The sequence below is a fragment of the Marmota flaviventris genome, chromosome 5, assembly GCF_047511675.1.
Source record: "Marmota flaviventris isolate mMarFla1 chromosome 5, mMarFla1.hap1, whole genome shotgun sequence".
NCBI classification, from domain to species: Eukaryota; Metazoa; Chordata; class Mammalia; order Rodentia; family Sciuridae; genus Marmota; species Marmota flaviventris.
Genome location: NC_092502.1, coordinates 20,945,569 through 21,017,657, shown reverse-complemented (window position 1 = coordinate 21,017,657; position 72,089 = coordinate 20,945,569). Strand labels below are relative to the sequence as shown.

The 72,089-nt window shown below is 44.3% G+C and overlaps 1 protein-coding gene across 1 annotated transcript; it reads left to right on the top strand.

The window, feature by feature from the left end:
• Window positions 1-22,708: 22,708 nt before the first annotated feature.
• Adra1b (adrenoceptor alpha 1B) lies at window positions 22,709-70,961 on the top strand. Its single transcript, XM_027938731.2, has 2 exons — window positions 22,709-23,657; window positions 70,363-70,961. The coding sequence occupies exons 1-2, from the start codon at window positions 22,709-22,711 to the stop codon at window positions 70,959-70,961; spliced, it is 1,548 nt and encodes a 515-aa protein (XP_027794532.2).
• The last annotated feature ends 1,128 nt before the right edge of the window (window positions 70,962-72,089 follow it).

The following is a 72,089-nucleotide window of genomic DNA, read 5'->3' as shown; positions in this document are numbered from 1 at the left end:
CCTTCTGGACTCCGAGATTCATCTTCCTGGTTCCTCCTGTCCCACTAGCCCATGCCTCCATTTTGAGAACCAACCCTCCCCATGGGCATTAAACAGGTGGCCATTGAAGTGGAATGATTTTTTTTTAATTTTCTTCCCTCTTTCAATGTCCTTCCAAAGTTCCTGAAATCTTTGACTGCCTCTCTGCAAGGCCAAGAGTCAACTACTCCCCCCGCCCCCAACACACACACACACACACACACACACACACACACACACACACACACAACTGTCCAGTATGAGACATCTAAAGAGCCTAAGCTTGTCCTTGTTGGTAAACATTTGAGTCAAAATTTTGCTTCCAGACTCTCAGCACTTTCATCTATACAACAAAGAGTCTGAGTCACTGTGATCCTAAAAGTCCCTCCCGCTAGGACATTCACTGTCCTGATCTAAGGAGTCTGGCTGACTCTTCCTTGTCCACTTAGAAAAGACCAATGGCAGAGCAAGGAGGAGGGGTAGCCGCACCTGAACAGAAATGTTCCTGCCAGAGGCCATTATGCCAGAGAGCTCGGGGGCCAGCACAACTCTCAGGCTATTGACACAAAGCTAATAGTGTCCCCACCATACGCTGGCTCCTTCCCTCCTGCCTGCCTGGCCAGGGAGACTGACCACAGGGAGAGAAGCCCACGCCAGGCTAGTCTGTGGGGTCTCCCTGGCTCCACGGATGGTTCCACTTAGAGAAAAGGGTAGTACAGGTGGCTATTCTTCCAGATGTGTTTAGCTGCTCAGGAACCACTGGAGGACAGACGGCTACTCCTGATGCCGGCCAGTGCTGCCAGCCTACTGTCCCCTGGTTTCCTATGAACACAGAAGGCAGGAAAAGAGAGAGAGACTCACAAGATAGCCATCGACATATGAGCAGAAACAACTCTTCCTCCTGGATTTTAAAAACTACTGGATCATGGAGACTGATTCCCAGGAGGTGTGTGTGTGTGTGTGAACTCTGATAAATGTGATTTTCAACAACAGTAATGTATACCTCTGATATATGTGTGTAACCTGGAGATTGGATTGAGGATACAGAGATTAGGGGTTGTGAATGCATCAAACACATGTTTATGGATTCTAACTAGGGGATTTATAAATAGTTTACTTCTATTTTAAAATATAAATTATTGTCTATTGACCAGACACTGGTTGCTATCCAAGGTCTTTACTTGGATTATCTCATTCAATCCTTAAAACACCCTATGAAGTTACCTTGGCAGTACTGACAATGTCTTGTTTGGGGGTTTTATAGGTAATAAAATGCTTAGAATCCAGGGTGTAGACCTGGAAAGGACAATTCTGAGGACAGATTGGAGCTACTCACTTATAGCAGTAAAGCAAATAGATTTTAGCTCAAGTGCCAGCTACAATTAAAAATCAGTGGGAAACTAGAAAGCTGAATGAGAAAGATTCTCAGATTATGTCTGGCTCAGTGGGAAGAAGTGATATGATTGACAGGCAATGCCAGTCATGGGTATCAAAGAAGGAAAAGTCACTATATGTAACAAGCATTTACCATTCATGCTGAAGAACAAATCAATCTTCTGGATCCATCCAAATCCATTTTTCTGAGGGGGACACTTTGATATATCCATATAGACTTCAAAGGGTACCATTTATATGTATTTTTTGATGCAAATGGAGCTTCCTGAAATTATGCAGTCCTAACTTGCACAACCATACCTGGCTACCCTGCTCCTGTGATCCCACCTGGAAATGAAAACTGAGGCAGGAGATGATGAACTGAACAAGAGTGATGAGTCCTTAAAGGGTAGATGCATTCATACAAAGAGCTTCAAATGGAAACTGGAGAGCTCTTGTTCTTGATTCCACCTGCTTCTCCTGCATGAGCTGTTTAGACCATAGTGTATTTGAAATTTCTGCCAAAAATGTATGTGGTGTGCTTTGTTCCTGATTTTGCCACCCAACTTGTCCTCCCCTTGTGTGGCATGATATTCAGAGTAGTTCTGAGGAGATGCCCTCCTGCCCTTGGTCTTGAAGGTTTGCTGTCGTGGAGAGGCATGTCTGAGTTAAGCCAAGCAGTGCATCTCACCCACACTCTGTCCCTGGCCACAGGGCCTCAATCAGAGCTGGACCTGCAACCCAACCAGGCCCAAGGAGACTTGAGTCTAGGATTTCTTTTAAAGTCTAGAAGTGGGTTTCACTTTTCCCATTAGATATGTGTATAGAAGAATGGAGCTTCAAGAAGTTTTGGCAGTAATTTGGGGGACTATGAAGGGAACTCCTATTTGAAAGTTGTGTTCTTCCCAAAGAACACAATCCACAATAAGACCGCTATTTTCTGGACCACTACTTGAGCTCTGCATCAGGCTTCACCTGAAGCCAGACATTCTCCAGCCAAGGGCCAATGCATTCCTTTGACTTAAGCAGTTTGGGACATGGTTTCTGCTCAAATAATCCTAACTGAAAATTTATGAATTCCTGAGTCCAAAGAGTGAATTTCTACCTATGACCAAAACTGTTCTTGGTATCACTGAAAAGAGCCCAACAGAAATAGCAGGTCTGTAAGATGCTCAATATGCAAGACCCCAGATTCCACCTGCTTCTCCTGCACGTGTAACTACACACAATGAGGCTGGTGTTGACATGCCATCAGAATTTCCCTTCCAAATGTCAGCATGGTCGTCACCCAGGGAGGCAGGCTGTGAATTTATTTCTTTCCATCAGAATGGTTTCTGGTACTGTTTTTGAAGACCTTCAGATCCAGTTTGCAAACCCCCACCCCCACCTCATGAGCACATTCTAAGTCAGAATTACAACAAAACTTATTAAGTGTAAGGCATTACTACAAATGCTGGGGAATGAGCCAGATCAAAGAAAGTTCAGGACCTCAAAACATGTATAATTTAGAAGGAAAAAGAATAAGACAGGTGTCCAATCGATCCCTCATTCCACTCCTGCTGGGTTATAAAAATAATCTTCAAATGCTAAGTGGTTTTCTAGACAAACTTTCAGGCTTATCACTCCTTTAACCCACTTTGGATCCTCATGGGCCCCGAAGTGAATACCTATGAGGCCCCTCTTCATAAGGACTGGCCCTCCCATCATCTATAGTCACCATGGAAGCCATCCCAGAGGGATGTGACCACCTCACCTTGGCAAGGGTGCTTGTCCAGGGATAGTCGCCTACCCAAGACAAACCAATTATAGAACCCATTGCCCAGACACAGTTGATCAGTGTGTGTGTGAGCCCTTCCAGGTTTGAATTTACACAAACTTCCATGGGAGTTTGAGGAGAGGGCTGGTGAAAGGAAGCCGGGCTTTTATGACTCCCTGCATTCTAAAGCGCAAACACTGCAACTTTCTCTGCTCTTGTTTTTCAACATATAAGCCAGAGTAAGAGAGGGTTTCATCCTGTAGAATGAAAAGAAGACAGACACAGATGTGGTATGTGAGGAGTTTTCCAGAGAGCCTGGAGCCCCTGGTTCCAGTTGCTACTGAAGCCCAGATATATAACGGGTTTTGAACTGTCTGCTATACTCAGCTTACAATAAATTCCTATTTTAGCTTAAGCCCACTAAAGCTGTGTTCTATCATGTAGAACCAAGAATTCTGACACAAACCTATGGTCCTGAGAGGTCTTGTGCCTCTTGTTGGGAGTCGCCCAGGCTCCAAAGACTAACTTCCCCATCCCCCCAGAGAAGAGCCATCCAATGGTGAGCCCTGCTGGCTCACATGATCCTTACCCACCAATCAGACTAGCCCTGCTGACTCACTTGATCCTTACCCACCAATCAGACTAGCCCTGCTGGCTCACATGATCCTTACCCACCAATCAGACTAGCCCTGCTGACTCACTTGATCCTTACCCACCAATCAGACTAGCCCTGCTGGCTCACATGATCCTTACCCACCAATCAGACTAGCCCTGCTAACTCACATGATCCTTACCCACCAATCAGAAAGCACCCCATGCCAACTATCAAACCGTTCAACCATTAAACTTTCATAACTGTCAAACCACCCCCGTTCTATAAATATGCAGAGCTGGTCCTCAATAAATGGGCATTTTCTCCAAGGACGAGCCTTGTTCGTTCTTTCACCTCTGGTTCCAGTTTAAATCTACCCATACAGATTTAACTCTCTCCCTAATTCCTGCAGTCAGGACTTCATTGTTGGTTGTTAGCCTTGAGCTCTCTGCAACTTGATGCCTTCCATTTTCTCAGATCAGCCTTCCCCATCCTCATACTAGCCTGGAAAACTCCACCTTCGTATTCCTGTGAAGTGAATAGAATCAGATAAGAAACCATGACACTCTGCTGCAGACATGGAGCTGTGGTAGAACTGTGTCCACAGTGCATGGGAGTGTTGAGGAAGGAGCAACCAAATCATGCCAAAAGAACAGGAATTGGTCCATAAAGAACAGGAAGTGGTCCATAGGGACTTGACAAAACATTGAGAGCTGGGTAGGATTTTAATGGATGGAGAGGACTGGGATTATTAGGAAAGCAAATTGGAAGGAGCACGTCTAGCAGAAGGAACAAAAAATGGCAAAAATATTTTGGAAAAAATGGGTAAGCATACTTGAATGGACCTCTACAAAATTTAAAATGGCTTCCATCTTGTTCCTACATTATTTAATAGACTTGGATCCATTGATTTGCCCTTTCTTTTTTTTTTAACTTTTTAAAATTTATTTATTTTAATTAGGTATGACAGTAGAATGCATTTTGATTCATTGTACACAACTGCAACACAACTTTTTATTTCTCTGGTTGTACACGATGTAGTGTCACACCACATTTGCAGTCATCTGTGTATCTAGGGTAATGATGTCCATATCATTCCACCATCTTTCCTGCCCCCAGACCCCCTCCCCACTTCTCCCTCTCCTTTGCTCCATTAAAGCTCCTCTATTTTTACCCATGCCCCCCCCCATATGAATCAGCATCCACTTAAAAGAGAGAACATTTGGACTTTGGATTTTGGGGACTGGCTTACTTTTGCTTAACATGATATTCTCCAGCTCCATCCATTTACCTGCAAGTGCCATGATTTTTTTCTCTTTTAATGCTGAGTAATATATATACCACAGTTTCTTTACCCATTCATCTATTGAGGGGCATCTGGGTTGCTTCCACAGTTTAGCTATCGTGAATTGAGCTGTTATAAACATTGATGTGGCTGTGTTACTATAGTATGCTAATTTTAAGTCCTTTGGGTATAGACTGAGGTGTGGGATAGCTGGGTCAAATAGTGGTTCCATTCCAAGTTTTCTAAGGAATCTCCGTACTGCTTTCCAGATTGGTTGAACCAATTTGCAGTCCCCCCAGGAATGTATGTGAGCCATCCTTGTTGATTTGCCCTTTCAAAACAAATATTTTGGGGAGTGAGGGATAGTTAATTACCTACCTAGTGTTTTCAAAAGATCACATACCTAGAAAATATGAGAAAGTATAAATTGCCTATCACCCTTCCACCTGCTCAGACATGGTCTCAGCTAATAGTCACGCATCACTTAACAATAGGGATACATTGTGAGAAATGCAGTGGTAGACAATTGGGTTATTGTGTGAACATCATAGAGTGTGTTTATAAAGACTACTCTGGATGGTAAAGCCTACTACATAGCTGGTCTATGTGGTTTTGCCTATTTCTCCCAAGCTACAAACCTGCGCAGCATTTTTATATACTGAATTCTATGGGCAGTTGTAAAAAAATGGTAAGCATTTGTGATCCAAACATATCTAAACATACAAAAGATAGAGCAAAAGTACTAGGCAGTGTTTCAGCTCCATCATAATCTTTGAGACTACCATCTAATCTTCAGTCCATCATCGACTTAGCATTATGAGGCACACGACAGTATTTATGTATATATTCTTGCTACCTCTTTTTAAGTATTTACATATTATAAAAGTGTACTTAATTATTTATATGTTTTGGCATTCTGACTTCTTTTTCGCTTTACAATATGTTATGGACAGAATGTCATTAAATATGTGTTAACAGTATGATTTTACGTCTTTGGCATTTAAACGGCTGCATAGCATTCTCTGAATGGATGGACTAGACTGGATGTTTTAGCCAGTTCCTCATTGGTGGACATTCAGGCTGCTACCAATTTATGTGTGTGTGTGTGTGTGTGTGTGTGTGTTAGTGGGGTGGGGAGGGGTTGCACATTGACTTTTGTATTAAAACTGTAAAAAACAAATCTTGTACACTTGTTTACATGTTTTCTTAGCAATTTTGGTTCCATGGTCCCTATAAAAACTTCAGTTAAGCTACAAATATTAACCTGTTTCAGTGCACCTGTGTCATTAAAATATTCACAGAATTGAACACTTCAGACTTACAGGATTTTACGATAAATTCCAAGAAGGGGGATTGCTATGTAAAAGGGATGCATATTTTCAAGTCTTTTGATGCATTTTCTGAAAAACTCATTAGAAATGGGCTTATTTACCTCCTAAAAATACAACATGAGACAAACAATTTCCCCTCTTTTCAGTCTTAGTTTTATTACTTTCTCTGCATAACAGGTTAAAAACCAGATAGCTTTGTTGAGTAATTTGCATTTATTTTATTACTATCCTATTTTATGTGATAATGGAACATCTGTATACTTTAAGAATTATTAGTTATTTTTCACATTTTATTTGAATGTTACTCATCTTTCATATGTGATATGTATTTAAATTCTCAATACCTATAATATTGATTTTCTATTCATTGTTTATGTTGAAAATATATTTTTAATATAGCCTTTGTGTGTTGTTGTTTTTTCTTTATTTTTTTTTTTAGTTTTTAAAAATTGGTTCAGTTGTAGATGAACACCATGCCTTTATTTTATTTATTTTTATGTGGTGCTGAGGATCGAACCTAGTGGCTCATACACGCTAGGCTAGGCAAGCACTCTACCATTGAGCTACAATTGCAGCCCCAGCCTTTGTGTTTCAACTTGGTGATGTGGGGGGTTTGCAACATAAGTTTTACATTTTTATTTATATTCATACTCTTTTTAAATGATTTCTTGTGGTTAGTGCCATAGTTAAAAAGAATTTCTCCAAGCCTAAAAACCTAAAATTATCTTCCTATAAATTCCTACTTGAATGATTTTAATTTAAATTTTCAGTTAATCTGGAATTCTTATTTTGTGTAAGGTTGGAAGTCAAGCTCTAACTTCATCTTTTACAAATATTCAAAATCTATGCCATTTGTGAAGAATGGATATATCTACTTTATCAATATATTAATTATCATGCACAGCAGGTCCTATTTAGATGGTCTTTTCTGTTCCAACAGTTTGCCAACCTGACCCTCTGCCAAAAACTCTGTTTTACCTCCAGTAAATTAAGCATTTTAATCCAGCAGGGCAATTCCCTCTACCTAACCTTCTCTTTTCTAAATTTTATGACCAGTTTTAGCATTCATTCTTCCAGAAGTGCTTTAGAATAATTGTGTTAAGTTCCTTCCAAATCCTACTGGTATTTCCTATGGAATTGCATTAAACTAATAAATTGAATTGTAGGGCACTGACATTGGTACACTATTTCTAGGACCATATGTCTTTTCATTTATTCAAGTTCTCTTTTATGTATCTTAGTAAGGTTTTATCATTTTTTCATATAGGTCCTATATGTTTCTGGTTAAAATGATTTCTGGGTGCTACACATTTGGTTGCTATTATATTTTCTAGCAAGTTAACATTGGTAAATATCAAGCCACTGATACACACATACACACACACACACACACACGTACGCACAACTGAACCATTCTGTTGGAACAGGAGCCAGGGAACTGATGAGCCCAGACCATAATAGTTCCCAAACCAGAGAGAGAGGTCTATTCTCTCACCTTTTCCTCCTATCACACCCTCAATGACCAAACCCACCTGGAAGCTGATGACAGGAGACACTGGAGGGTTGGAGGTGACCCCCAGGCATACAGAGCAGCACAGGGAGTCCATAGACCAACTCATGATCTCTTCATTAGAACTAAAAATTGCCTCTAAAATTACATCTGCTCTCAAAGAATGAGTTTGACTTGACCATGATAGTCACAGAACGTGCCCTGGTTTGAGAACAGTATCAAAAAGAGGAGGAAAAAGTAATTTTGATTCAATTACTTTTTAAGTAAATTGAAATAAGCTCAACAACTCCTATAACGGGCACACTGAAGAAGGAAACCTGCCTACGGGTGAATTGGTACTATTTTTCAGTATGCACATTAACATAGAATTATTCACTAGGTACAATGTGTGTTACTCCAACAAACTCCCGAGAAATGGAAACCAAAGAGAGTTCAGTCTCTGGAACAGTCCTGCAAAACCTATTTCCCTTCTTTCTGCTTTAGAGCAACTGGTCACCTTCCTCAAAGGACAAAGTGGGAGTGATAAGTGGAAGATCTTCTCAGAAGATGTGTCCCCACTGATTTATCCAACACTGGCCACATAAGCCAAATAGAATCTCAGTAGGATCAAAACTTTAAAAAAAAAAAAAAAAAAACCCTCTTCCTGAATACCAGCTCAAACTGATGGCACCTGTTGTAGGATTTCAACCAGACACATCACCTTGAGAAAAATCCCAAATACCTTCCTACAATCGTCTTGAGGATTTCTTGTTCATCTGATTTTTTTTCTCAGCCCTTGAAGTAAATGCTAAAAGAATATTTGTGGTGACAAATAACTCAACTTTAAAATGGGCTAAATAGTAAACCTAGCTCCAGAGAAGATACACAGTTAGCCAACAAGCATATCAAAAGATGCTGGATATCACCAATCATCAGAGAAATGCAAATCAAAACCATAAGATAGCACCTCATACCTGTTAGGGTGGTCACTATTTTTTTAAAAAGGCAGAAAATAGCAAGTGTTGGTGAGAATGTGGAGAAACTGGGGCACCTGTGGACTGTTGGTAGGATGGGCAAGTGGTACTGCTATTATGAAAAACACTGTGTGGCTTCTTCAAAAAAATTTTTTTTAATGAGCTACTATATGATCCAGCAATCCCTCTCTGGGTACATGTCCAGAAGAATTCAAAACAGGATCTCAAAGACATTCGTTGCAGCACTGCTCACAGCAGCCAAGCTGTAGAAGCAACCTGACTGTCTATTGATGGATGAATGAATAAAGAAAACTCCACAGGTACATTCGATAGCGTATTATTCATCTTTTAAAAATAAGGGAATCCTGTCACATGATACAACATGGATGAACCCTGAGGACATTATGATAAATAAAATAAGTCAATCGCAAGAAAAGACCAACACCGCCCTTGTCAGCTTTGCGTCACTGTGACCCTAACACCTGACAAGAACAACTCAGAGGAGGGAAAGTTTATTTGGGGTTCACAGGACCCAAGGTGAGGCAGCACGTCATGGGGGAAGGGCCCAGTGGAGGACAGCTGCTCAGCCCATGGTGGAGTTAGGAAGCAGAGAGGGGAAGGGGGAGGGGTGCAGAGAAGATGCACCCTCCCAGGGCACACCCCCAGTGACCCACCTCCTCTAGACATGCCCCACCCGCCCACAGTCACCACTCAGCCAGTCTGTTCAAACCAGGATGAGCTGATTAAGTTAAGCCCTCACAATCCAAGTAGTTATCAATACTTTAACATGCACCCTAAAAAGAGTTAAAGGGGTAAATTTACGTGTTTTTTAACACAACTTGTTTTTTAAAATAAAGGAATGCTTGAAGTGAGTTCAAATTGAATCCATTCAAGCAAACCAGACAGGTTAACTCCTGAGGCCTCCCACACTTCAAGGTCCCCTTGGGTGACATTTCCCAGTTGCCATATCCTATACACCTCCTCACTTAGTCAAGAGCACCGTGGATGTTTCTCTTGGGTTTGGGTCCCCCACACAATCTAACACGGTGCCTGTTAACAAAGCCATTTCTCAGTCAATGTTCCTGAAATAAATAACAGAGCTGATGGAAAAGAACCTCAGTTTCCCCATTTGCAAAAGAGGAGTCGTGAGCACCTGCTGTTTTAACAGCCTGTGTTTTGGAGCAGCGTCTCCTGGTCCCTTTGCTGGTGGGAGGTGAGAATGTGGGGGATTTCCTTCCTCCCATGCCGCCAGCCTGAGTCATCCAGGAGCCAGACACCATCGCTCTCGGACACAACATGTCAGGTAGCTGCTGGGAGCAGCGGGCCTATAAATCTGTGCCACATCCCCCGCGGTTACCTAGGGAACACTGGGGCACAGCGAGGAAGGGGGGCTCTGCAGACAGAGAGGGCTCTGGCCAGTGTCCCAGCCCTCTCCCATGACAGCCTGGCAGGAGGGTCCCCCTCTCTAGTATGGAGCCAGTGTCCTGTCTCCTGCAAGGGGCAAAGGAGGCCCCCAGCCAAGAGGATCTGAAAAGCTCCAAGGTCCCCAGACCAAATGTTCAAAGAGGCAAAGCATGGCACCAGGACTCAGGATCTGGTTCTGCGTTTCAGAATTTAATCATTACACAGGCAATCGTGAGCAGATTCCCCTTCCTTCCACTCTCCGTGGGTGTGAAGATAAAATGAAACGTACATTAAACTGCTTGGCATAAGTCCTGACAGACAACAAGTGGCTAATAGATATAGCTGTAGGTTCGATTCTTATTTGTGTTATTAGTAGCAGTGATAGTAGTAGACATGTTATCACCCTCACCGTAATGCTCCAAAGGGCATCCCATATTATAGGTGAGGAAACTGGACTCAGAGAAGTAACTGACTTGCTCAAAGTCCTTCAACTAAGAATTGGGTCCTCTGTAGTGTTCATCGAGCTACTTTAAAGGAAGATTATTCTGGTAACCCCCAGGGGAGTGTGTGGGAAGAATAACCCATATCTCCAGGCTCCTTCAGCTTCCTGTGCCCAGATGGGCTCCCCTCACTATGGTCACATGACCTATGGTCTACTCCCAAACCTCGCTTCCCACTTTACATCCCCTCATCCTCAAATCCTACATCAGAGGGGTCCCTAGGCACTCATTGGCTCTGATTGGGTCATGCCCAACGCTGGAGCTGGAGGGGAAGATCAACCTGGGCCTCAGAGGCAGGGGACTCTGGGGACAGCAGCACTTACAAAGATTCTAAACAGAGGCACAAACAAAATATACTGATGCATGTGTGCATGCATGTGTGTGTGTGTGTGTGTGTGTGCGCGCATGCGTGCGCACGCGCGCGCGCGTGTAAAATCTAGAAAACATTGGGCCAAAATGTTAACAGCACTGGTCTCTTTGGGTAGAGGAATGAAGAATTATTTCTCTTTTGTTTCCATAATTTTGCTAGGCATGTAATTCACCTTAATAATCTCCTTAAAGCTACTTTCATTTGTTCTTAAATAATAAAAATAATATATAGTTATTTTACGTCCATTTAGTTTCAAGACTATCAGGCTGGGCATCAATCTGGCTCTGAGTGGCCAAGTTCCTCTTCTGGCCTCAGTTTCCCTGCCTGTGAAACAAAGGAAGGGCCACGTGATCTCTACAGTCCCTTCCAGCTGTGATTCTGAACGACTCTTCCCTATCTACACGGAGCGAGTAAAAATGTGTGCATGCGCAGGATCCTAGGAGAACTGCTTGATCTCAAAGAAAATAATTGTTTCTAAGTAGAAATCAATCCTGAACATAAATGGGTACATTTGCCAAGTCGAAAAAGTTTCATTGCAAGTCAAATGTGCTTCCCAGAACCTCAAAGAGAGATTTCTCCTCAGTGGAGAACAACTAACCCACTCCAGCCCAGAAAAACATCTATCTCTTTCTCAGTGGGAGAAGAATTAGCATTATTGGACTTATGTTCAGGCCCAATTCAGGATGCGTTAAACACCAGTCTCATCTAAATTCATAGCACTGCCACCATCATTGTTTGTCCAGTAACAAAATACTAAATCTCCAAAAGTGCTATTTAACTGGCACTCCATTAATGAATATGAATCCGTGACTCACCTCTCCATAAAACCCTCAAGGGGGAGAAATGATCTTATTCATTCTCATATGCCCCTCAAACCATAACGTGGTCTCAATAAATATCTGCCACTCCTTGGGACCCTTCTCCTACCATCAGTGCGGCTTGGGTTCCATAAAATCTGAGTATGACCAGCTCATTGGATCACACATCTTTAATTAAGAAAAAATGATCTGGGTCCTATTAAAAGGGGAAGAAGAAGAGCCAACTGATGAGGTTGTTCTCCATCACTGGCAAGAATCCAGCCTACAAGGGATTCCTACCACTCACGGGGCTTTTGGGAAATGGCATGTTGGGTTGGTAGACTTTGACAGGGAACAGAAGGTTGGTAAGGTCACAATTTTTAGGAGTTGCTGGAGGCAACATGAAAGTGTTGGAATCTTGGAAAGGGGTTAAGGTTGAAAAGAAAGGAAAGTTGCAGAGAAGAGAATGGATTTGCAACGTAAAATTCCACTACAGAAATAGAAAGAGAATAGAGGTGAACACACACACACACACACACACACACACACAGCCAGCCTCCTCCTACACAGTTCAAACTCAGGAGGCCCTGGTTTCAGGGATGGGATGAACAGCCGGAATGGCAAAGGCTGGGCCAGAAACAAGAACAATAACTAAAAAAACATCTACAAAGAGAGAGCCATAGAAAAACAAAAGTTTCACACATTTTGCTTTATTTTGAGTTTCAGGGAAGGCTGAGATCAACTTACTCTTTAATTCATTCATTCACTCACTCTCTCACGTAGTCAATATTTGTTCAGCCCTGACTGCCCGTCTGACACTGTCACTAGGCCCTTGGACAAGCATTAAAAAAAAAAAAGGCCACCCCTCATCCCATGACATCTGTAGTCTAGGGAGAAAGAAAGATTGTAATCACAGCATCACGGGAGGGGCGTGTAGCCACAAACCAAGGTACATGCCATTATGATGGAGAGGGATGTGGTCATGTGAGAGCAGAGAACAAAGGAGCCTTCCCCGCACCTGAGGAAGTGTGATGAATGGGCAGGCCCCGGGGCCAGAGGTAAGCAGCAGAAAGCGGAGACCAAAGCCATCTTTCATGGGCTCATTGGAGGCAAGACTGGTAGCACCGGCAATCAGAAACGTGGCTTCAAGACCCAGATCCTACAGGAATCCTCACTAGGGAAACGTTCGGTCAAGTCATTTGTGCTTTCTGGGCCTCCATTCGAACATCAATAAGATGGAGATGTTGGACCAAAATGATTTTTCTCAGAATGTGTCCCTGTTCCTCTTCTGCCGTAGAATCTCTTGGGTTACTTCTACAAAATGTAAATTCTTGGACCCCACATCAGAATTGCAGAATGAGGATATCCGGGTCCAGGGATCTGCATTTTAAAGCCCACTCTAGGTGGCCTTTATACCGGGGGAAGTTTGAGCACCACGAGCTACACAGGAAAGCCTTGACCTGCTCACAGGCTGTATGTTTCTCCCTTTCTAAATCCCTAGGCTCTGTCTGGATGGAGCAGCATCAAGAAGAGAAGTGATCAGCCCCCAGATTGAACAAAAGGAACAGTCTCGAGTTTTCAGGTGACATCAAAGAACCAAGCTTTCAGAGCTGGAGATCATCCCTCTGTTTTAGGGTAAGTTCTCCCGCAAGCTCCCCAGACTGAATTTTGGATTTTTTTTTTTGTTTCATGTTTTCTTTTCCACTCAACCACTGGAATTTAATTTTAAATACATAGGGACTGGCACTGGTTTCTTGCTTTTTTTATCCCCTCCTCTTTGTCCCTTTCTCAGGGACCTGGTCTTCTCTGCCATATCTGGGAACAACAGAGGTTCACACAAGCCTCCCCTTCCTCCCCTGCCCTTCTAGGATATGAGTGGTCTGCTTCTGATGGGAAGTCTATGGTGTGTGGGCCTCTTTGGTCTGGTGCCCAGGGAAAATTTCCATGGACCCTAATTGTACCAGTGATCAGGAATTATAGTCCAAGGGCCTGCGATCCTGCCCACGGACTGGAACTGTGCTTCTCTTTCCTTCTGCATAGCAAGCTCACTGGGCCAACTGCCCAAGATCACCAACACACACACACTGACTTCGCCTCCAACCTAGGAGTCCTCTCTGTGTATAAACTATTTCCAGAAAACGCTGGGCTCTCCGAATATGGCAATTTCCTAAGTTGCATCTCAAAGGCCAGACATATGATTTCTTCCTGCCTGATAGGACTCTTGCGTTAAAATGAGATAATGCGTGTAAAGCACATGACATGTGCCTAAGTCACAGTAAGTGCTCAGTAAATACTGGCTGTTATTTTATCATCGTTTTTCCAGCCACAATTGTTCAGGGCAATTTGTGTCAGGAAAAGGAATGTATCAGTTACATCTCTTGGCAAGTCCAAGGTTGGAAGGATAGTTGAGAGATCAACTAGGAAAATCAGTTCCTACATATTCCAGATCCTGGGAAATCTGTTGTGTATCTTTTAGATTATACAAAAATATCAACAATAACTAACATTTGTTGAGCGCTCTACTTTCCAGGCACAGTTCCATTTAATCCTCTCAACAACTTGATGTGGTATGTGCTATTAAAATCCCCATTTTACAGATAAACAGACGGAAGCTTAAATAAAGAAGTACCTAGCTCAAGGTCAAAGTCAAGAAGTGGCAGGAGCTAAAATTTGATCCATCCAGATGAAACTAGTCTGGTGTTTAACGAGCTACTTCAGTAGAGCTAATTGGCATCTCTCATGCTGTCATCAGAGTCTATATTTGCTGACTCTCTCTGAGGTAAACGACAGCTGGTTACCATCATGGGAGCAGTAACCTTTGTAATCCTTAAAGACAAGACTCTGGTCAAGCCTCCCATCCTCTTCTTGGAAGAAGTGTGTCAGGAGCCTGATATAAGCTCAGTTGAGGTTCCCAAGGAGGGATTAAGAAGAGAGATTTTTTTTTTAATAGACACACAATATTTGTATGTATATATTTATGGAGTAAGTGTGATAACTTGATGCATATATAAAATGCATAATGATCAAATCAGGATAATTAGCATTTCCATTTTTTAAAACATTTATCATTTCTATGTGTTGAAAAGCTTCAGTCATCTAGTCATTTTGAAATTTTTCATAAATTATCATAGATGCCATTTACCCTGCTGTGCTGTTCTATAGCGATTCTTCCAATTCTTCCTAACTATTTGGCACCTGTTGTCAAACAGTCCTGATCTTCCCTCCCAGCTACCCTTTTAGTCCCTAGCGACCCACTATGCTAACTCTCTTATTCCTTGAGACCTACTTTTTTAGCCTCTAAAAATCAATGGGGAAAAAAAAATCAATGGGATCTTGTGGTATTCACCATTCTGCACCTGGCTCTTTTCACTTTCCTCCAGTTCCATCCGTCTTTCCCCCAAATGATAGGATTTCATTTTTTTAATGGCTGAAAATATTACATCGTGTGCATATGACACATTTCTTTATAGGGTAAGAGACTTAATCCTCAAATCTGACCTCAGAGAAGGGCCCGTATTTTCATTGTGCACTAGCACAGCCCCAAACATTTCTGCCTCTCCAAATCTATGTTCCCCTGTCTGCTGAGTCTTGCCCAGAAGTTTCTATAGATTTTTGTTTGCTTGATTTTTGTTTAACAGAAAAGTCAGCCTGCAGCAAAATTTAAGGTATCACAAAGGTGAAAAGAATCAGCTTTCTAGTCACATCACCTCTGCTCTTGTCCCATGTCTGCATAACCTTGAGCAAGTGATTGACTCTCCTATTCTCAGTTTCCTCATCTATAAAGAGGAGGCAAGGGTATCTACCACGAGGATGGTGGAGGATTAACTGAGATGATACATGTGGCTCATTTTGACAAAATGCCGGTGCATAAGTGCACTCAGAAAGCCATGGTTAATTCAAACGTGGTCCAGGGAGACAGGCAAGAGTTCTATCTAAGGGCATAGCACCTAAGGGGCAGGGGAGATATCTGGGGGCCCTCCCAGGAACTTGCACTTCACATCATGTAGCTAACTGCTGTTATACCAGATTGCTCCTGTCTAGGAGTTTCCACAAAATCTTCCCTAGAGCAGAAAAATCAAGATACCTCCTCTTTCTCCCTCTTTCTCCCCTCGTCTTCTCAGGACTCCCAAGGCAACCTTCCAAATCTTTTGATTTGGTGTCCAGTAAATAATTGCTGGCATTTCCTGTCCAACATTCCTCAGTGCACCATTGAGACGGGCAAAGGGAACTGCCTCTTTCTCACCCTTCTCTCCTGGCCATCCCCTGGTGCCCAAAGTGAGGCCGCCCAGCACTCCCCAAACATGCCCATGCTCTTCCCAGGCTCCCACACTGGCCCTTCTGCCAGAGAAAAGAGATGAGAAGGCAGAAAACACCCCGTGACATCACTCCCCTGCCTTGCTCCCCTGGGGCCTGGTCTGTTCCCTCCCAAGCTGGGCTCTAACACTTTATCCAAATACAGTTTTCAGATGCCCCCAAGGAAAAGATTCCCACCGCTTCCTTCAGACCTTTTTGAACTTGGTGGCCACCGCAAGTGAAAATTTCCCAAAGGGGATGCATGGTGTGGTTCTGAGAGCACACAAAGAGGAAGAAGAGGAAGGATGGAGACATTCGAGACCAGTGTCATGTAGTTATTTCTTTCCTTCTTTAACCCACATCCCTGTTCAATGTCAGACTCGATTCTCTATGCATCCTCGGTTGCACATTTCCATTCTTCACCTTAAACTGCAAACTCCCGGAGGACAAGGGAGGCCAGCATCCATTCAGTTTATTCAGTTCAAGTCCTGCTCCGTGATAAATGGTAAAACACTGGATTAGTTCTGTTGCCCCAAAGTGAAAGAGGTTACACCAAGATAGAGTTAGCAGGAGAGAGAAAAATAAGAAGTAACAGGCTAGAGATTAATTGATCAAGGGGCCCTGCCAACAACTTGCACTGAGGTCGCCCTGATAAGCAATTCAGAAAAAAAGTGACAGATAAAGCCACAAAAATACATAGCCTTCAACAGATTGTCAGAAAGCTCTAGGACCCAAAATGTTTAAGAACCACTGGTTCTGCTGGAGGGATGTCAGTTAACGACTACTCAACCCTGCCATTACTGCATGAAAGCAGTCACAGACAATATGCGAATAAATGGACATGGCTGTGTGCCAATAAAACTTTATTTACAAAAACACATGCAAGGCTGGGTTAGATCCAGCCTGTAGTTTGCAGACCCTGGACTAGATGGTGTCTAAAGCTTTTTGGTTCTGACCTTTCAGAAGTTCATGATCCTGACTGGTGGCATTGGAGACCAGTGGGGCAGGGCATTGAAAAGCCAGCTGTAGGGAGCCTGTTGTTATAACCTTTGGTGATTTCAGCACATGTGGCTAGAGAGTCAATCCTGGCAGTGCTCCTTGGCAGAGTAGCAGGAGAGAGTGGACTTGTTCTCCAGTTCCAGAGACAGGCCTTTCAGACTCCACGCTCAGCACCCTATGGGCTCATACCCCAGCCTCCAGTGCAGGGCTCCTGGGCTCTCCCTGACTAAGGGATGTACGTTAAGTCCCTGCATGACTTGGCAATTAATCTTCACCAGTCTGCTACAAATAGCTGCTACTGAGCTCTCTCTACTTTACAGGGAAAGCTGTGTGGCCGGAAGTGCTGGGTTAGGGGAATCCACGCTCACCAAAGAGTGACAAGTTGTAATTACCACAGACAAAAGCAGTTCTGCCCAGAGGGAGCTGAAATTCCTCACTCTTGGGAGCCTCTGACTGGCCGCCCTTGGAGGTAGTAGAAATGCTTCTGCTGCAGTCAGTGTCCCCTGACCAGAAGAAAGGACACTTCTCATCTGTCTTATCTGGGAGCACAGGGGAACAAAAATTATGCTTTGAGTCCCCACAGAGCCCAGTATGCTTCATGGACCAATGCCTCATACCTCTAATTCTTTTTGCTTTTTCAGTCTCATTTACTAAGTTCTTTGCACACTAACTGTGCTATTAGCCCTGGGACTTCACGCAAGTCATTTAACCACTCTGAACCTCAGTTTCCTCATCTATAAAATGTCCATAAAAACAGCATTTTCCTGGAAATATTATTAGAATTAAATGAGCCAATAGGCACAAGACACTTTGGACCAATGCCTAGCACCCACTGTGTGTCCAGTAACTCCTGACTTAAAGAATGACTGTTGCTCTGCACTAGGTAGTTTATACACAGGTAGGGACTATGATGATCTTCATCTCCCATGTAAAGAAACTGGGTGCCCAAAATAGTTACATGACTTGCCTAAGAGCACACAGATAATGAATTAGTGGAACTGGGACATAAACCCAGGTCTGTGGGATGCCAGAGTTTTGGCTCTTCACTTTACTCTTCTACCCAAGGTCACATTAGCAACTATTAAGGATGGAAGTAAGATTAGAATCCAAGTCAGTTCTCAACTCCTTGGCAGACCAAATCCTGCGTGGGAGGCAGGGAAGGCTGGCCCAAGGAGCACCTCTGCAGAACCTTCTCTCTGGGATGGTTCTGCCTCTCCTCCCTGACCTCTGCCTCACTCATGACCCCGATCACATTCTGTTTCCTGCTGTAATTTCCTTCAGGCTAACGTGAAGCCTTCTGCTGCATTTTTTTTTTTTTTTAATCTCAGTCTGGTGCAAAGAGAAGGATACAAGCTTTGGAGCCAGACAATGATGCTTTGCATACCAATGTTGCTTACTCACTGAATGGCCTTGGCCATGTCACAGAACCTCCCTGAACCTCAGTTTCCTCATTTGTAAAATGAGGATAATTCCCTGCCCACAGTTCTAGTACAGCACTTGACACATAGTAGGTACTCTCTGAAAGGTGAAGTACTGTTAGTATCATTCCTCACCTTGCCCCGGGGCTAGGTTTTCATTCGCTTAGTCAATTTACCTCTGTTGGAGCCACGACACCCAGCGTGGTAACTTGCAGAAGAGATGCTCCTGTAAATCTCTAGTGGAATTGAAAACTAGGGAGAGGATCGTACAAAACCGCATGATCACAGGTGAGAGATCTCCTCTCCTAGAGGCCCTAAACAGATCCCTGAATCTGCCAGCCTCAGTTTCCCCACCAGTCAAGTTCTGTGACAGCTTCTCCCAGAGGGCTCACAGAAATGGAAGTTTGCAACTTCAGAGATTTCTAATGTAATAAGATGGATAATGAAAAGATTCTTCTTTCCCAAGCCTCGAGTGAGTCAGAGCTCTGTGCTTGGCTTTGCCCCAGGGAGTACCGAGAAAATGAAATATCGTCTGTATCCTCATGACACCTAAACAAACGGTCAGTTGCATGGGTCAAAAAATCAGCCAGAAGGGTTAAGTGAGGGGAAGGGAAGAAAGCAAGAAAATGACCATCCGCAAAGGCTGCTTGGTGGGGTCCTGCTAGTGGCCACTATTAAAGCTAATACCTGTTTGCTTTCTGGCGGGATGTTTGTTTTGCCTTTGCAAAAGATGCTGGTCAATGACAACATGTCTGAAACCCGCAAGGATCCTGCATTTCTGTATCTGCCTCAATAGTCTCTTCCACATCCTGACACCTGAAGCAGGACACAAGTTCTCACCAAGCAACAAATTATCCTCTTTCATAATAAAGATAAACCAAGTCTGAATCTCAGATTTGCCCTTTTTCTTTTTTGTTCTCCTGGCCTTTTGCCACCATAAAAAAAAAAAAAAATGTCTGCTAGGCTGAGTTCTCACATTGCAGCTGGTAACTGTGATTATGTAGACACGGCCTCTGTAAATTCAATGGTGTGTTGCTGGCTGCTCAATAGCTGGTGAAATTAATGCCCAGGGAAGTGGGAAATGGGCCACCACAATCAAAATGTGGACTTGGAACTTGCTCTTCTTTCTGTCCCACCCTTCCTCACCCTGCATCCCTCTGCCTCTGTGCTAATCACCAGCTTTGTGCCAGTTCACTGGCATTCTCTCCCTCCCCTGACTTTCTCTTGGGAGTAAAACACTTCAAGAGAAGCTCCATCATCCCAGACTTGAAAATCCATGGGGATGGTGGGAGTGAGTGGCTGGCACACACCCCCACCCCACTGTGGAAGATGCATGGGAGAAAGGACAGCAGGGATGCCTTCCAGGTCCATTTTATCCAGCATAGAAAGCTAACAACCTGGAGCTAGGGCATTTCAAAAGATCACCTGCACCAGACCCTCTCTCCAGACAAATTAGCACATGTGCCTCAAGACCAAGGACCACCTCACCTTCCCATTAAGATCCTTGGCAGAGACATGCCCGAGCTGTACCAGTCTCACACCCCACTGTGTGAGTTACAAGAGGCTGTCCTGGGTGGCTTGCTTCTGCAGCAGGGGAAGGAACTGGGGAAACATAATTTCATAATCAGCTCTGCCCCGACCAGCCCCCGAAGCTGGTCAGTTTCCTCTGCCCCCTGTACCACTTCCACAATGGGAAGATGGACAAAGTCTCTGAGAATTCCTACAGGTTTCCATTACTATACACGTGTGAATCTCTCATTGTAAAATCTTCAGGTACAAGTTAGGCCAATTTAATTGAAATGGGAAAAAAAATCTGTTTTTAGAGCTATCTCTAGCACAGGTTTTTGTTTTTTTTAACCTCAGGGAAAATCTTTGAAATTGGGTATTTTGTGCATTTATGGAAGCTATATTTTAGTAGGAGAAGATAAACCCTTAGATAGATGCATAATGACCACCTGCACTCCTCTCTGGAAAATAAAAATAAAAAGAGATTAAGAATCCACCTTTAAATTGAAGAGCTTAGATGTAAATTACACCGAGAGACTATGGCTTTCCCCTTAATATCAAGCTACAGGGCTTCTCAAAGGCGGGAGAAGTTGACTGTGGACTGAAGTAAAAGGAGATGTTGGGCTTGACTTTTTAATCTCTAGCTGCCACTGCCCATTGCTCTGCTACATGTCACTAGCCATGTGAACTTAGGAATTTGCTAACTCTCTATAAATCACCATTTTCTCATCTGTCCATGGAAAACAGTGTGCCCCTCTCAAAGAATTGTTGTGAAGAGAAAAAAAAATTGAATATTGGCTATCAATAAGAGTTCAACAAATGCAATTCCATGCAATACAGTAGCTCAGACCCCAAAATGTACCACTTACAAGACGGCTCCATCTACCATAATCCCTCTATCCCCTACATTTCCTCTAAGGGGCAAGGTGACTAAGCACTCAACTTTGGAGCAGATCCCACAACTGGGTTTCATTCCTGGCTCCTCTCCTTGATGGCTGGATGGGCGTGGACAAAGAATTCAGCTTCTCCATAACTTGGTGTCCCATCCTCAAGATATAAAAAAGGAGGAGAATAATTCTTCCCTCATAGGGCTGTGGGGAAAAAAAATGTAAAGAGAAATTAACATGCTGTCCAGAACATAAGTGTTAGTTAATTGTTAACTAGCACAGAACTCTTCCTGGGCTTTTCTCAGCTTGCACTTTCTCTCCTAAGTACCATTCACCCACCTCTGGAAATATGTCCCTGCAGCTGCAGGTCCAACATAGATATAAGGCAGAAAGGAAAGAAAACCTGTCCCCAGATGTTGGGCTGTCTCTTCCCCTTCACCAGCTAGATAAAAAACTAGTTTCTTTCCTCCTTCCTGCCTCAAGAATCACTTGGGTGACATCCCCAGCACCCATTTAAAAATTTAAAATCTGCGCCCCTCCCGCCCCCCCCCCACACACACACACTGAATTTCCCTCTCCTTGCTCTATTTTCTCCCTAACATGTCATTAGATGATAAACCACATAATTTGCTTATTTATTATCCCTAACGCGTCATCAAGTGATATATCACTGGCATGGAAGCTCCTGGAGGGCAGGAGTCTGTGTGTGCCTGTTCAGTTGCCACACCCTCGGAGCCTAGAAGTGAGCCGGGCGACAGTGGGTGCTTGGTAAAGCTCACTGGGTGAGTAAGTGCGGGAGCGAATGAACGAATGAATGAAGAGAAGCCTCCAGGCTTTATTGACACCAAAGAGGTTGCCACGGGGAGATCAAGGGTGGGGTCTGGTCTCGGATCTGATTCAAGACCCCACCGCCTGCCTCACCCTGGATTCTTCCTCCTTTAGGGACCGGACCGGTGGCACCTCCAGTTAAATCAGGGTCTGACTCCAGGAGCCCCCAGTTAGAAGTAAGCACCCCACCCCACCCCACTTTGGGAACCCAAGAGTGAATAGAAGGGAAAATAATCCCCGCGGGCCCCCTGGGGATGGCGGGGTGGGGAATCCCACGCCCAGGTCCCGGCTCTCCGCCCCCGCCCCTGCCAGGGCTGGCCCGCCCGGGAGCGGCGGGGGCGCGGCCGGCCGCCAGGCTGACCCGGGTGGCGGCGTCGGGGCTGCGGGCGCCTTGGCTGGACCCGCATTGCCCCCTAGTGCCGCGCGGAGTCAGGACGCCGGGCTCCCCCGCCTGATGTCACCGCCGTGCAGTCAGCCCAGAGGCGGCTCATTGAAAGCAGACCCTCCTCGGCTCTCGCTGGGCGGAGGAGGCGCCGCGCACCGCAGACCCGCCGCGGGCCGGGCACAGCCGGGCGCCGCGCCTGCCGCCCCCTCCGCCGCCGCTCCCCGCCAGCCCGGCCCGGCGCGCCTGACGTGGACCATTAAACTTGGAGCTGCCGCCTCGTCCCCTCTCTTCTCCTCCTCCCTCTGACAGGCTAGCGAGCAGCTCGGTGCAGGCAGGAGACGCGCTGCCGGGCTGGACTGCCCGGGGGACATGCCTTCTCGCCAGGAGGACGCCTCTGGGAAGACCACCGCCGGGGAAGCAAAGTTTCAGGGCAGCTGAGGAGCCTTAGCCGCAGCCCTTCCGAGCCCAATCACCTCCCTGGCTATGGAGGGCGGACTCTAAAATGAATCCCGATCTGGACACCGGCCACAACACATCAGCACCTGCCCGCTGGGGAGAGTTGAAAAATGCCAACTTCAGTGGCCCCAACCAGACCTCGAGCAACTCCACACTGCCCCAGCTGGACATCACCAGGGCCATCTCTGTGGGCCTGGTGCTGGGCGCCTTCATCCTCTTTGCCATCGTGGGCAACATCCTAGTCATCTTGTCTGTGGCCTGCAACCGGCACCTGCGGACGCCCACCAACTACTTCATCGTCAACCTGGCCATTGCCGACCTGCTGTTGAGCTTCACTGTCCTGCCCTTCTCGGCTACCTTGGAGGTGCTCGGCTACTGGGTGCTGGGGCGCATCTTCTGTGACATCTGGGCGGCCGTGGACGTCCTGTGCTGCACGGCCTCCATTCTCAGTCTGTGCGCCATCTCCATCGATCGCTACATTGGGGTACGCTACTCTCTACAGTACCCCACTCTGGTCACCCGGAGGAAGGCCATCTTGGCGCTCCTCAGTGTCTGGGTGTTGTCCACGGTCATCTCCATTGGGCCTCTTCTTGGCTGGAAGGAGCCGGCGCCCAACGACGACAAGGAATGCGGGGTCACCGAAGAACCCTTCTATGCCCTCTTCTCCTCCCTGGGCTCCTTCTACATCCCTCTGGCGGTCATCCTGGTCATGTACTGCCGAGTCTACATCGTGGCCAAAAGGACCACCAAGAACCTGGAGGCGGGAGTCATGAAGGAGATGTCCAACTCCAAGGAGCTGACCCTGAGGATCCACTCCAAGAACTTTCACGAGGATACCCTCAGCAGTACCAAGGCCAAGGGCCACAACCCCAGGAGTTCCATAGCTGTCAAACTTTTTAAGTTCTCCAGGGAAAAGAAAGCAGCCAAGACCTTGGGCATTGTGGTCGGCATGTTCATCTTGTGTTGGCTTCCCTTCTTCATCGCTCTCCCTCTTGGTAAGTTGGGGACTGGCAGAGGGGAACTGACCATTTTGAGCTCGAGGGTTTCCTGAGGAGCTAACTCTAAAGTTTTTATGTGGCTTTTGTTTTTTATGCAATCTCTGTGTATTTGGAGATTGGATAATGTTGTTTGTTCTGCAAAGGCTTTGCAGATTGGGGAGCTGGCTACAAACCAACTCAGGTGTCAGTGGCACACGCTAAGGTACTAGGCACTTGAAATAGAACCTCAGGAGGAAAATCTGGGATAAGGAATGACTCACTCAACAGCCTCGGTTTAATAATTAAAAAGGACATTGGCTTGAGCATCACACCAGCGTTATTTCGGTAGTAATGATGTGCTGGCTTAGGCGGCGTCACTAATGCAGCATACCAAATAGTTTGTAGTTACTGCAGACGCGTCGTTTGGGAAGCAGGGAGGCAGCTCACACACAGAAAGGCAGTGTTCATTCAGCATTTCCAGGGCTCTTGCAGAGACCACGTTTCTCCAGAGCGTTGCAGAGGCTGCAGTCTCCCCCTCCTCCCTCACTGCTGTCTTTCATCTCAATGCGCTGCCTTCATTATCAGTTAGTAGGAACATTTTACAGCCACACAGCCCCAGAGGGCCTTTAAGTTATCTGAAGCTTGAGGTTTAAAAGAGAAAATGACTAGAGGGTCACATGTTCTCGGTTTTCATTTCACCCCAAAATGTTCCCAACTCTGGTGATTTACGGAATGCCCAGAATTAAATTATAATAGACCCTCCCCTTCAACTGCAAGATCCCAAGTCCTGGAAAGATAGAATGCAGTGTGTCCTTCCCCTTTGACAACAATGTGTCCATCTTATTTTATATTGTGGTCCTACTAACTGAATTGTTCAAAAGGCTACCTGATTTCTTCTAAGGTCTGGCTGGGGGTAAACCTAGAGAAGGATATTGTGACCTGTGGTTCCCATGGCCTGGGAAAACCTTGTCCCCTTTCTGGGGCACTGATCTGCTTTGATTTTTTCTATCCCTGGGGAGCAGCAACTAAATGAAAGGAGGTGATCATGGCACATGACTTGTCAGGATATTGGGAGAGGTGTCAGTGCCACATGCCATAGACCACGTACACCTGCAATCCCACCCAGTCTCAGAAATGAATATAACCAAACCCCTCAAGCAACCAAAATTGTGAAGTCACGCTCCTTTAGAGAAAAAGGTGAATGGAAAGAAAGCACACTGATATCAAGAGTTTTCATTGTTAAAAAAAAGAAAGAAAGAAAAAAGCCATTTAAGCTACTCTCCATATTATCTTTCCTTAAGGCAGGCTTGCAGGCTAATGCCTTTGAGAAATATTTTCAATGACGAGGGTTAAGTGGAAAGGGCTTGAAGTTCTATGCCAGGAATGGTCATATCCCACTGCAAGCAAGCTTGCTTCTCTTTCCCATAGTCTCAGGGTCCTTTTGCAGGTGGATGACAGTTCACACTGCCTGGGGCCATGGCAAAGATCATGGTTGTATAGAGTTTATTTGGTCTTTTATTAGTCACATGACCTCAGGCAAAGGATCACTCCTGTATGAGCCTCAGCTTCTTCATCTATGAAATGGGGCTACTTAGTATTTACTCCATGGAGTTTGCACTAATGCATGGAAAAGACAGTCCAAAATGTAGCACATCACAGACACTCAGTGAAAGTTAGCTATTGGTACTACAAACCAAACCCAATCGTTCCCTCGGGTATAATAATGTATCTCCTCCTTTACTCACTTGTGTTACTAACTCACAATTGTTACTAATGGCTCAGAAGAGAACTGGGTCTTTCTCTTTCCTTCCTTCTGTCCTTGCCTACCAGCCTACAGAGGCTGTGACCTCTGTGATGCTCAAGAAGGAAAAGGCTTTCATGGGTTGCAGAGATGATCAGAGTTGCAGGCTTTGGCAGGGAAAATGGCTACAAGCAGACAAGAGGCTTACAGCACGTTGAAATGGAAAGAACCCTGCTCTGCTCTGCTCTGCTCTGCTCTGGTGGTCAATATCAGCAGAGTTCTCATTTGAACTTTGCCATCCATTAGCTCTGTGGTCCTAGACTTGTTGCTCTACCTCTCTGGGCTCCAGATCTCGTGTCTGGAGAACATCCTATGGAGATCAAGGGAAGTTAAATTTTAATAAATACCAGAATCACCTGTGAAACTTGATATTCATGTGGCCACCTGTGCCCAAGTCACAGAGAGTCTAACTCAATAAAGCAGATGGATCCCTGGAATCTGCATGTTTCATCAGTACCCAGGGGATTCTGGAGAGGTGCTCCATAGAGCAGGCTTTGAGAATTACTGATCAGAGGATCTGTCACTGTCCTTCAGAATCAATATCTTAGATGCCAAGATTAGATCTTCCCCAGCAAAACAGTGGTGTGGGAAGATGTGGCTCCTCTCTGGGTCCTGTGCTTAAGCAAATCCACTGTTCTCATTCCCATTATCCTGCGATCCTTTCTGCCCCTGCCTTTCATCTCAGGTTCTTGGTTTCCATGCATAAGAAGTGAGGGCTTCTTGCCCTCCTTGACGCTCTCTGAGCTTGCTTCTCCTCTCCTAGAAAGGGAAACTTTCTGATTATTCATGCCATGATCTCCTTGGGACCTTCTGAGACATGGTACTTGAGCTGACCCCATCTCCATCCTTCTTCTTTGGAAATCAGTCAGGTGAGGTGAGGAACATGGTCACCTGGCCTTGGGTTTGGGATGGACTCCAAGAGGTTCTCGACGTCTCCAACAAGGAAGGTGCATAATTAATGTTTTCTTAATAATTTAGGGAGAACATCCCCCCTAAAAAAATGGAGAGGTAGTTTTCCTACTTCATGTCAGTTAAAACAACACCCAAATAAAAGTAACATGAGGTAGAACAAATAGGTCCTTTGGAATCTGAAGAAAGTTCCAAATGCTAAATTTTCCATGAAGGACTTTTCACTCACAGGGGTGAAAGCAGATCCAGGGGTGACCGTGCTGGGCAAACAGAGCAGTGCAGGTAGGAGTGACCTCCTGTTGGTGCTAGACTTTCAGGTGCCTGGTTGGCATGAGATTTCCATAGTTGTGTTTGTCTTCTCCATGGGAGAGAAGGGTTGGGATTCCTTCTGGGAAGGAGGTAAAATAACCAGGCCCCCTACAGGATTCTACTCGGGGTGCCCCATTTGTTTTCCTTCTTCCCTTCTTTTTATTTTGGGGAGCAGGGTTGGGCTGCCCACAGAGCAGGGCGTCTTGTCTCTGTGCCCTTCCCACCCATGACACTCTCCTCACCTCCTCCCTACCCTTTCCCTGTGGCCTCAGACCAGTTGGACCAGGGACCAGTGCTCACTCACTCAGGATCAGGGATGGACTACACCAAACAAGGCCTCTTTATATCGCCCCTGGAATCAAGCCAGGGAGGGGCAGGAAATAATTGCAATAGAATATAGCAGTATTTCTACTCCATCCACTATGAGGAAGACATCCAGTGGCACTGCAGTGCAGACCAACTTCCCCCGCCTGGGGCAGGCCTGCTCAGGGTCCCCAGAAGTGGCCAGGCTATTGAGGGATACGCTTTGCAGTGTGGGGGGTGCAGGAAGGGGGGAAGCAGGAAGTGCTGGGCAGCCAACTAGTGGCCAGGCTTAGTGAGTTGTTTAGAAAACACTGGAGCCTTGCCTCGCTCCAGATCTTTCTTCCGCCTTTTAAAATGCTGAATGAAAGGCATCAGGAAACCATTCTTGAACTAACTGCTTTCCCCTCCAAATAAATGAAGGTCAATTTCAAAGAAACAGTTGTGCTCACTACCGCACTGGAACCAAAGAGGATCCCTTCTCTCCATGGATCTGACTCTCTGGCCCTCTCATTCAAATGGGGGCTGAAGGATGTCCAGCCCCCACAAGCACAAGGCAGAAGGAGGGTCTCCGAGATGACTCATGACTTGGGACAGATGCACCCCCACAAATACGTTATTCCTCAGCCCTGAGATTCCCAAGCACAGGGGTTAGGGTTGCCCAAAGGAAAGCATTTGATTGGAGTGTGTGGTAATGGAGGAGTTTTTACACACAGGAATCCTTCAAATACATTTGACTATTTATTTATTCCTAAGGAAGGATTTCCTAAAGATCTACTGCATGCTAGACTCTGGGTCATAAAACCAAAGGCCAACCTGGGCCCCGTGTGCATGATCAATCTGTGATTATTGAGCACTTACTTCATGACAGACATCCTGCTGGTTTAATAATTAAACTTTGCCCTATTAATCCTCCCAGAGCTACCTGACTGGAGAGAGTAACTGCTCCCCATGTACAGATGGACACACTGAAGCTCCATGAGGTTAGATCCTTGCCCAAGGTCACCAGACAAGTAAGCGATAAGGCCAAGAGTTGAGTTCTGGTCTGTCAGAACAGGCCGTACCTGTTTCTCTGCACCGAGGAGATGTCTGGCCTTTTCTGCTTTCTGGTAGCAACCTGCTGTCACATCACATGTTCTCCAGGAAGCCCAGAGCCACCTGTCAAGAGCGGGGTTATGATGCTTCTGTTGCAAAAACCCTGCCCACTCCTGAGAAAACACCAACCCATGAAGTGTCATGGCAGTCCATCCATGTTCAAGTGCAGAGCTAGATTTTCTCCATGCTCCCTGCATTGTTTCTTGCTAAGGGTCTCTTAGGACTGGGCACTTGGTCAGTCACCCAACAAAAGGGGAAAAGCTGGAGGGACCTTACCCATCTAGGGATGTGAGTCCAGATCTTAAATCATGTGTTCATTCAGTTGCTGAATATATATGGATTTATTGAGTGGCTACTGTGTCCAGGCATTTTACTGGAGAAACCTCGGTAACATATTAGTTCTGTTCCATAGAATTTAGTTCTAGTAGGGAACCAGGAACAACCCACAAATGAATATGAATGCAAATTGTGATAAGTGATTTGAAGGGAAGAGATGCTATTGGAAAGACATAACGGGATGGGCTGGGGATGTGGCTCAAGCGGTAGCGCGCTCGCCTGGCATACGTGCGGCCCAGGTTCGATCCTCAGCACCACATACAAACAAGGATGTTGTGTCTGCCAAAAACTAAAAAAAAAATAAATATTGGGGCTGGAGTTGTGGCTCAGTAGTAGAGCACTTGCCTGGCACGTGTGAGGCCCTGGGTTTGATCCTCAGCACCGCATATAAATAAATAAATAAAATAAAAGATTTTAAGAAATGGCATTATTAGCTCAGTGGTAGATCACTTGCCTTGCATATGTGAGATACTGGGTTCGAATCTCAGCACCACATAAAAATAAATAAATAAAGATATTGTCCCCATCTACAACTAAAAAAAAAAAAAGAAAGACATAACGGGGATCTGTCTAACACGGGGTTCTTGGGGGATCGAGAGTTAGGCAGAAGGAACCCCAAATAGTTTGGAGGAGCTAATTCAGTGAAGGGGGCAGGTAGGAAAATAATCCATGCAAAAGGAAGATCACACCTAAAAGACTAGAGGTAGGAGATGGTGGGGAACTAACAGGGTCTGGAGGATAAAAGGGAGGTGGGTACAAATCAAGGCTGCAGGCACAGGTAGAGGCCAGACCATGCAGGGACTTTCAAGCCACATTAAGGATTTGAGATTTTTATCTTAAGTGCATTGGCCACTATGGGGTGATCTGAAGCAGACAAAAGATCCTCTCTGAATAGTGTCTTTGAAAGATGACTCAGGCAACCATGTGGAGAGCAGATGACAGACTAGACACGCGGAGGCCCAGCAAGTCCAGGGAGAGGTGATGGTGACTTAGACCAGGCTGGTGACGGTGGAGGTGGTAAGAAGCAGATGGATTCAAGGATTTGGGGGTGGATTGGGGATGGCCTAGGAAGGTTAGTGAGTGAAAGAAATGTGTCCAGAATCACTCTGAGGTTTGGGGATGGAGCTGCCTAGGTACTGTGTGTTGAGATGGGGGATGCAGGGCAGAGGGTGAGCAAGTAGAGCCAGAGGATTCCTCACAGGCTCTTCCTCAGACCATTATTCAGGGCTCAGAAGATACCATGCTGGGATTAATCACCAGATACCCATGAGTCAAACCGACAGAATGTCAAACCCAAAGTCAGGGGCCTCAACCCTCACTATTCCTGAGAGACATCTGGCAGGGGGATTGATTTTTAAAACATAGCTTCTTGGACCCCAACATAAACCTACTGTACCACATTCTCTTGTTGTAGGGTCAAGAATCTCAGGTTTTAGGAGTTTGTTTTATTTATTGATTGATGGCAGTACTGAGGATTGAGCCTAGGGGTGCTCTACCACTGAGCTACACCCCCAGCACTTTTGATCTCATTTTGAGACAGAGTCTCACTAAGTTGCCGGGACTGGCCTTGAACTCCAAACTGGCCTTTCGATCCTCCTTCCTTAGCCTCCTGAGTAGCTGGGACAAGCAAGAATCTCAATTTTTAACAAGTTTCCTCAGTGAATTCTTATGTAGCCAGCATGACAGACCTCCCTGTACCTAGGAATCTTCCCCTTCTCTACCCATCCCCCGCCTTCTTTTTTTTAATTTTCCTGCAAATTTCCTAAGTCTTAGAATCACAGGAGACACCACAGTGACTAGATAATAAATATCTGTGAGGAAAAGAAGGGAGGGACAAAGGAGTCATCCTCCTCCCAGCCATGAGATTCAATGGGCTGGGACAGAGGGGGCAGGTGACATGTGACAATTATGCCTATCAGGTTCCACAGGATGGGAGCCAGTTGTGGAGGTACCCAGGCCTGCGGGGGCAAACTGGCCACAGAGGTGCCCGCAGATGCATGTGTAGCTGCCCTGCATCAGAGATGGGCCTATTAAGATCTGTAATGCAGGGCACGGCTTTACCTGAATACATGTATGGCTCATAAAAATAACTGATGGCCGCCGGCCTGCACTGGGAAATTGCTTTCTCCCATACCTGGAGGACGCTTCTGCAGTCCTCCTGCTCTCTGACCACGTCTGATCATAATAATACTGAGAACTACCATTTATTAGGTCTCGCCAGGGGCCAGCCGACCAGTGCTGCTCCCTGCTGGGGTGTTGCCTAGGCGGCCTGTCCCTTACTCCTCTCCACAGGCTTGTCAGTGGGTGCTGTTATTGTCCCCATTTTACAGGTGGGGAAATGGAAGCTCGGGGAGATTGAGTAATTGGCCTCGGGCCCCCAGCTCATCAATGGCAAGACCTGGGTTCAAATTCAGACAGCCCGATGGGCTTGTCACTGGAGGATGCCGAGGGGTGGGGCTCTGAGCCCCAGTTTGAGGAGGTGCAAGAAGGAACTGGGGAAATCAGAGTCTGTTCTGAGAAGGGCAAAAGGGAAAGGCAGACAGCTGCCAATCATTCAGCAACCAAGGGGCAGCAGATCCTGGAGAACACAGCAGAAAAAAAGTAAGAGACGTCAAAATTGCTCTTATTGCTGATTACTTTAGAAGAGTTTTTTCAGCTTCATAACTTATTATTGGTAAAGTCACACGTGTTTTTTTTTAAGATTTTTATCAAATTTGGTAAACCACATAAACTTTAGAAGACTTTTTCATAGTTTCCAGCCACATACATTTCAGACTGCATTCATCTCCACCTCCACCCACCTATCTTTGGTACCAGAACCCCAAGACACTCTCCTATCACAGATCAGCCTCTAGTCCTTCTGCTGGATGTCATGAGGCCGGGCAAGAGGGCACCATGGACCAGAGTATTTCTGGACACCATTCTTCCACTTTGCAGTAACCGAGGCTGATGATGACCTAGCTACATGTGACGGCAGACCACATGCAAAAATCCAACAGAGCCCAGATGAAGTGTACCTTAACTCCTAGCTATTTCCCCTAAATGCTCACAGCCCTTTGAGGCTTGCCACCACCCAATGAGGTTAGCAATGGTGATGGCAGCAGCAGAGGGACGCTCATGTGAGCAGCCTGTGGTCTTCACTGATCATCGTTCATTGACCCTTACTTTGAAACTTCTGTAATGTCCTTGGGCCTCCCGAGCCTTGGAGGGCCCATGAAGAGGGAGGCTGAGTGGACATTCTTCATCTGCACCCAAACACTGCAGGATGCTCGCTCTAGCGACCTCAAGACCTACTTACCTTTCTCCTCTGCAAGCTGCAAACGTCTTGAAAGCAGTGATCAATCTTTCATCTCTGCCTGACCCGGGTGCTCACACAGCTGAATGGATAGATGGATGAATGAGCAGCATGGCTAGTTCAGCAGAAGAATTAGGGTGGGGTCTAGTAGAATTATTTGCCATTTTCCAAATACCCTTTTTACCTTTTCCTTCCCCTGTGCCTTTGTTCAGATCGTTCCCTCCCCATCGCCACCACTGTGCTCCTCCCACACCCTCAGAATATCCAGATCCCACCCCTCCATAAGCACCCAGTTCTGATGACATCTTTCCCATGATGGATCCCTGGTTCTTGCGCCTTCTCCTGGCAGCAGTCCCTCCATTTATACCTGGTTTACAGTGCTTGTCATATTTGTCCCTGGGGACAAGGGCTGAGGTGCACATAGGTAGCAGTGCTACCAGGCTGCAAATCCCTGGAAGAGGACAGGCCCAGGTGTGTGTCCTCCTCTCGTCCTCTGTGCCCAGAGAAATGCACACAGTAGACGCTGTGACTCGTGCAACGTGTTCCAGACATCCTCTACACCCGAACCTCCCATAACCCATCAGGCAGGTATTAGTGTTGTTTTGCCATTTTATAAACAAAGAGATGGGCTTAGAGGGGGTTCAATGCCTTATCATGCTCCTTGAACCTCCAAACACATTAGAAGAAGACTGCCATGGGCTATCTTCTTAAAAAAAAAAAAAAAAAAAAATGCCAATCAGTATGGTCAGGGAACAGTAAGAAAGGTTGGATGGTTAAAGATCTTAGACTCCGGGAATGAGCTTGAAAACTGGGCAGTGCCTTCGCTCTTTTAGGACTCTCACTCCACCCTCCTCTGGGGGGAGATCCCCCTATTGCCAGTTGGCCCCCATTTCCACTCATTCTAAGTACCCCCGTCACCTCCCTCTCACCTGTGCCATGAATATAATCGGAGTTGATCCCCACAGAAGGAGGAAAGGAAGAAAGCATCCCAGTGATTTTTGTAGCTGGGCCAGATTAAGACCTGTACAGACTCAAGTTATAGAGACAGGAATGTCATTGTAAATGGAAACGCGCACGCGCACACACATATACATGGAACCTTGAAATAGATGTAAACCAGGCCAACAACATTCTGAATTCAGCTAGATGTGGGAGCAAAAGCCTATGATCCCAGTGACAGTGGGGGGCCGAGGCAAGAAGATTACAAGTTCAAAGTCAGCCTCAGCATCTTAGCAAGGCCCCAATCAACTCAGTGAGACCTGTCTCTAAATAAAATACAAAAAGGGGCTGGGGACGTGGCTCAGTGGTTAAACACTCCTGGGTTCGATCCCTAGTACCCAGAAAAAAAAAAAACTAAAATCAAAGGCAAATTTTATTTTATTCTATTTCTTTCTTTATTTATTTTGATGCTGGGGGTTGAACCCAGGGCCTCACTTATGTTATGCATATGCTGTATGTGAGCCACACGCCAGCCTCCGATTTCTTTTCTATCAAATTATCTCCCAGAAAAAAAGTGGAGGTGCCCCAGCTCTGCTAACACTCTAAAGACACCCTGGGTCAGTGTGCTGGTTGGCGAAGCTCTGCCGCTAATGCAAGACCACATGCCCCAGTTTGCCCTAGCCAGTCCTCTTCATGCCTGGCATAAAAGTGTGATTATTATCATGTAACATATACAATCTCTGTCTATTCTCTAAAAATCACAGTTGGAACAAGAGAAGTGTCTCCTTATTTTTAAGCTGAGTAAGTGTCTTTACCTTGGGGACATCCAGTAGTACCCCAGTTTCGTGTCAGACCCTATGGTAGGGAGGAGACAGGAGCCAGCAGCCACAGGCTCAGCAGGCCAGAGGAAGGTCCCTCGGGAGAGGCCTGAGTGAGAAGGGTACAACTCAGCACGGTGCCCTTAATGAGAAGCGAGGGTTGTTGTAAATGTCGGTCTGAAGTTTTTAAATAAAGTATTCTTCATTTACCCTGTTGCCCTGGTGACACGAGCAAGTGACCCAGCCAGGATTGGAATCTACATCTGGCTGACCCCTAAATACTGAATGAATGAATGGATGGATGGATGGATGGATGGATGGAATGGTCAATTTGGGCACAAGACGAATGGTGTCACTGAATGACAGGTGTCCGCAAAATGTAGATGAGAGAGAAAGAAGGGTTGGCAGCTGTAAGACTGGGCAGAGGAGAAGGAAGGTGAGCTGTGAGTTTTGTCCCATCCATCGTGCCCTCCTGCATGACAGCATGAGTCAGCCCCCCATGTGGTGGAATCCATCCCAGCAGCCTGTGTCCTTTGTACTCTGCCCACACTCTTGGCCACACCCACTGGTGGCACATCTGAGCCCCTTCTGGTGCAGACACGTCGCACACTGTGCTATAGAAGTTCCACCAACGAGCAGTTCAGGCTGATATGTTCAGAAACAGAATGTTCTAGCACATGCAAGCCCACCATTCCGCACAGAGCCCTTTAACTTTTTTCTGGGGTGTCTGCCCATGGAGTCTTGCTCCCTCTGTGCTTTCTCTCTCGCCTGCTGGGATGAATTTGGGGCTTGGCTTTGCAAACTTTTTGGAATTCTTCTTTAAGATAGTGTTCGCTGCCGGGCTAACAGGCATGGCTTACAGGCTGATCTCAGTGCCCTGGCTGGGCCCCAGAAGGAGGTTAAAATGGGACCAAGGGCAAGCAGGGCTCACTGTCATTCGCAGGCCCTGGCCCCGGGGCTCACACCACCAGCTCAGGGCTGGGCAGAGATCCAGAAAGGCAGCTGGTCAGGGAAGAGGAGAATCCACCAACAGGAACAACAACAAAAATTTACATCTTCGGTTCCTCTATTCAGGCCATTCACTGCCCCCTGGCATCCAGAGACTGTGGTAGGGTCCCTTCCTCACCTCCATGAACGTCCCCCCCACCCAGTGTCCACTTGTGGCTCCTTGGCCACAGCCCTCAGGACTTCCACTAGAGTTCTTGGATTTCTTTGTTCCTCTGATCACCTCGGCAATCCGATAAAGCCCCTTCTCAGAGTCGACACGTGAAAGAAAAGACATAGGATTTCAAAGCAATTCAATTATTTTGAAATACAGTTGTTGTTATTACGTTGAAAAGCAAATTTATTGTAGAGTAAAAAAAAAAGTCCTTCTTAGCATATTAAATAAACAAGATCTAGCGGCAAGTCAAATAAATAACTACTATAATTTTGAAGTAGTGACAAGTGGAAATATTTCAAGATATCTGCAACGAATGTAATGAGATATTATAAATCTGATTTCTTTGGTGACAAACCCTGCCGATTCTACCGTGGCTAGTTGCCTACATTCCTATGGAACGAAATGTAAACTTGGAGCCAAAGGCTTATTTTGTTTTGTTTTACAAAGTATTTTTCCCATCCAAGTTCATGGACCCCCAACTCCAGAACAAGAACCTAGCCTTAGGACCCCTGCAAGGGTATACTTTAGGATGTGAGGTACTCTTCTTTATCAAATAAAAAAAAAATACTGTCTTAGGAACACAAGGAAATATTTTGCTTGATTTCTTGTATCGACTGTTTTAATCAACTAGTTTCTTTATTTAAAAATTATACCTAGACTTTTATTAAATTAGAAAGAAGAAAAAGAGAACAATGAAAAAGATTGCTGTCCAGACCCCAGGTTTGCATTTGATACTCCTTCTACAGCAGTTTAAGCCATTACCACATTATTTGTGCATGCTTTCAGAAATATTCTATTTATTTATAAGCATACATATACATATGCATGAATGTGAATGTATTAGAGTGTGTATGCCTGTGGAATGTGTGTGTATTTATATTCTTTATTTTTACTGATGGTGTCACTTCATAAGCACTTCAGTGAAGGTTACATTTTTTTACCCAACAGCCTTTTGGACATAGTCCTAACTTAGAATGTATGGTTACTGCTGTCTTTTTCATGGCTGCATAGTAATCCATTTTATATACTGTCGTATTTGACTTACCAATTTCCAAATTGATTGATATTTAAGTTATTTTTTATCTTTTGATACTACAAAAATGTTGCAATGAATGCTATGCCTATGCCCACATGGTCAAGATAAAAATTCCTAGAAATGGAATAGTTGGGGCAAAGAATATTTGGTATTTGAGTTTTTTAGCCTCATTAGGTTTAGTTTTATTAAATAAAGCACAAAGTGATATTTAAAACCAATAGGTTACCCCTGTTCCTACTAATCAATCACTGAGGAAGAATGGTCATGATATCAACAAAAGAAAAGAGAAGTCATCAAATAATGTGCAATCCCATTTTCAAAAGCTATTAGCTTAGCCACTTTGAGGGGTAGAAGTTGACTATTAACTTTTTTATATCCTCTCTTATTTCACTCTATTTGTGATTAAGAACATTGAATTAAGAAAATTTAATAGAAGGCAAAATGGGTTTCAATAGAGTTAGAGTGGGGACTATTACACCATTTTATGATTTTAGAAGAAAAACTATCAGTGGCCAAAAGAAGAAAAGATGGTTGTATTTAGGTGTTTTTTTTTAATCTAATTTTACAGTGTTCTAATTACTGGCCCTGACACTTAGAAATTCCTTTGCCCTCTTCTTTTGGTGGTTTATAACCCTGCTCACTCCCCCAGATCAAAAACATGTTGTCAGATTATTTGTGGATTTTTAAAATATTCTTTTCAAACCAAGAATTTTTCTTTCAGTAATAAAAAAATATTTCATACATGACCATAGGGTATAAAAAAGAAAAGTCATGCACAATCGTATCACCTGCCTCAGTTCCATTGGGCTGCTATCACAAAATGCCTCAAACCAGGTCATTTAGAAACAGCAGGAATTTATTGCTCACAAGCCTGTAAGCTGGAGAGTTCACAATTCAGCATGTGTTAAGGACCCATTGCTCATAGATGGCTCCTTCCGGGTGTCCTCCTGCTGTATAAAGGGAGAATATGCTGCTCAGGCCTCTTCTCTAAGGGCGCTAATTCCTCTGAAGGTGGCTCTACCCTATGACCTGCTCACCTTCCAGATGACCCATCTTCCAACACCACTGCACTAGGGATTAGGTTCAAAATGTGAATTTAAGGGCATAGGAGGCTCAAACATTCTTACCACAGCACCACCTCATTGCCATGTTTGATGTTTCCCTGTGGAACTTTCCAGAAGTGTGTGTGTGTGTGTGTGTGTGTGCGCGCACGCGCACAACTTGGATCCCTATTGCTTTTTTGGCTAGTCATCAATCATGGACTTCTTCCGTATCAATAAACTACAGTCTTTTCCATCATTGTTTTTCTCATCTGTTCAATGCTGCACGGAATTCCATAATAGATGTCACCATAAAGTACACACTCACATCAGGTGTGTAAGCAACTCACTTAACAAAAGCAAATGAGATAATAAATTAGAATAAATAAATAAATTTTAAACAACAACAACAGAAAAAAAAAAAAGCAGGTGAGGCACACTCAAGGTGTTCAATTCACAAGGTGAAAGTACATCCTAACAAGTAGTCCCTCTCGTATCCCTGACCTAGCTATTTAATTTCCCCTTCCTGGAGGCAACTACTGTTACGAGTTGCTAATATATCCTTTCAGACTTACTGAATGCATACGTAAATGTGTTTGTATTTCTTCTCAATGAAAATAACATGCTCTAAACATTATTTTACACTAGCTTTTTTCACTGTACAAGTGTTGGAAGATCTTTCCATTTCAGTACAAATAGGGCAGTCTTACTTTTTATAGCTGCCAGGTATTTCTTTTTTGAAATGGAAGCATCTTTGTGTTGTTTTAAATTTTTGTGACTACAAAATAATATTTTAATATATATTTCACCATTCTCCACATGAGTAAATCTATCTGTCAGATAAAATCCTGGAGGTGGACTATTTTAAGTAAATGTCTTGATTTTTATAAATATTGCCAAATTTTCCTCCATAGAGATTAGACCAATGTATGTTTCCATAACTGACATTTGAGGGTACCCACATATTCACCCAAAAGCGTTATCAAACTTATCCATCTTTGTAATTCTCATAGGTGGAAATTTTTTGAATGAGGTTAAGTGTTACTATAATCCCTCCCCTCCTGATGTACATTTGTTTGCCATTTATGTGATTAATATTTGGATAGAGATATTTTTCCTTAATAGCTTGTAAACCTGCCTGTGCTTCAGAATTTCCTTAGGATAAAGTTCACCTAGAAAAAAATTTTCAGATCAAAAGGTAACCTGGGGGTGAGGGTGTGGGGGGGGGGGGATCCTCTGGCATATATTGTCACATCACCCTCAGGAAGGGGTGTGGCATTTGTACTTCCATAAGCGTGTGGAGAAGCTGCCTTTTCACACTGCTAGTTCCTCTCTGCCTGGGACTCGGGGATCTTCAGTGTCTACGCCAGCAGTCAGCTGCCCCTCTTAGGTGATAAGACAGCTGGAAATCTTCAAATCCTTCCAGTTCATTCGTGTCAGCTTCCAGAGCTCAGGCCTGGCTGGCTGTCCTCTTGGCCTGCAGCACCCGATCCACCAGGGAGCCAGAGGACGCAGCCGCCTCAGATTCTGTCTATTTTCCCCAGGATGGGAGAACAAAAAGCAGTCACCCACAGTGTGTAAACGGGTCTGATCTTTCTCCAAGCAGCCAGGCCCACGCGTCCCACAACAGTGGTTCCAGGCTCCAAAACTAATGTTACCACCCTCCAGGAAAACAATCACGTTTGCAGCACCCTGAGGGTGAGTTCCTAAGTCAGGATTCCTCTGGGCCTGTGAACTGGCCCCACCCCACATGGGGGCCTGTGTGGATCCAGAGAAGGCAGTGGCAGCCTATATTTAGACAGGGGCAAGACACGTGCACCACATTTTAGTTGTAAGATTCCAAGTGGCCCTGGAAAATGCCAGCCTCACCAAGTGCAAATCCATTTGAGCACCTCTCAGAAAGCAAAGGATTGGCCGGCTGAGCATATTCTGCCAGGGAGAGAGGCTTAGGGACAGGAACTCAATGGGCCCTGCTCCGTCAAGGATGTCATTTAATCCTGACCTTGAACTGCTGATCTGGAAGAAGAGGCCGGGTTATTTTCAGACTGGACTAAATCTAGAGGTGTTAGAACCAGCGGCTAGGACAGTGAGGGAGAAGGTGAACTTGGACCCACTGTCAAGGGTCAGGGGATCCAGAGAGATGTTCTTAAGCCAGGGGCCTGGTCTTAGCCAGTGATTCTCAGAATCTGACGGGGAAAGCCCTTCCTGCCACCAGTCTCTGAAATTGAAATCCTGTCGTTCATCTTGACCAAGGCGCCTCTCTCCTCTGGAACGTCCCTGTCAGCCCTTCATGGCCGCGGTTGGAGTGGCAGCTTCCAGGACTGGAAAGAACGGGGAAATTGATATCAGACAAGCCAGGTCTGAGGTCCTGGCTCTGCCACTTATCTGGCTAAGCCTCAGTTAACTCATCTGCAAAATGCAACTAAAAGCAACAACCTTGTGGAACTGAGGCAAGGAATGAATGAGAAATGAGGGGAAAGGACTCAGCCTGGCCATTTAGCAAGACCCTGTCTCAAAACGAAAATAATTAATTAATTAATTAAAAGAATTGGGGATGTAGCTTAGTGGCAAAATCCCGGGTTCAATCCCCAATACCATAAATAAATAAATAAGCAAGGATGGTGATCAAGAGTGAGGGTCTGGATTGCTAGTCCTCCGTCCGATTCCACTACCACTCCCTCGCTAGCTGTGTGGCTTGTGGAAGTGTCCAGTCTCTGCTTTGCCTTTCCTTCTTTAAAACTCTCTAAAATTGGACAAATAACATCAACTGCTGTGCTAGGGATGAGATAGGATTATTTGGGCAGAGCAGTTGTTATCTGTCTAGGGTGATTTTGCTCCGCAGGAGACATTTGGTCATAGCAAAAGACTTTTTTATTGTCACATTGAGGGGGGCAACTGGCATATAGTGGGAGAGGCCCGGTGGGTGAGGGGGTGCTGCTGAACTTCTTATAGCACACAGGACAGTCCCCCCAGTGAAGAATTACCCCACTCAATATTGTTTAAGTGGGGAAACCCTGCAACGAAATGTGCCATCACTTTACAAGAGCTTGATAAACCTTTGCTCAACAAACACAAAAGCATAAATTAGTACGATTGTCACTAGGAAGACAAGTGTTACACACTTTGACTTGCGTATCTCACTGGTACCTAGTGAGGTTGTCCCTTCTTGGATAAAAAGAATGGTAGGAGGCAAACATTGCTGCTTCTACAAAAGTCTGTCCCATTTGCTAAATCAAATTGGTAAACATACTGAAAAAGTAAAATTTTAGGAGAATCCATTCATTGCACGTTTTTCCTTGGAGCCTGACTCCTCCTTACTGTCCGGCAAAATGAATCGGATCAGCACTTTCAGCCACAAAAATTGGTTCATTTAAACCACAAATATTTCTTCAACTTAAGTAAGCCCAGGGACTGGCATGGAAATAAGTAAATAAATAAGGCGTTTTAATTAAAAGAACGCTTTTTGGCCCCTGTTCAAGAGGACTGGCTCTCCAGGGCTCAAGAAACCACAGAGGCAGCACAGAAGATGGACAAGAGGGGAGAAGCCAGCGCTGTGCTTCTGATTCGCCCCAGGCTGAGGGGGACTTCGAATACTCTGCCGGTGGCTGTCCCAGGAATCAGAGCTATTGCGTGTGCAGGACAGAGAGCAGCCACTGTGGGTGGTCTCCTCTGTGAATTTCCTTCCAGTCCAGTAGCATCAACACTGACAATTCTTGGGCTCTATTCCAGAACACCTGAATCAGAAACTGGGGGTACAGTGCCAGGTGCAGTGGCACACACTTGTAATCCCAGAGGCTTGGGAGACTGGCACAGGATGATCCAAGTTCAAGGACAGCCTCAGCAATTTTGCAAGAATCTGTCTCAAAATAAAAGTAAATAAATAAGGACTGGAGATATAGCTCAATGGTTGAGCACCCATGGGGTCCAATCTCTAGGACCACAAAAAAAAAAGAATGAATGAATGAATGGAAGAAAGAAGGAAAAGAGGGAGGGAGGAAGGGAAGAAAAAAAGAGAGAGAAAAATATTTTAAAAGCAACTGGGGGTGCAGCCCAAGGTATCTGGGTTTTCTCAAGCCCTCCAGGTAACACTGATGCACATTCAGGTTCAAGGCCAGGTCCTACTTCCCCAAATGCTGCAGCCTCCCCACTGCAGGCACACAGCTCCCCAAGACAGTTCAGAAGTGGAGCAGCCACTGCTGACGGGCACGTTCCTGGTGTCAGAATGCTTGACACATATTCTTTTAACTTTCACAACAAGAATAACAGAAAATGACTATTATGTCCTTTTCCAGATGAGAAAAACACAGCTTACAGAACTTAAGCAATGTGCCCTGGGTCATACCTACAGCAAAGGGCTGTCACCAGGGCTGGATCCAGGTCACAGCCTAATGCTAAATCCTACCCTCTTAACAATGACATCACACAGTAACATCGCGCTGACCTTTATTGATAAAAAAAAGACATAACACAAACAGATCAACCTGGGCCAAACTGTAAGCCCTGTCAAGATTCAGTGCTCTGGAGTCAAGTGCCCTTGAGGTTCACCTGGTTATTAACCCCCAGGGCCTGATACTGCCCTCTAGTGGCCAAGGCTGCCTGCACCACAATCTTGCATTCCTACTAGCTGTGTGACTGGGAAGCTGACATAACTTCTCTGAGCTCCCAGGTCTCATCTATAAATCCATTTTAATATGACTTTCATATCAAAATTGTTATGAGAATTAAATGAGATAACGAATGTGAACGTCTCTAGCCCAGTCCCCAGTGCACAATACAGACTAATTAACTCCTGGTTTTCTTGCATTGTCCTCTGCAAATCAACAGCTACCAAAACTCCTCTATCCAGGAGTGATGCTCTGGAAGTCTCATTTATTGACCAATTAGCTAATATGATGAGCTAATCCTCGTGGAGGTGTTAATTCATAATAATGGTTTCTGCGTTTGCCTCCAAAATAGCATTTGCCTTTTAACCTGGAGACTTTAGTCTTCGAAATTTTGCAGCCATCTTGTCATTAATGATGGAAATGTTAGGGGATGTGGCAGGCCAACGGGGAGCCTTTCCCACCCCTCATAATACTCCAATATCGTGTCACTGGAGCCCGTGTCCAGGGATTCTTCGAGAATGGGTAATGAGATAAGGAAGGATAAATAGGCCTTTAAGGCTGCAACTGACTTTGAAAAGAAAGGAATGAACTAAAGGCATCTGAAGCTCAGAATAGGTGCAGAGGATGCAAAAGAGAAGTGGAATCAAAGACTAATGAGTCGTTTGCCAACATTTAATACAATTGCTTGGGATCTGCACAGATGAATGTAATAAGGCTTCATTAAAAAGTAGTTATAACAACTAATAAGACCCTAATTAAATTAGCTTTCACTGGGCAAGCTGCTTGTGTGGTCCTAATTGGGTTATTTGCTGCCATTGGCCTAGCCGGAAAACCAAAGAAGACACTGTCCGGTGGTGCCTGGAAAGCTGGGTCTCCGGCCTTGAGCAGGAAACACTCAAAGGCTCTGCTCTGGGGGCCAGCCATCCATATCTGTCCTGGCTGTCCCAAAATCATGGTGTGCAGCCACAAGGAAATTCATTACTATGTCTCACTGCTCTTAGGAGCCAGACAACTTCAAAGAAGGAAAGGGCATTTAAAAAATGGAAATACCAAGAGTTTCATTTTACATATGAGGAAACTGAGGTCATGTGAGACAAGATTAACCCTAGTCTCTTAGCAAGAGGAAGGACTCTCCACTGCCCCCAGTCTTTTCCACCACAATCTGGAATCAACATAGAACTTTGGGGCTGCTGGTATAGATTTTCATTTGGGAAAGAAGAGGGAAACGAAAAGAAATGGATTCTCAGAGGCTGTTTTTTAAAACATGATGTGTGTGTGGTGTGTGTGTGTGTGTGTGTGTGTGTGTGTGTCATGAATCAAAGGCAGTTCAGCCCAAAGTGAATTGCTGAACTGCTCCAAAAAAAACCTTAGTAGCTAAGCACAGTGGTTCATGCCTGTAACCCCAGCCACTCGGGAGGCTGAGGAGGGAGGATTGCAAGTTTAAGGTCAGCCTGAGCAATTTAACAAGATCCTGTCTCAAAATAAAAAATTTATAAAGGGTTTAGGGATGTACCTCTGTGTTTGCCTAGCATGTGTGAGGCCCTGGGTTCAACCCCCATTACTGCCAAAGGAAAGGGAGGGAAAAAAAACAGAAAAGGAAAACAAAAAGTACCTTGGCATTGCTTCTACAATGACCTTCCTAGAACACAGAGTTGAAGAGCTCAACAGGCTTCCTAGAGTGAATAAACTCTTCCTATCATGCTTTAACAAATACTATTGAATTTTTTTTCTTTAGTGGTATACACACATACACATATACACACACAAGATATTAGCAGTAACCATCTATAATAATTTTTTTTCTTTCTCTCATGTTTCTCTGTGGTGAATGTGTGTTGCAAAACAATAAAGACAGTTCTTTAAGCTCATGAACTGAAAGGAGATATGTGAGATGCCAATTTTCTAAACACATTCCTGCAAATTCAGGAGTTACCTGTATCTCAATTCAGTGCATTTAAGGGTCTGGTTATCTCTGAATTTCTTCTGTGTGACACCTATGACAAAAGCAAAAGGCACATGGGAAGGTGGATACTTCCCCCCATATTTTTATGGTGGCCTTTTTGGATGCTATGAGTTTTTGCAGACAGGAGAAGATGTGTACTGTCTATGACAGTAGCTACTGGCAACATGAGGCCAATCAAATCTAAATTAGCTGAAATTAAAAATTTAGTCCCTTGGGCTGGGGCTGTAGCTCAGTGGCAGAGCACTTGCCTAATGGCCCTGGGTTTGATCCTCAGTACATAAAAATAAACAAATAAAATAAAGACATTCTGTCCATTTACAACTACAAAAAAATTTTTTTTAATTCAGTCCCTTGGTCAGAGTGATCACATTTTAAGTGTTTGATAGCCATGCACAGTTAGTGGCTTCCGAACTGGACAGCACAACTTCAAACATTTTCATCATCACAAAGAGTTCCACAGGACGGCGTGGAGGCAGCTCGCTCAAAACGTGTTGATGATGTCCGAGGAGCAATAATCACATCCATTTCTCCATGAAATATTGTTTCTTGTTTAAAAATATATATTTGTTCTGGGTGCAGTGATGTACACCTATAAACCCACCTATTCTGGAGGCTGAGGAAGGAGTATACCAAGTTCAAGTCTCAAAGTAAAATTTTTAAAAAGGGGATGTAGCTCAGTGCTTGCCTAAGCTTGTGAGAGACCCTGGGTTTAATAACCAGTACCATGGGGAAAAAATACAAAAATATAGCCATGGCAATGTAAAATGGTACAGCCACTTTGGAAAATAGGTTGGAAGTTCCTTAAAAAGTCAAGCATAGAGCTGGGGTTGTAGCTCAGTGGTAGAGGGCCTGCCTAGCATGTGTGAGGCACTGGGTTTGATTCTCAGCACCACATATAAATAAATAAATAATAAAGGTCCATCATCAACTATAAAAATATTTTTTAAAAAGTCAAGCATAGTGTTGCCTTATGACCCAGCATTCCCACTTTTAGAAAAAAAAAATGCATGCAGGAAAATTAAAAGCATATGTTCACACAAAAACTTGTACACAAATGTTCATAGCAGCATAAAAGGGCCCAAACATGGAATAACCCAAACACCCATCATCTAAATAAAGGATAAACAAAATATGGCATATCTACACAGAGGAATATTATTTGGGCCCCCCAAAAAATGAAGTTCAGTTGTCCCATGGTATCTACAGGAGATTGGTTCAAGCCCACCACCACCACTGCCAGCTGAGGTACCACATCTTCGGATGCACAAGTCTCTTATAGAAAACAGCATAGTATTTGCATATAACCTGTGCCAACTTCTTGCATACTTTAAGTCATCTCTAGATTACCATGTAAATGCTATATAGTAGTCACTCTACTGTATTGTTTAGAGAATAATAACAAGAAAAAATGCCCATGTACGTTCGGGACAGATACAATATTTCTTCCAAATTCTTTTGACGTGGATTGAGGATGCAGTTGACCCTGCAGGACAGAGGGTGGCCTGTACAGATGTATGCTACCACACAGGTGAACCTTGAAAACAGCATGCTCAGAGAAATAAGCCAAACGCCAAGGTCTCCTGGTATATAATTCCACTAACATGAAATGTCCAGAACGGTCAAAACATGGAAGAGGAAGGAGAAGGGTGTTTACTGAGGCTGGGGAGGGGAAGCGAGCACGGCTGCTAAACTGGGGTGATAACTGTGTTCCAGAATTACACAGCCATGCTGATGCACAACTCCACGAATATACTCAAATCCACTGATTTGTAGACTTTTAAAGGGTGGATTTTATGCTATGTGCATTTTATAGTTCAATGAAGCTGTTTCATTTATTTAAAAAATACTATTCAAATTGGGAGGGGAAAAAAACCTAAATATCCATCCATAGGCAAGTGAAAAAAATAGATTCTAATCCATCCATGCCTTGAACCATGATGCAGGGGAGACAATGAATTAGATCTGTACTTATTAAGAAAAATATTTGAGACAAAACTTTAAGGGTAAAAAATCAATTTTCAGAGTGTAGTATGAAATGTTACATTAAAAAACCAAAACTCCAAAATAATTTAATTTTTATAAGTATGCATATGGAAATACATCAAAACCCAAAACTAGAAGGGTGTGCACCAAAAAGATCACAAGAGTTAACACTGAAGGAAGGTCCTGGGATTAGGTTGGTACAGTGCCAATGAGTATGTTCTTAATTTTTAAAAGAAAAAAATATTCATTTATTAAATGTACATTAACTTTTTTTTTGGGGGGGGGGGGGAGTACCAGGGATTGAGCCCAGAGGGTTTAACTACTGAGCCACATCCCCAGCCTGTTTTATTTTTTATTTTGAGACAGGGTGTCACTAAGTTGCTCAGAACCTCACTGAGTTCCTGAGGCTGGCTTTGAACTTGTGATCCTCCTGCCTCAACCTCCAGAGCCCCTGGGATTACAGGCAGGCGCCACCGCACCTGGCTGTAATTAATCATTCTAAACTCACTCTTTATTAAAATGAAAACATAAATGGAACTATCTCTTTGGGGGAATAAAGAGAAATAGAATAAAGAACAAATTTCAAAGAAATAAACCACCGAAGTGTCATCTCTTGGTTCTTCTGTTTGTTAATCAAGTTCTCTTATTCTCCCAGAGAAACAAATTTAACTTAAACTTTGCTTAGCCCCGAGCTCTCTAGGGCTGAAAATACACCTGGAGGCTCATCCTCTGGTTTTAGCCCCATGTTCCTAATTCCCATTTCCAATCTGATTAGAGGTAGTTAGTTGGATGACTTTCATCAATTGGGTGACATCACCTCCCCCTAACCAGATCTACCTAGAAATCACCTGGAAATTCTTTTCTGCTTCAGATAGCCTGAGCTTCTGCTGACACAATCAAGGATGTGGCCTGTGTCCTACTTAGGAGATTTTTTTTTATTTTTTTAGGAGTTGAGGAATGAAAGAGATTTGCTTTTCATTTGATTTTTCACCAATTTTTCCCAATCTTTTCCTTTTTCAGATCACAAAGTGGGGAAAAGGATAAAATTTTAAGAGAATACAATAGAACACTTAACTCACCTGGTAGTTACAATTCTGTGGTGATTTTCTCCCAATCAGTATCTTGTTACCCGGGTGACTAACGATCACAATTGGCACTCGTTCCTCCCCCAGCCCCGACCTCTACCCTCTGCCTTTTCTCTTCCTCTCCCCTCTCCACCCCCACAATTTTATTCTTCTAGCTTCTCTCTTCCTTTCAATGCTCTTTACCCAAGAATTCTCCATTTATCTGCCCCACCACCTCACAATGTGCACTTCCACCTTGCCAAACTTGGACTATTGAAGCCAACCAGCCCTGTTCTCTTCTGAATTTTGGAACAATTTTTTTTTCAACAGAATACTTTTACAGATACCCATTTACTCAGGCTGCCCCAGGAACAACTGGCCCCATTTATTACTGTGGAAAGCTTTGACGATCTCCACTGTTCCTGCCGGCTGCTGCCTCCTACTCTGCATTTATTGGGTGCATGCCCACGGTGCAGTGTCCTGCAAGCTGCTCATCCTTCTAGATACAAATTCCATCCACCCTGTCTTTTGAAGAATGATCTAAAGTAGCACAAGGTCTTTGTTAATTAATTATTGTACATCACACAGAGAGTGGTTAACACTTAGCCAAGGAAACATCAGAATTGTGCTGAGAGAAACCTGGTCTCAGGGCAGGCAGCGTTAGACCATTTTGTCAAAGTGCCCTTAATAGAAGATGATAGCTTGTTCATGATAAATGAATCGGAGAGGTCTCTGGTGGGTTGAACTGAGTCTTATAGTTGGCACCCAGGGAACACAGCCACCATTTGTACCATGTGCCAGGACTGTGCTAATTTCCTCACCTGTATCATCTCCCTCCATCTTTACCACAACCCTGCAGGAAAGGGTTTTATTAGCCTAATTTTACAGATGTGAAAGTTGCAGTTCAGAAGTGAGAGGTTTATAAAGGTATCACAGGCACCTTCTATGTACCCGACACTCTTCTAGGCACAGTAGTTACAAAGTAAAGGAGATTAGCCAAGCCTCCACCTTAATGAAGTTTAAGTCTTGGACAAATAGATATTAAGTAATTGTAAATATTAGAGAAGAAATTAAGTGAGTTGGGATGCTAGAGAGAGGCAAGGTAGTCAGAATAAAGAGAAGCAGGAGAGAAGGACGCTTTGTGGCATGAACTGAAGACTAGAAGGAGCCAGTCCTGCAGGCTGGGGGAAAGCACTCCAGGCATCAGGGGCTGCGAATGCAAAAGCCTGAAGGTAGATTTGTGTTGGACGTGGCTAACATGGAAAATGGCGGCCAGGGCACTGCCCTGGAGAGAGGAAGGAGGGAGGTGACAGATGAGGTCAGACAGGAAGGTATCATGGACATCTTGTAAGGCCTTGTAGGCTGTGGTAAAGAGGTCTGAGTTTTCTCTAAGTGCAATGGAAAATCACTGGAAGGTTTTGGAAACTGGAGGGTTTTAGCATAATCTGATCTCCATTTTTAAAGACCTCATTGGATAGAAGAATAAATTATAGAGACTCACTGGTGGAGGTAGAGAGGCCAATTATGAGGTCCAAAAGGGAGGTAATGGCAGGTTGGGATGGCCATCTGTTCCTGTATATAAAAACCGAGACTACCCAGGAAATAGCGGGATCCAGATTTACACAGGATGCCTCCACCTTCTTTGGTAATTCACGTGAGACATCCCACCTCAGAATAAATGTGTGCAAAGTGTGTGCCACTGTTTTTCTTTAAATAAACACTTGATTGAAGGGGGGCCTACCTGCAGAAAAATGCACCGATCATAGGGCATGGTCCTATCAGTTTTCACAAAGCAAATACATTCCTGTAAGCTGCACTCAAAACAAGAAAGAAAAAATAATCAATATTCCTGCAGCCCCTCCTGCCTTCTTCCCGTCAATCTCTAGCATTCCAAATGTATGTGACATGTTTTGCCAGAATGACATTATGTAAATAAATGCTCATTTTCTCAGTCTTGCTTAACCCACACCCCCCTTTTCCAAACTGAAAGCTGCTTCCCCTTCTACTAGGGATTTTCTTATACCATCAGACAAAAATACTTGAAGTTTACATTCCATGGTATGTATCATGAAAACAGGGTTTTCACATTTAAAATTAGCTGTAATATTGAATATGCTTTTTTTAAAACTTGGTGTAACTTCCTACTCCTCCATTCTGAATCCTCTTAAGAATCAGAGCTCGCACAAATAAATGTGACACAAATTCTGGAGAGCCTGCAGGTTGCATTGTCCAAAAGAACAGGCTGGAAATCCAATGGCATGGACAGTAGGACTGAGATCCATGGGTCTGTAATAGAGACTGAAGATGCAATTTCAGGGCTGTCTTCAGGGGACAGGACACTGGTAGAAAACTAATATTTACTGAGCACTTATTATGTCCCCAGCCCTGAATTAGGTGTTTCAGTGTGTTAACTTATTTAACCTTCACAAACCTTCGAGGATGGAGTAATTCTCTCCATTGTACAAATAAGAAAACCAAGGATAAGAAAGGTAAAATAATTGGCCCGAGTTCTCAGGGCTCACAAGTGGCTTACGACCAGCTCTGTCGGCCCCGCCAAATCCCATTTCACTCTACCCAAACAGCTCCTCTTGTGCTTTTCTTCCTTTGATCTGCACTAAATAGATTGAAAACGTTGGTCTCAACACTTGGTTGCTGCATTAAGCTGTTTCTTCCAGTGATTTCCCTTTTCACTCTTTTTTAATACCACAGGCTTTCAAATTAACAGCAAAGTTATTCATAAATGCAATGGGAGAAGCGGCCATGACTCTGCTGCTTTTCAGAAAGCAGTGGCGCTTTAAGCCTGATGAAGAGTAATGCTTGCCGTAAATCCAGGAAAGAAATGAATGAGCACAATTTAAATCGCCCCTAACCCGGGGCCTGGCCACCTGAGGGACTTGGAAGCTACGGTGCATCCCTGTATTACTGGTGATAGAGAAAGAAGCCAGCAATTAGCAAAGCAATCTAGACTAATCACGTTCACATCTCTAGGAGAGGGGTTCACATTTTGCGGCTTTCTGGAAGCTCCTGCAAGCTTAAGCTGTTCCTGGGTTCTTTGGCTTTGCGTCATGAAGGGAATTGATTTGATCAATTACATCTCTGCTGCCTAATTAGTAAGCATGGCCACACTTGGCCATCGGTTTTCCAGAGATTAAACTTGGGATTCTGCCTGCAGACCAATTTTCGTAGCTGAGAGTCATGGTACCTTTCATCCTCAATCCATACCAAGCTCCCCTGTGTTGAGCCCAACTGCCTTTATCCCAGGACTGGAACACATTCTCAAAGTCCAGATAGCTGGGCCTCTGGAGTCCTCAATGCAGGTAATTTCCTGAGAGTCCTTCCAGTGAAGAAGCCCTGATTTTCCCAAGTGGCAGAACACTTTTGCTCTCACCCTCCCACTTAAGTTTCCCAGGATCTCAACAAGGAAAAGAAACCACTCTCATTCTCATTATGAAGAAAGGAGCCTTCACAGAAAGGCCTCTCAAAGCCTTAAGGTGTTTCTCAACAGAGACTACTCATCATTTTTCCTTCCAAAAAGGAACTTTATTGGGTTATTTTTTTCTTATTGCAAAAAGTTCATTATAGGAAATTTAGATGCTAGAGGAAAATGCACACAGGAGATAACAAAAAGCCATCCCTCAAACATGATTGCTGAAATGACTGATACATATTTATTCAGCCATCACTGTGAACACCTTTCTAATCAGTTCCTTGGTTCATTCCCTACTGGGTTGTGTGGTATGTATCATTAAGCCACCCACCTTTGTTGGCTATTTCATGTTGATTCCAATTTTTAGTTATGATAAATAAAATGGCAATGAAATATTTGCATGCAAATATAATTAACATTTATTTTGCATTAATTACACATCCAATATTTTTTTTTAATTTTTTAAATTTTTTTTTAGTTATAGATGGACACAATACCTTTATTGTTTATTTTTACGTGGTGCTGAGGTTCGAACCCAGGGCCTCACATGTGCGAGGCAAGCCCTCTACCTCTGAGCCACAACCCCAGCCCCCATCTCCAATATCGTACCAAGTGTTTTATATGTACTATTCCATTTAATCCTCCTAAGAATCCTATGAATACATAATATCATCTCCATTTTAAAGGTGAGAAAACTGAGGCCTAAAGGTTAAGTAATTTACCCATGGTGACATAGACAATAAGTGACAGTGTTAAAAGCTAGCCACTTATTAGCCACTAAGATAAGTTCTTAGAATTTTCATTTCATGGAAACTAAATACATAAAACTTTAAGGCCTCTGAGTCATATTACCCAGTTGCCCTCCAGAAAGCTTGCACCAGTTTATACTCCTACTATCAGGGCATGAATGTTCCTGTATTTGCATCAGCATGAACACAGGGTGCTATCAAATTTGTATTGTTCATTAGAGAAATGAAGCCCAATCTTCTGAGAGCTCCTTCCTGCTCCTGGAGCACACGTGCAAACCCGTACTGATTGGGACAGTCATTTTCTTTGAATCAATGGTTCTTATTCTTTGTTGTTATATGAGCCCTTTAGAAAAATCTTACAGAAGCCAGCTACAGAGAAGGCATACCTAACTACATCAAATAGCCCCTGATTTTTCAGTGGCTGACAAACACCATTGAGAACTCCTAGGCTGGCGAGAGGCTTAGATGCCTCAGTAACACTGAAATTCAAACTTAAAGAAGAACTAACAAACCCAGTCTTCAAATGCTGATTTTACCACATGATTCCTTTTAACAATCCTGCAGGGGAAGGAAGCAGATCAGGAGAGACTGGAATAAAATGTGCAGGCACTGGAGGGAGGCAGGTCAAGAGACTCTTGAGGTCATGTTGTCCTCCACCAATTCACTAAGATGGCAGACCAGCTGGACCAGCCAGCACCAGCCTGACCCTATGATGGACTTGAGCAACCTCAGAACACACCTGTGAACCTCTTGCCAAATTCACTTCTTCACTCGCTAATGATTTTCATGATCTCCCCTGTATCCTGCTCCTTTATGGTTTGCAAAGCCTCGGCTTGGATCAGTCAGACCTCCAGCAACTCCACCCACCTCCTTCCATGATGAGCCGTGGATTAGGGCATAGGGATCGGGAGACAGAAGTCCAGGGCCTGCCCACCCAGCTGCTTTGAATGCTGCTGTGCCAGGCAGATGTTTTCTGTGCTCTCTCCTTGGCCTGAGCACGTGCCTCTGGGAGGAATGGGACCGTTTTTCATAATGATCCATCAACACTCAGTGACCTTTTCAGAATTAGGGGTGGAACATCTGCTTCCAGCCTGTAAGGAAGGAGGTAGACAGAGGAATTGGTGAGCTTGAGTGAACTGCTCTTATGGGTGACCCAGTGGAGAACTGAGTTCCATCTGAGTGGGCACACCAGGCCACCATGACACACATCAAGAATTCAGGCAGCGGGCTGGGACTGGAATCTGAGCTGCCCTGGCCTGGCTGCCCGGCCACATCCATGTTTGGGGTCTCACTGCACACAGGACCATCTCATCCTGCTCAGAAATAAAAAAGGAGTAGGAATGGGAGCGTGGGCCATTTTGCTCTTTTACGGACTGGTTTAGTCCTTCCTCTTCGTCTATTGTTTTTTCCATCCAGCCAAGACTTCTTCTTCGCCCTGTCCTCTCATTTTCATTCTCTGCATTGCCCATCTACAGATCATGGGAGAATTTGTGAGTTAATTATCCCTTCTCTTCCCACCTTCCCAGGAGCCTGGGACTTTAATTCACAAAGACTGGGCATGGCAGAGGATGACCTTTTAATTCTAAATAATTACAGTTTCTCTCGAATTTGGCAGAGAATATGAGTCATCTGAAAAGGAGTAGATTCACATCCAAACACGGCTCTTCTTTAGCCTCCTACAAGTTCCACTCCCCTGTGGAATCTGCTCTACTTTAATTTCCTGTCAGTACCTGATTCCTTGGTGATCTTATCTCATGAGTGGCAGTAGATGGGAGAGGAGGAACTCAGGGGTTGTTCTGAAATAATTCTGTGAGTCTGAAAAAATTACTTCTCTTCTGACCCTCAATTTCAACATCTGTAAAATGGGGACAGTTCATGTTAGCTCCCACATAGAAATGTGGGGTAACGAACTTTAGGGGTGAGTTATAACACTTGCCACCTGTAGGCTCTTAAACCTCTTTCATTATTTCCGTTATTGTTATTAAATTCAGATCACCATCTTCTATATTTTCTCTGAAAACATTGTAAAGCTTGAGACCATTTTCTAGCTATAGTGAAAGTCTGCACACATTTCCCAACCTTCTCTGGAATCAGGACACTGTGTAGGAAGTCAGACTTCTCTCAAGAGCTAAGGACCTTCTCCAGTCACTTAAAATACTTGCCCTGTTGCCTTGACACCCCCACCCACGTAGGGGGTGCTTTTCCCTGCCCTTCCAGCTCCTGTCTCCTTAAAGTATGTGAAGATGGAATCATTTTTTCAGGAACATTCTTGGAAAGTAAAATGTCAAATAGCACCTCCTTCCCTAACTGTCCCCTACATATCTCTCCTTCCCTTTACATCACCAGCACTCCCAATTTTCTTCCAGACACCTCCACATTTATTGCTCCTCTAGAAATACAAGCCTCTAGTCTGTGGGAGTCAGACTCGGGTAGCAGACCCAGAGAAGCTCTGGATCAGGCCTGGAATTGAATCTCGTCTCGGCCACTGTATAATCTTGAGCAGCTTACTTTATCGCTCTTAGCTACCTTTTTCTTTTTTTCATATATATACTGGACATAATAATTGTACCAACCTCATAAGCTTAAAAGGACTGAATCAGATAATCAGTGAAATCTCCTTGCTCCCCAAATCAATGTTAATCTCCGTGACTGGATGCTCAACCCAGCTGCCGACATCTAGGAGACACTCAATAAAGGCTTACCACAAAGTGGAGCAAAGCTCGGCGACTTCCCACTGAGAGTTACAATCCAAAAGCCTATGTCAGATTGAGAATGGAGACTTTGCTTACATGAAAGAAGGCAGATAAAATCATATTTTCCAAAAAACCTAGATTTTCTTGGAGAAAAGGAAGTGACTTCTGGAAAATGTCCTATTTAGAGGTAGAGCTAGAAGAAGAAACCCACCTCCCACCATCACCTCCTCCTCTGCGAGGCCTGTGCCCAAGCCACCACAAATGAGAGCAGAGATGCTCTTAAAAGAGGAATCTAAGAGAATTTAAAACAGAAACAAAACTTTGAGTCTCCTGGAGCAATCTGGGAGAAAGGTGAAGAGGAGCAGAGGTGGACGAAGACAAGGCCAGGGTCAGAAAGCCCAACATCAAGTGTTTCTCCCATGTGTCTGGTGTCTTGGCTCAGGCTGCTGTAGCAAAGCCCTGTAGACCAGCTGTCTATGAACAACAGACACTTTTTCTTCACAGTTCTGGAGGCTGGAAGTTCAAGGTCAGGATGCCAGTATGGTTGGGTTCTGGTGAGGGTCTCCTCCTGACTGCATGATACTGACTTCTGGTTGTAAACTCACACGGAGGAAAGAGAGTTTAGAGATCACTCTGGGGTCCCTTTTAAAAGGCCACTACTCTCTCTCATTCTTGAGGGCTCCACCGTCATGACCCAAATACCCCCAAAGGCCTCACCTCTTCATATTACTGCATTGAGAGTTGAGGCCTCAACATGTGGATTTTAGGGGGACGCACACCTTTGCCATGGTGTGTGTGATTTTTCTCCTATGAAATCATTCCCTTGCCATGATGTGAGCAGAGAGATCATCAAGGGGAATGGAGTCCCAGAAGCAGGAGGGGCCAGATTGAAGTGGGACACCCTCATCCACTCCAGGAATCTAGTCCCTCCCAGGGAGAGCTTCAAACTTCCAGGTTATGGAAAAGGAACACAGGAGATCACATCACCTAATTTGCAAGGGGTGCAAAGGCCTGATATCTGGGTGACACATGTAAACAGCACAGGCAGTAATATTGAACGTATTCAGACCTTCTTTCATTGGAATTCTCGGAAAACATTCTGCGGCCACAGCAAGCCCACCTCAGCTCTGTGTCCTATAGGACATCTGTGAGTTGAGCAATGAAATATTTTCCAGGTGTCTCTATCTGGAAAGTTTCCTGGCTGTGCACAGCCTTCAAGCTCTGAGAGAGGGCAAGAATTTCAGGGTCATTTTGTTTTTTAAATTTTAACTTTATTTTTTAACTGAGTCACAAAATCATAAAAATTACACATGTGATCTTTTAATATGTGTATATATTGTGTAATGTTGAAATCAGGGTGAACACATCTATCTCCTCACACATCTATCATTTCTTTATGGTGAAAATCTTCAAAATCCTTTCTTCTAGCTTTTTGAAATGCACAGTGCATCATCATGCTGTGCAATAGCACACCACAGCTTCCTGAACTGTAACTTGGTACCCAGAGTCATTTCATGACACGCCTGTAGATCTAGACTGAGGAGCAGGATGCAAAACCCATTTTGCTAGAATTTGTACCACAACACCCATTCGGCAGCAAAAATTAATCTGCTTATTAGACGACAGTCATGATGACAGGCAACGTACTTGGCTCTTGGGATACAGCAAGGCAAGAGAAAGCTCTAGAGACGAGCCCCACCCGTGGAGTTGGTGGACTGGCTTTACTCACTGTGGTTCAGAAGAACTGAGGGCTGCATATGAGAAGGACAGCATGGTCCCCTAAGGGTATTTGTCAGGAAAGAGAGGGCCAGGCAGGTAGAAAGGAGATGCAGAGCCATACACGGGTCCCAGGCCAACCTACTCTTGGCAGACCAATTTGGATACAGGAAAAGTTTTGATCTCCACCAGCCAAGGCCAGAACAAAGAGATGAGTCAGAAAGAGGACATCATGAAAGCAGCAAGCAGCTTCTGGGAGAAGGGATGAAAGGCAAGTGTGGAGGCTGATGGTCCCAGTGGCCCAAGCGCACCGTCTTACCTTCTGGCTCCCCAAGGCCAGTCATTGTCCCTGTTCTCTCATGGAACCTTTCATCCCCGTCTCCTGGGTCCCTCAGCCCACTGGCAGGTTCACCTGCCACATTGGAAGGAAGGATCCAGCACAGTGTGGCCTGTGTGTTTTGGGCTCAAAGGAGCTGTCTGGAAGTGTACTTGAACCTTCTCCCCCAACTTCTATTCCACCGCCACAGGGTGAGAGCAGGAGGGAGGAGGCCCTGATAGCAATGCAAGCCCCCTTTTGTGTACATAGACTGGGGCCCAGAGGGAGGCCAATACCAGGCCTAAATGCCAGATTCCAGCCCTGCATTGACTCCTCTTCTTCCTATATTTTCAATTGTTGTTTATTGCAAAAAAAAAAAAAAAAAAAATTCTAAATACAAAGTGAAAATCTTCACATGATCCATCTTTTAGAGGTAGCCCCAATTATGATTTAGTACATATTCACCCAGATTTTTTTTCTGTGAATACACACATATACACACACACAGTTTTTTATATAAAAAATTAGATTGTATTAGACATAACTCCCTTGAAGTTTCTGTTATGTACAACATTACATCATAGACTTAGTTTACCGTTTTAGTAGATGTGTGGTTTTGTTATGTGACTGCTACATGATTTCCTTTACAATCCCCTATTGTTGGAAATTTAGGTTATTTCCCAGTTTGGGGGAACTGTCTGCTGCATTTCCTTATACTTTCACCTTGGCTCCCTCTGGGGAGTACTTCTGGAGGGTAAATTCCTGAATGTTGGACTTAGATCAAAATCCATGATCAAAGGCTGGGTATGCAGCTCAGTTTTAGAATGCTTGCCTAGCATGCGCAAGGCCCTAGGTTTGATCCCTAGTACTGAATTTTTAAAAATATTCAGTTAAATTTTATCAGATGATGAAAAAAAAGAGATAATTTTATCAGATAATGCAGATTTCCTATCCCCAATTTTTACCCCCACTGAGAATGTATGAAAATGTTGGTTTTTTCCCTACCCTTGCCTAATTGAGCCTAGCACTTTTTAAAGTATCTTCTACACTAATAGATCTAAAACATGTAGCTGCTTCTTATTTGCATTATTTACTTTGTAAAGGAATTTTATTTTTTGCATTAATTCATTATGCACTATACTTACCTTGTTATTTGCTTATCCATGTGATTCATTTAGTTTTATAGAGTTGTTTTTCTCTCACTGATTGCAAAGAGAGCTTTTTTTGTTATTTGAGATACAAATACTTCTTTCAATTCTTCTTTTAACATTGTTTTTGAAGTCTGAAGCCTTATAAAAAAAAAAAGTCCCAGACAAATTTATACCTTAAAAGGTCTTTCCTGTTTCAAAATTATAAAAATATATTCCTATACCCTCTTCTGATAGTTTAATGGTTTTTCTATATTTAAAATCTTGGGTCAGTCCAAGTTTATTTTTGTGTAAGAAATAAAGTAAAGATCCAGCCTTATTTCTTTATAAATGGCTATCCTGTTGCCTCAACATCATTTATAGAATAACCTATTTTTTTCCCACAAGCATTGAAATGGCATATAAAGTTCTTGTGGTTATTTCAGTCTCTTTCTAAACTATAAAATTTTATTGATAGTTCTGTCTTTTCCTCCACTTTCTGCCCAAAGTATTTTTAATTACTATGATTTTATGGAAAGGGTGAAATTACCCATTTCTCCCACATCCTTCCCCACTATTCCTCTTCATTTCCATTTACCCGGATATTTTTCTCATGTCTATTCTGCTATATTCCATATTTCTATATGTTTGATTCTGGATCATTTGTCTTCTCTCCCTTCTTGTTGGGGTTTCAAGGAGATCATTTTGAACTTCCAGTGGAATGAGGAGAGAACTGAAGTTATCTTGGATACAGACTTCCTTTACAGAAGCAAACTATGTCTCTCTTCATTTATGCATGTCTTCTTTTTATGCTCCTTATAAAATTTTATGGCTTCCTTCCCATAAGTCTCACCAATGTTCAGTTTCTAAAAGCATTTTATGGGGAAATTGCTATTTGCCATGAGATCAAAATATGGAACCTTCATTTGGCACCAAAGACGGCCCCATGGGTGCTGCAGAAACCATTCTATCCCATCTGCTCCCCGCTATGGGCCTCTGCCAGGAGGTAGCTCCCCCACAGGAAGTTGGAATGGACCCATCTATTAATCAGCAGGTAATCAATGGTCACTGACTGTATGCCCAGCCCTATGCTGGAAGTATAAAACCCAGATCTGTCTTTAAGGAGCATTCACACTGTCTAAAGAGAAAAGAGGGACATCCTCTAACAATGAAGTTCTATATTAACCCATGTACTATGGATGCTGGTGGTAAATTATAAAACAAGAGGCTAAGAGCAGTCAGGGAAGTTTTTCAAAGAGATCAGAACTGAGCTGGATGGTGGCATGTGGTTACCATTTGGATAAGTAAAGAAAAGAAAGAAAGCAAAATACAAGCAGGGAAACCAATCAACAACCATTGAGTCTGCACCTTCCATGAACCTGCTGCTGAGCTAGGCACCTGGGAAGAGGAGTTACAGGCTCAGCAAATATTTTTACACATTTGCAAAAATCAGACTCTGTGTTGAGTGCTAGGAAAAACAAAATAAGAAAGACTGACTTGGCTTCCATGAGTGTACAAGCAAGGAAAATGATACTCCCATAAATAAATAAAGTTCGGTAGCTATTACAATAGAACTCTGGGGGGACAGTAGCTGAAGTTCTCACTCAGGGGAACGAGTGCTTCTTGAGTATACATGGATGGCATTCAGTGGGCCTGTGGATCCCTGGAAATGTATGGAGCTAAATTTATCTGGCTAGCACCTTTTGTTCCATTATCCCAGATGTGGAACACCTATCAAAACTTAAATTGAGCAATAAATGCATCATTTACAGTAATTTGCAAGTGATGGTTGTTATGGTCACAGAATTGAAAACTTGGAACTTAATGGGTTGACCAGTAAAAATTGCCAGCTTAAAAGAACCAGAAGGGCAGAGAGACACAGAGTTCCTATCTTCTAGATGCACATTTGAGGTTTGATGGCCAAATAAAAAATATATAAAGACACAACCACAAAAGACATAAGTAAACAAAGTGATTCTTCCGCTACCCCAGAAATACACTCAGAGTTCAGGGGAAATTCCTGCGTATTAAGGGAACTGCCCAGATTGGAGCCAGGCAGATCTAGGTTTGAATCCTAATTCAACCCCTTCGTCATCGCTGTGTGATGCTGGGTGAGGGCCCAACAGGCAGCACCTCGACTTCTACATCTGTAAATGGAGAAATACAGAATCCACCCCCGCCTTCCTGCCCACTGTGAGGAGGACATCAGGGAGCTCAGGTGTCACCCACGCTGTGGCAGTCCTTCTCAGCACGTTCATTCCGTCCTTCTGCTGTCACACACCAGAGGAAAGTGGTTATGAGAAGCAGGATTCCAGCAGGGCCCAGAACGGAGGGAGAGGAGAAAGGGAGGAGGGACAGGGAAAGGGCATCCGCTCTGACCAGCGACTGCATGAATCAAGCGAAAGGGGCCAGAAGAGTGAGCACGTGTCACAAGAGTCCCTTAATTGCAGCCAAGTTGAACGGGTCTTAAATTCCAGCCTAAGCAGTTTGAACTTTATCCTACTAACTATAAGAGCTGCTGGAGGACTGGGGGCAAGGGAGTCCATCCCATGGGGAGGTGGCTCTCAGCCCAGTCTTTGCTGGTCACTGGATCCCAAGATATTCAGGAAAACAATTTTTTAAAAATAAAGTTGCAATGTGGGCTAAGGCAATACTTCTCACCTCCAGGTCTTTTTAAAAAGCAGATTCTGATGCACTGGCTGAGAGGGTCTGCATCCGCACCTAGGTGCTGCTTATCTGAGAACCTCGACCCAGGTAACCCGGGGCTCATATCCATTTTACTATTTTTATTACTATTGTTATTCACACAACACCTGTTGGTTGAGTGCTTGTCTTAGTTCAGGAACTATGCTAGGCCCTGAGCAGAGAGAAGAACCTCTCTTTCCTCTTATCTCTTTCCTCTTATCTCTTTCACCGTCTTATCAGAGAAGATGAGACATAAACCCCAGCAACTATAATTCAAGGTAGGAAATGATAAATGCCACATTTTAGGTTCAGAAAAAGCACTTGGACAAGTCAGCAGAGAAATTGTTCCCAGTTCAGGGAGAAATTGCCTAGAATTTATTGAAATGAATGGAAGCATCTTTTTCTTATGATTAGGAAACCTGGGCTTCAGGGTTGGACTTTAATCCCAGCCCACCCTTTTCTGAGCACGTGATCTCATGACCTCTTAAGCCTCAGTTTCCTTATCTTAAAATGAAATTCATAATAGCAGGACTGCTGGAAGGGTTGCTTTAGAGAATGTTTACAAACACTACCTAATGACTGGTTTAGGAACCAGTTATTGTAAAGGGTGCCTTTGGTGATTATCATTGTTTTCAGCATTTACTTTAAAACTCAACATGGGTTTCTTGACCCCAAAGATACTATATTTGTTGGACAAGTTTATGTTCCAGGGTTAAATGATAAATGAAAATGGAAAACCCTCGAAGGGAATTTCCAAATCCAAAGGAACTTCCTCTCACAAAGCTAGTGCTGAAAGAATTAGAAACTCTTTAAAAATTTTCTAGTTTTTATTGGGCCGAATTCTGTCAGCTCAAGATTCATGGCTTGGCCGAAGGTGTAACCAAATGTTCCTAGTAAGAACCACTTTGGAAAAAAAAAGTTCCTCTCCATTTACAAGTTGATCAGAATGGTTTCACCACCCACTGCTCCCCTGAGGGCATGGGCTTGTCTGACACTAACTTGTGAAATAAGTCAAATCAAAATTGATAATCCTGGATTCACAGAATGTCAGCACCCGGAGGGATCTTAGAAACCACTCAGCCCAATATTGACATTCCTTGGACCAGATAAATGATGCTGCAGGTCCCCAGGCCTCGCTGCAGTCTCCACACCTGTTCATTGGCTCACTCTTTCAACCCATACTCAGTGAAGGCCTATGGATGCATATGTAAATAACGGAATATGCAAAAAATAAAAAGATCAGCTCACTTACTTCCTGCAGAAAGGGGAAGAGGGCACACATTGGGAACCAATAGGGAAGTCTGCTGGGCTTAACGATAAGAAGTTTCATTTCAAAGCATTCTTTCTCTTACCTGTGGGGCCCTTGGTCACGTGCTGCTGTCCATCTGAGTTCATCTCTTGATTTATAAGGTAGGGTAAATCCCTTCTTCCTCATAGAGCCGTGGGGATTAAATGAAAGGGCAGGGTGGGAGGGGAAGGGAGGGGGCATAGGGTTAGAAATGATGGTGGAATGTGATGGACATTAATATCCAAAATGCAAGTATGAAGACACAAATTGGTATGAATATACCTTGTATACAACCAGAGGTATGAAAAATTGTGCTCTATATGTGTAAAATGAATTGTAATGCATTCCACTGTCATATATAAATTTAAAAAAATAATTTATTTTTTTTTTATTGTTGGTTGTTCAAAACATTACATAGTTCTTGATATATCATCTTTCACACTTTGCTTCAAGTGGGTTATGAACTCCCATTTTTAGCCCATATACAGATTGCAGAATCACATCAATTACACATCCATTGATTTACATATTGCCATACTAGTGACTGTCGTGTTCTGCTACCTTTCCTATCCTCTACTATCCCCCCTCCCCTCCCCTCCCCTCCCCTCTTCTCTCTCTACCCCCTCTACTGACCTTCATTTCTCCCCCTTGTATTATTTTTCCCTTTCCCCTCATTTCCTCTTGTATGTTCTTTTGTATAACCCTGAGGGTCTCCTTCCATTTCCATGCAATTTCCCTTTTCTCTCCCTTTCCCTCCCACCTCTCATCTCTGTTTAATGTTAATCTTCTTCTCATGCTCTTCGTCCCTACTTTGTTCTTAGTTACTCTCCTTATATCAAAGAAGACATTTGGCATTTGTTTTTTAGGGATTGGCTAGCTTCACTTAGCATAATCTGCTCTAGTGCCATCCATTTCCCTGCAAATTCTATGATTGTGTCATTTAAAAAAATAATTTAAAAAAAATGAAATAGGGCAAAGAAAGTTGGCTGACACCTAACAAGATGTTAACCACAGAATCTTTTGGTTGTTTTTTTTTTTTTAACTTTTCAATAATATTCACTGGATTTTCCCAATGACAGAAGTAGTTTGTGTTTACAGAGACAATTTTGGAAAACACCAAAAAGCACAGAAAAGGAAAATCCATCCATAATTCTCCCACTTGAGGATAATCAGTGCTGATGTTCCAGCATATATCCTTCCAGACCTTTCTATCCATAAACATATACATTGTTTGCCTATGAACTGTACTGAGGGTGATTAAAAGCCTTTGTTAGATGCTGCTGAGATTCCAATTCTAATTCTGTGTCACCCACTAGCTCTGTGACTCGGTAACCTGAGTTTCTGTTCTCCTGGGTGTAATAATCATGGTATCCAGGCCCAAGCATGGAGGTTGGAGCATGGAGAGGTTGGTGTGGATGGCAACCGTAGAGCTGAGCAGGGCACAGTCACATGGAGCTGTCCCAGGATCACGGCCTGCTGAAGGGGTCAAAGGAAGGCCAAGAAAAGCTGAGCATTTAGCCCAGGGCCAGGCACAGAGGAAGCGTTTGATAAATGGGACCTACTATTCTACAAACACGCCCCTGTGTTTCTAAAGAGCGGAGGTTCAACAGGGTTGTGACCTTCACTGCTCACTGTTTACTCTTCAGATTTGTGAGATGGCCCCTTAAGGGTGACCTGCTAGAACCATGTCCTGCCAATAACTGCTTCTCCCTGTGCAGGTGCTGCCCAGCATTAGCCTTTGAATCTCACACTTCATAATCCCTCTAAATCACCCTTAGCCACTCAAAAGTCCCTTCTCCCCAACCTCCGTCTCCTACTCCCCCCACCCATCATAAATAGGGTAAAATAATGCAAATGCCTCACGTAGGTAGAGAGCTTTCACTCTCTCTAAGCCCTTCCAGAAGTGTCTTCTTTTTAGATCTGCTTAATAAGCCTAAATTAGAGGTTTCCAGGCAGGGGGTGCCAGAGTGGGGCCTTGGGACCACGACCAGCATATGGTTTCCCAGGGATGCACCTCACCTGCAGGTCAAGTTCACAATGGATTTGGATGGTGTACAAGATAGCTTGAAATGACAGCTAGAGATGGTACAAGAAACTCTGAGTCCCATCTTCCATCATTCAGTCATGAGCAGATATTTATTTAGCACCTACTATGTGCTGTCGGCTCTCCAGTGAGAAAGTGATTATCTGTTCACGTCTGTTTCCATCCTTTAGAATCCACAAAGAGGAAAACTTCCCGCTCTAGGGCCCAAAATGTCTTCAACTCCTCTCAATTCCTCCTGGAGCAATTCAGAAAGTACTGAAATTGATTTTGTTTTCATCTTATTTTTCTCTACCATGACTTTTCATTTGTGACAAATGATGCAGGTTTTAAAACAGTGATAGAAAGCCTCCTTCAAAAGAATTTAGTGTAGATACCAAAAGTGAATTGGTTTAGAGAAAATCGAGAATGCACCAGGGAAATTACATTGTTATGTGGTGTACATGTACAAATTCGTAACCACAAATCCCACCATTATGCACAACTGTAAGGTACCAATAAAAAGTATTTTTAAAAAGAAAGAAGAAAGAAAAACATAAATAAATGGTAGTCCAGGGCTGGGGTCATGGCTCAGTGGCAGAGCACTTGCCTAGCATGTGAGGCACTAGGTTTGATTCTGAGCACCACATATAAATAAATAAAATAAAAGTCCACCGACAACTTAAAAAAATTTCTTTTAATTAAAAAAAAAAAAACGGAAGTCCACGTGGCAGAGTGATAGATGCTTAGCAAACCTAGACTTGAGGTGAGTGAATCATAGCTCTCCCAGGGGAGTTATTGATCCCTTTAAGACCATAATGGTTACTGACCCCTTTAAGACCATAATGACCCTATGGGCCCTCCTGCTAGAAAAATGCATGAATGTTACACTCAATTTTAGCAGGCTCAGGACCTGTGTGGGAAAGAGCCCGAGGGCGAGAGCCCCAATGCCTGGTGAGCACAGAAAACCTCATCATCCTCTTCTCTGCCTTCCTCCCCTCTGCGGGAGTCACTCTGGGATTAACAGCTGGTGGGCAGACCTGAAGCAGCACATTTGAATCAGTCCTAACAGATCCATTTACTGAGTGTTTTCAGTGTGCCAGGCCTTTGCCAAGCCTACGCTCACCTCATCCACCCAGAGGAGAGCTATCACCAGGTTCATCTCCAAGGTCACACTGCAGGAAATGCCAGGGCTAGAACTTGAACCCAGATCTACCGACCTGTGGCATCTGAACACTAAACCTGCTGCCTCAATCCATAAACATTGGTTGATGAGATGAGTGGCCACTTGAACATGTCCTAGTGACTCTGCTGTGTAACTGTGGAGTGACTGTGCGAGTCACTCACCTTCACCAAGCCCCAGTAAAAGAAGGAGGCCCGCCCAGCCTGGCAGGTCAATCATCAGGATTATGTCATGAGTGAGAAAAGTAGAGCCAGGTTCAGGGACATGCCAAGCAAGCTGGTGACATTGTCAAAGAACCCAGCTCAGCCTGACTTCCAGCGCGGAGAGCCAGCCTTCCAGAAACCTATATTTCCTGTTGTATTGACTCCCCTCTCCTGGCAGCTTCATGCCCAGTAAAAAGTCTGTTTGGGCGCCCAGGGAAAGAGATCCCTGTCACCCATCCTCTTTCATGCCAAAGAGGCTTAGCACCTTTCCTAATTAACTTCAGCTTTTGGCTCCCACCAGGAGAGGCTGGCGCAGCAAACAAGTCCTCTAATCCTAGTAGCTAGTGAGTTGCTGGGGGGAGAGGGAAGAGGGAGGGGGAAACGCTGGTGGCCTGGTCATCCAGTCCCTGACTCACACTGCCCCTCTGCGGTGGGTCTGGGGAAACAGGAGTATCCTGGCAGGAACAGGAAGGGCTCTGGGCGCCGCTGGTTCATGCAGACTCTGAATTTCAAGACTGGAAAGGACCCCGTTCAAACCACTAAATTAAAGAAGGAAATTGAAGGAGGAAATCTGAGGTCCAGAACAGGAAAGCAAGTTACCAAACATAGGTTTTCTAAAGTGAAATTTCCAGCCCAGTTAGTGATACAGAGGTTTCATCATTATTATGTGGTGAGTTACTGTGGATGTGGAGTTGATTGGGTGGCAGGCACCTAGTAGTGTTCAGGGTGCCCCAAAGGACTTGACATGCTTTGAAACAACTTCAGGAGAGTTCGATTCTCAGCACCACATATAAATAAATAAAATAAAGGTCTATTGACAACTAAAAAAAATTTTTTAATTAAAAAAATAATTAGTCCAGGTGGTGGAGTGATGGGCGCTTAGCAAACCGAGACTTGAAAGAGGGAGGGGGAAACAACTCCAAAAGGTCACTAACATTATAAGCCCCATTTTTCTAATGAGAACCCGAGGATCAAGGACAATACGAAAATTGCCAGTCATATGGTGAGAGAGCCAAGATTCCATCCCAAAAAGTGCCATTCCAACAAGAAAGGGGACTCCTTGTCAGAAGTCACTGAGGGCTTGTTCAAGGGTCGGGAGGTGCCATGCTGGGGGTCTGCAGGAGAAGAAAATAATTGAATGCAAATGAGACAAGAGGGAAAGCCCTTGTTCACCTACCGACATTCCAGGGTTAAAAAAAAAAACGCTAAAGGAAACTGGGGAGGTGGGGAGGTAGGGAGAATGTCAGGCTGCTCGGCATGAGGGTGAATTGGTACTACCAGTTCGGAAGGCAATTTAGTTAGCTGTCAGTGTATAAATGTGGGGCTGACCCAGTGATTCCTCATGTGGGAATTTACTCTACAGAAATGTTCAAACATGCAGAATGTGAATTGCTTAAGGCTTTCTATTGCTGCAGTTTGTAACAGTCAAAAATTGGAAATCAATCACCTATTTGACTAGCATTGGAGAAGGTGTTAAATAAACTACTAAATACACAGTATTGCAGGGACAAGGGCGGGGGGGGGGGGTGAAATAGCATAATATATCCTGACCTGGGAAAATACAAACACTCTAAGCAAAGAAAGCAATTTAGGGAAAGGTATTGCAAATATGACTCCATTTTTTTTTTAATCTAGAAAGAATAAAAACAAAGCTGTTAACTCTGGTCCCTGGTGCTTGAATGGAGAAAGAATTTTCACTCAATATAGATTTTTTTTTGTAACATGTAATTTTTTAACACAGCATGTATCATTTTTGTAATAAAAATATACAGATCTGGAGGGGAAAAGAAAATAAATGAAAATATGTCTCCTGACCAGAAGGAATTTACAACCTGGGTGGTGAACAAGGACTCAGCCAGCCCGGGAATGGCTTAACATAGCAACAAGCAAACAAGAGAACAGGGTGATCTGCTTGTACATTTTATATGGGGTGCAGAAGAAAGAACTCCATCTGATGTGGATGGGGCTGATGGGACAGAGTTCCTGTGGAAGTTGACTGAGCTAGCTGTGAAGCACAGTGCAGCCTCTGTATCTGAGGGATCTGAATCCAAGCCAGCTAACCCTGGATTGAAAATATTCAGGGGGAAAATTGCATCTATACTGAACAAGTCCAGATTTTTTTTTTTTTTTTTTTTTACTTATCATTATTCTCTAAAGACTACAGTATAGGCAGGCATGGTGGCAGACCTGTAATCCCAGTGACTCGGGAGACTGAAGCAGGAGGATGGCAAGTTCTACACCAGCCTTAGCAACTAAGCGAGGCCTTGTCTCAAAATAAAATATAAAAAGAGCTAGAGATGTGGCTCAGTTGTTAAAAACCCCTGGGTTCAATCACTGCAAGGAAGGAAGGAAGGAAGGAAGGATGGCAGGGAGGAAAGAAAAGAAAAAAGAGAGAGAAAGAGAGTACAGTGTAGTAGCTATTTAAATAGTGTTGGCATCCTTTGGGATATTATAAGTAATCTGGAGGTTATTCAAAGTATAAAGGAGGATGTATATAGTTTATATGCAAATATTATGCCATTTCATATGAGGAATTTGAGCATCTGCAGATTTTGATATCTACAGGAGGTCCTAGAACCAATCTCCTGAACATGTAGACAGAAAACTACATACTTCAAAGTGGTCACCATTTATTATTATTTTCAAGTTGTCAGGCCACGTGTCAAAGTATTTTACATGGCCAGGCGCAGTGGCACATGCCTATAATCCCAATGGTTTGGGAGACTGAGACAGGAGAATCATGACTTCAAAGCCAACTTCAGCAACTGTGAGGCGCTAAGCAACTAAGTGAGATCCTGTCTCTAAATGAAATACAAAGTAGGGCTGGGGAATGTGGCTCAATGGTTAAGTACCCCTGAGTTCAATCCCCGGTATCAGAAAAAGTATTTTACATGGATATTTTCATGTATTCATAAGCATTTTTTAACACAGATATGTTTCCCATTTTGCACATAAGAAACCTGAGGTTGAGAAAGCTAATTAACTAATTAACATTTCTAAAACCAAACAGCAAATTCCTAAAGAGGACATTCAATAACAAGTAGGTTCATGTCAACCAAAACCCTGTGCTCCAACCACTTGCCCACACTGCCTAAATTGAGGACCCAAAAACACGGCTTTCTTCTAAGAGGAGTAAACAGCTCAAAGTGCCCAAACTCAAAATGTGCTATAAATGCTCATGAGAAAGGTCATCTGCACTCCCTTACTTAGGCTCAATACTTTTCAGGGTTACGGTCCTGGAAGGATACTTGATAAGAAATAAAGGCAAAGATCCAACCTGCCTTTGCTCGTGGCAAAGTGCCTCCAGTAATAAAGAAGGTAAAGAAGAATCTGAAAAGATATGCCATGCTGCCCAGGGGGACACAGTGACGTTTATGCCCATATCCTAAGGCCACGTGTACTCTGTTGCAATGGCCCATTAGCTACTGCAGGGCACATGCCACATCCCAAACTCAGCTCTGTATATTCACAGCTTGTCAGTGCCTGGCACGTGTCAGGAGCTCAGTAATTCTGGAAAGAATTAATGAATGAAAAAAACGGATGAGTGTTTAAAAATTTAAATAGCTACCACCATCATATGCTGGTGTCCTGGTGTCAAAAAATGGGACCCAATAGCACCTTCCTCAAGACTGACTTCCCACTCCTAAGATTATTAAACGGGCTAACGGTGCAAAAAGTTTAGCACATTTCCTGTAGAGCACACACGCTATGTGAATGGCGGCTATTAGCATTACTGCTATTTATACATTCTTCATAAGAGTTGACCCCTCGGGATGCGTCCCCACTATTTCATTTGTTCCCTGTTTCACCACCATCTTCAACAGAGTTAGCACCAAGGAAAGTTATTGCTCTCAGTAAACATGGCTTCCCTGCTCTAGGCCCTCCCAACCTTTGGTCACAACTGTCTTTTCATTCTCAGCTGCCATCCCTCATGTCCTCACACAAGAGGACGTGCCACCTGTACACAGGCTCATCAACATTTACCCTCCTGGGGTAATGCACAAGGCTCCCTAGCCTTACCTCAGTCTCTCCTGCTTCCCACTTTGTCAAGACTAGTTTCTTAGGCCCTTCAGATGCAGTGATGCAAACAAGCCCATCACCATGGACAAAGACAGCCCACTCCATCTTGGGATTCTAGGTGTTCACACGTCATAGCTGCATCTCGGGTAGGGCCTTCTGTGTTGTGCCTTAATTCAAAGGACTGTCTTCAGTGGTAGGATGCAAACCTAATGACCTGGCCCTTGTCACAAATCAGACTATGAGGTGACATTGCCATCTGCCTCACCACAGCAAACCTAGAATGTAGCCGTCTCTCATATCTCCTCTCTGAGTTTAGAAAAGAGGCCAGAACTTGGGAGTTAGCATTTCTATTCCAGGTATGGATGACCCTGTTCCCAGATTAAATCCCTGACTACCTTGGTCCTGCACCAGAAGCCCAGTCATCTCCCACCAGCTACCACCACTGGGTTGCTAAGCAGAGAAGACTTGGGTTCCCTGTAAAATAGCCAAACCTCATACAATCAAGAAGGTGAAGTGCTCCAAGGGGGAAATGCAAGCATAACCCAAAATCAAAGATAGGAATTCTTTCGTGCCATCACCTGTGGAATTTTCAGCTACTCTCAGATCTTCATTGTCTCCATATGCAAAATGGCTGGTCTTGACAAGTGCTAACCACCCCCCATTCAGATATCTAGGCATCCTCAATCTTCATTCAATAAATAAACTCAAAGATGATCCCACAGATCAGGTCCTTGGGAAACTCACAGTCTGACAGAGGAAAATAAAAGTTTTTACACCACAGTCTGGGTGACAGGGTTCAGATGTGGCTTAAAAATACAAAATATTCTGTAAAGTGCAATCCCATTTTTAATATGCAAATGTATATATACAACAGAAAAAAAATCTGAAAGTTTATGTGCCAAAATGTGATTTTTCTGCATTGCAGGGTTATGCTTACTTTTTAAAAATATTTTTCTTCCTTTTGGCTTTTTTGCATTTTCCCATCTTTTCCAAAAAAAGTATTACTGATATCATCTTTTTATTTCAAAAACATATTTTGTATTCAAATAGCTTAAATCTTAGCTATATTGCAAATATTCTGTGTGACCTGGGGCAAGACACTTACCCTCTCCAAGTCTTGTTTGCCTTATACTTAAAATGGAAATGGTTTTTAATTTGATATTGTCATAAAATGTTTTTGGATCTCAAATTCAGAGGAATGAGTTAATCATGTTTCGGGATTCATAACATCTCATCTTCATCAGTCTATGGCAGACTCTCTCTCTCTTATTTTAATGATTTATTTCCTTTTATTCCCATTCTCCATTCCCATGTCCATCTGCCTTTACCCTTGGGCAAACATTCTGTGTTTAACATGTCATTTTAATTTGAGAGTATTTCTACAAAATGCTTGTGGTTGTGTGGTGAATTACTTAAGTGATATTTTGTCATAAATCTCATTCTATTTCCTCCTTTTTTTTTTTTTTCATAAGGAATGATGTACTTAAGATCCTTCAATATCACTGTGTGGACATGTCATCCTGGGTCTCTAAGCACTACTTAATCTCCATGAGTGCATCTACCTCATTCTATCGTTCCCATGGAGGGACACCCAGGTTTTCTCCAACTCCCTGTCACCACAAACTACACTACCTTGAGCATCCTTGTACATGTGCCCTTATAGACTTTGTGAAAATACATTGACATCTGTAGCCTAGAGCAGAAGAGCTGGGTCACAACGTGTACACTTAATTGGACCAAGTGGTGCCAAGGTCTTCTCCAAAATGTCTGAGCCTCAGCCATGCAGAAAGCTATCCATGTCCCTGCACCTCTGCCTATCCAGTTTCCTAATGTGTGCCAGCCTAACAGATATGTTACATCTCTTTGTGGTTTTCATTGTAATTTATTTGACTGCCTAATATTTTGTGCATCTTGTCATATGCTCATTAGCCTTTGGGCTTCCTATTACATAAATTTTCTTTGCCCATGTTTCTCCTGTTTCTCCTGGGAATGTTCTTTCTTGTTTATATAAGGAGTTCCTTGTCTTCTAAATATCAATCCCTTAACTCTTTGGGATATTGTAAATAACTTCTTCCCATTCTTGCCTCGTGGTTTATCCTTTTGAAGTGCTAAGTCATTTTTCTTCACCCCCAAGATCAAAAAGATAGTCCTTTAGGTTGCCTTTATTTTTTACCTTTAAAAGTCTGCCTTTTGGATTTATCTCTTATCTGCCATGGAAACAAATCAGCATACATTTATAGGTAGAGTGCCTGCCACAAAGCCTGTCCCCCAAAGACATGTGCAATGATGGGGATTGTTGTCACATGGGTAGAGTGGGGTACTGCCATCCTATATGTTAGATGATACATAGACATCCTATGTGTAAACCTACATATAACGGAGCTCAGAAGCTGTTTCACTCAATCGGGAAAGGTTTCAGGACAGAAGGGAAATGACTGAGGTTGTCCCTATGAGGGAACGTGGGATTCTTTCATTTTGAAAAGAAAGGCTGTCCTTCCAGGCAGACAGTGGCTTGGGGAAAGTGCAGGGATCAGGAAAGGCGCGGGCTGGCACTGCTTAAGGGAAGGTAGGAGGAGAGAGCTGAATACTCACCAGCTGCTGTCTGTTTCTGCCCGCGCCCTCCCCACCCCTTCCCGCTGCAGGCTCCCTGTTCTCCACCCTGAAGCCCCCCGACGCCGTGTTCAAGGTGGTGTTCTGGCTGGGCTACTTCAACAGCTGCCTCAACCCCATCATCTACCCGTGCTCCAGCAAGGAGTTCAAGCGCGCCTTCGTGCGCATCCTCGGGTGCCAGTGCCGCGGCCGCCGCCGCCGCCGTCGCCGTCGCCGCCTGGGCGGCTGCGCCTACACCTACCGGCCGTGGACGCGCGGCGGCTCGCTGGAGCGCTCGCAGTCGCGCAAGGACTCGCTGGACGACAGCGGCAGCTGCCTGAGCGGCAGCCAGCGGACCCTACCCTCGGCGTCGCCGAGCCCGGGCTACCTGGGCCGCGGCGCGCCACCGGCCGTCGAGCTGTACGCCTTCCCCGAGTGGAAGGCGCCCGGAGCCCTCCTGAGCCTGCCCGAGCCGCCCGGCCGCCGCGGCCGCCAAGACTCGGGCCCGCTCTTCACCTTCAAGCTGCTGGCGGAGCCCGAGAGCCCCGGGACCGACGGGGACGCCATCGGGGGCTGCGAGGCCGAGGCCGACGTGGCCAACGGGCAGCCGGGCTTCAAGAGCAACATGCCCCTGGCGCCCGGGCAGTTCTAGGCCCCGGCACAGCTTCCTTTCCCCGGGAGGAGCCACCGTGGGGGGAGGGCGGGCGGAGGGCGGGAGGGGAGTGTCAGCGCCGGGGGACAGGGCCCGAGGGAGCGGGGGAGGGGGGCGGGAGAGGGGCAGCTGCTTTTCTGGCAGGGGCATGGGTGCCAGGTACAGCGCCGCGAGCTGGGCCGAGCATGCTGAGAGCCTGGGGGACCCGACGCCGGCCGGGATTTACCTCTCTCTCTCTCTCTCTCTCTCTCTCTCTCTCTCTCTCTCTCTCTCTCTCTCTCTCTCTCTCTCCCCTCTCTGTATATATATAAACGAGTCTCTCTCTTCATGTATTTAACTGTGGGTACACGTGCGTGTGTCTGTGCGGTGTACGTGTGGTCTGCATGTGTGCGTGTGTTGGGGGCCGCCCTCGCGGGCAGAGCGGGTGTGCGCCCCGGAGACAGCCAGCCAGGGTGCTGTTTGTCTCGTGACTTCGTACCTCTTAAGCCCCTCCTTGATCTTCACTGAATGATGGCACTTTGATGGGGTTGGAAACAAAGTCAGACATTAAAGATCATTTCTCCTGTGCGCCTTTGAGTACTTTGTGACAAGCGGGGCTTTGGGGTTTCTGTTTCTTTCCTTCCCCTTCCGGTCAGAATGGATTCTGATCATACAGTGAAGCTGCACGCAGGGCCCTCCCATGGGTCTGTGGACAATAGTTTTGCTAGATCCCCTTGGTCCCAATTCCTGTTTTGCCACAACTGCCTTCCAGCAATATATAGTGGTCCCATCCAGAGAGAACACACAAAGGCCATGAATCTGGACCCCTGTTAGCTCTGCAAATACAACTTCAACGGAGACCAGACCCAGTCTCACTGAGAGGTAAGAAAGTCGAGTGATCCTATTCAAGAGGGACAAGGTCTAGGGTGGTCTGCCACCCTTCCCTTGTCCAGACCATCAAGCTCCACCTCCACCTCCCTTTGGGGAGGATGGGAGAGGATGGTGGAGTGCTCTGGGCTCTTGGAAGGGGACTTGCCCCATATGTGGGTTGGATTTGGAAGAATTTGCATCTTCCCAGTTTCCCATCCTATACTGTGGACCTACCCTTTGAAATTTAAAAGCCAAGAATTTGACACTTTTTGTCTGGCT

Coding starts and splice junctions, on each gene's coding strand:
- Adra1b (XM_027938731.2), top strand. CDS start 22,709: ATGAATCCCGATCTGGACACCGGCCACAACACATCAGCACCTGCCCGC. Junction 23,658..70,362: donor CTTCATCGCTCTCCCTCTTG/GTAAGTTGGGGA, acceptor TTCCCGCTGCAG/GCTCCCTGTTCTCCACCCTG.